The sequence below is a fragment of the Macadamia integrifolia genome, chromosome 10 (assembly GCF_013358625.1).
Source record: "Macadamia integrifolia cultivar HAES 741 chromosome 10, SCU_Mint_v3, whole genome shotgun sequence".
Taxonomy (NCBI): Eukaryota; Viridiplantae; Streptophyta; class Magnoliopsida; order Proteales; family Proteaceae; genus Macadamia; species Macadamia integrifolia.
Window position 1 is genome coordinate 17571859 of NC_056566.1, and position 72089 is coordinate 17643947.

The 72089-nt window shown below is 39.3% G+C and overlaps 2 protein-coding genes across 2 annotated transcripts; both read right to left on the reverse strand.

Annotated features, from left to right (window-relative positions):
• Nucleotides 1-24735: 24735 nt before the first annotated feature.
• On the reverse strand, nucleotides 24736-27574 carry LOC122091622 (7-deoxyloganetin glucosyltransferase-like). The gene is made up of 2 exons (XM_042661638.1): nucleotides 27018-27574; nucleotides 24736-25871 (listed from the first exon to the last, which is right to left on the reverse strand). Exons 1-2 carry the CDS (start codon nucleotides 27511-27513, stop codon nucleotides 24934-24936), a joined length of 1434 nt encoding a protein of 477 aa, XP_042517572.1. The 5' UTR covers nucleotides 27514-27574; the 3' UTR covers nucleotides 24736-24933.
• A 12560-nt stretch (nucleotides 27575-40134) lies between these two features.
• On the reverse strand, nucleotides 40135-42215 carry LOC122091894 (cytochrome P450 71B37-like). The gene is made up of 2 exons (XM_042662133.1): nucleotides 41296-42215; nucleotides 40135-41019 (listed from the first exon to the last, which is right to left on the reverse strand). The coding sequence occupies exons 1-2, from the start codon at nucleotides 42175-42177 to the stop codon at nucleotides 40399-40401; spliced, it is 1503 nt and encodes a 500-aa protein (XP_042518067.1). The 5' UTR covers nucleotides 42178-42215; the 3' UTR covers nucleotides 40135-40398.
• Nucleotides 42216-72089: the final 29874 nt, after the last annotated feature.

The following is a 72089-nucleotide window of genomic DNA, read 5'->3' on the forward strand; positions in this document are numbered from 1 at the left end:
TTAGATGATTGATGATACTAGGTGTATAACTTCAACAAAAGTGATCAAGATATTTTATAATTTGGTAGATAATGAAATCACGCATTCTCATAATTAATAAATATTTTGGAATAATTCGATTTATTAATTAAAAGTTGGTCTAAAAAAGGATTTTGGATTCGGATTGATTTGAAGGATTCATTTATTTAATTTAATAAAAAAATTGGAAAAAATTGGGATATTCATTTTTAATATTTGTTTTACCTAATTCACATTATCTACTTCACAAGGTGTTGATATAGGTTGGTTTTGTTCATTCTATTATTTGATAATTTCCCCTTTTCTTCCCTTGGATTAGCTAATGTTTTAACCCATCCAAAAAGGAATACAGATAACAGGATGATTAATCCTTGAGAACATGTCTATTTGCTCTAATAGAGACTCAATTAGCATTATTCATTCATGGGAATATGATTAGTTGCATGTGTCAAACTCAAACTTGTATCTAATCGACCCACCCATGATTCAAAATAAGAAGACAGGTGACAAGCTGAGAATGAATTCTTTACACATATGTTCACCTGGATGTATATGTGAGGATCTAATACCTACACCTTTTGCTTACACATATAACCCTCTTCACCCTTTTAATGGTAGAAAACGGGACAGGTCTAGAATCCTCATGTGTACATCCAGGTGAACATACATGCAGAGGATCCAATTTCCTTCAGCTCATTAAAACCTTAAAAACCATGTTGATGTTATGATACTGAGCATCAAAGGTAGGCTGGTGAAGGGTCACCCCACTGATCTCAGCCATCGAGGAGTCTGTTCTTGGTAACAATTGATTTGCTCCTACTGGCCGTGTTAACGTGACTAAGAGGACCATGCTTGTTCTCAGCCAATGGTTCTTTTACATAGCTTTACTATGATAAAGTGTATTAAACATGGACTCTTCATTACAATGGATTCATAATTACAAGCTTCAAAAAGCCATGGCGTGAAATCACCATTAAAGTTTCATAAGGAACAAAATAATAATAAAATAAATAAATAAAAACCTGTTAAAGCTCATCAGTTTCCCTTGTTTGAGAGTGAGGTAAAAGACTAAGGTTTTGAAAACGCTAGTAAACTATAGTGGCGGGAAGAATCGATTGCCGGAAAGACTAATATCCCATGAAGGGTTAGGTAAAGGTAAACATAGAACCCCCTCCCCCTCTGAGTTTGTTAAAATTTTACAATTTAACGTAGAGAAGAGCTAAGCAGATAGGTCAACCAACACCCCACTTGCACGTATCATGAGGTCATATATGCACAATAAAGGTATGAAGCTATATTTTATGTCAAGTACGCATATTAATCAATTACCAGGAGTGAAATATGTGTTGGGGCTGAGCCCCATCAAAAATCCCAATGTTTAGGTAAGTTCTAGCCGATTGGTGGCTGCTCATAGGTGGGTCAGACCCACCAATATGACTAACCACTCTAGTCATTAGATATTTTGACCCCACTATAAATAGCATTTATTACCTTTCTTTCACCTCATTTATTGTTTTACATGGTGGGTGAGAAAAGTAAAGAAGAGAGAGAAAAAAAAAAGAAAGAGGAGAGAGGAAGGAAGAAGAAAATGGGGAAGGAGATGATCATTGTGCGTTGCCAGAGTCAGATCTCTTGAATCCGACACTGGATTAACAATCTTCATCTCGAGATCTACGATTTGAGTGAGCAAAGTCCACATTTCTTAATCCCTTATGAAACTCTAGGTGAAACCCTTCGATTTGGGTAGCAATCCTTTGGATCTTGTTATTATCTCTTGAGAATGTGAATCTAAGGTTTAATAAAGGTCCTACATGTTGTTTATAAAGGATTTAGAGGAAGACTTATAAGATTTGTGAAGCATTGTTAATCTCTTGAGCTAAAGAGAAGATTTGGGGTTCTGAGGTGATTCTTGAGCAAAGAGGTAAGATCCACTCTTAAGACTTTGGATCGACCTTAGATTTAGGTTGGAATTATGATTTGGAGCCTTTGATTTGTGAAAAATACAGTTGAATCGACCCATGGTGGTTTCCCCAAGGTGGGATGCAGAATGGGAGAGAACAGCAAAATCCTAGTTTTGAATGGTGGGTACCCTGGAAATGGTCGAACCCACCAATCCAGTGATCGCCTGTCCTAGGTAGGTTGTTGGCTCAACCAATGAGCAAGACTGGTGGGCAACCTGGCACGTCGATCCAGGCAAAGTCCCTGGGTTGAGCGGTGGGCAAGGACATACTCATCAGCCTCCTGTGGAGCCCCCATTGGCATTGGCAACGACAACCCCATCCTCTTTAGATTATCTCTAGTAAACTTATCCCCAGGATACTTCCTATCTTCTTCCACCAAATCCACTTGGAAGTACTCAAAGACCTTGGTGAGTGACCTCCCATAGGGAAAACCAAAATCATTAGGATGAACCATATGGTACTCCATTGTCTTCATGACATAGGGGAGGCAAAGGCGGGAAGCACCCTCTTCCAGGGCCACAGAGATGCAGTATGTAAGGTAAGCTGTAATGAAGCTTACCTGGTTCCTGTGACCTGCTCTAGGAAGCAGATTGAACTGGGCTAGGCGTGCAAAAACTCGGGCGGCTACATTATAGGTAGTCTTAGACAATGGACTCTCCTTATGTATACATATGGTCTCAAAGATGACCTCCTGCATCTTAACGCGCAAACCCGGACCCACAGCCTTGATCCTTAGAGGATTATAAAAATGGGCACCCTCAATTGATAAACCCAAGATGGCTGCTAACAAATCCACCATCAGAACAATGTCTACTCCCTTCACCAGACTAGTGAGAGAGTACTACCCATCCCTAAAGGAAGCCTCCAGGTTGCAGTAGAAGTGTTGGACATGGTCCTCATGGCATGGGCTGTCAGGGTAGAGTATGGGTTCCCAATCCAAGGTCGTGAATCTCTCCAACATCTGATAATCTACGAAGTCCTCAGTCACTACTGTCTTTTTCATTATGACCGGCCGCTTGGAAAATGTAGACCAGGCAACAGCTGCCTCAGTACTATGGAACAAGCTCTTGACATAGTTTGTAGGACCAAAAGAGAGGTTCCTTACGGGCCGAGCCCGTGATGAAGAAGAACTAGGGGTAGCATTCCTCCCCCGGGAAGTGGTGGTCTTCCTCCTTTTAGAGGAGGAGGCAGCTTCTTTGCTCTTCCTAGACAACATCCTGACAACACAACAGAAGTGGTAAGTACAAAGGAATAAAGATATGAAAAGAATGTGATAGCAGTATAAAAATAAAGGGGGGGTGAGATGAACCCTATGAGAAATGACATAGATAATAAAACCCCGAAGTGTAGGGATAAATACCAAAATGCAATGAAATTAACAGAATGGACTTAGAAGGAAATGAAAATTTGTGATAAAGAAATGGATGGGTGTGAGAACCTACTTAATTCCAAATGTAGTTGAATGGGAAATAATAAGCATGATGATGGCAATAGTTATACAAAATGGAAGGACAAGGGATGGGATCCCCAAACATTATAAATTGAAGAAAATTGAGTTACACATGAGAAAGGAGAGACAATCATGAAGGAAAATTTATATTCCTAAAATGAAGTTATTCAAAACTATTTCACAAGCCATTGATAGAGGATGGACATAAGGATATTGTCATTCATAAGAGAAAAGTAAGAAATGACGAAAAACCCCCAAAATTTCCAAGGATTTGATCATAAATGGGGTTATGTATATCAAAAGAGAGAAAACATATGCACACGCAAATGGAGATGATTACCCTACTAATGTGTGCATGCACTGATAGTGAAGAATGGTGTTTAAACCATACATTTCCAAGAAAAGAGGAAAACTGAGAAGAAAAACCCTAAACTAGAGAAATTAGGGCAACAATTTCTATCTATAAATTGGTCAATCAAGGCCAACAAATCATGGAAAGCATAAATGGGTCATCACATTGTCAAGAAAACAAGTATTCCATAGAGGAAATGAAGTGTATGATGAGATTATGAGTTTCTATAACAAAAGAACACCGAAAACATCATTCTCAAAGGGAAAAAGGGAGAAAAAGAACTTATTTGTAGAATGAGGAGATGAAGTGGAGTTGAAATGGCGATTTGTTGAGTAGAATCATGGGTTGAAGAGTTGGAACGGACCCTTATATCACCCTAGCCTGGGAGTTAGAAAGAAGAAAGGAAAAAGTGGGAAAACAGGGTTTTTAAAACCCCTTTTAAACGGTCTTGGATGAGACCGGCGGGCCCCTGTCTAACCTTGCTCGTCGATCTTGCCCGCTAGTTTGGGTTTTAAGGCCAGAATGGCCTATGTTTTGGAATCTTTTGCGTTCCGCACCTTGTGGGCCCCAATTAAACACCAATAGGGGTGTTTCGTTGCGTAGTTAGTCATCGTTGGGAAACCCAACTAATACAAATGTTGTGGCCCTCAATCAATGCTTAGATTTTGGAATAATCCAGGTATAGAACACCACGATACGCATCAGATCCAGTGGTTGTGCTCATGGTACCTCTCGTGGTCGACCACCTATTTCCTGTGCTCCTTGACCTGTGGGCAATCCTCACATCCACCACCACAAGTGGAACATGATCCAAAGCATGTTCAGGGTAACCCACCCGTGAACGAAATTTTTGGTCCCCCACATGTCATTACTTCTGGTGATGTGGTGACACTAATACAACTGTCGCAAGGGGCCTTTCAGCAGCGGTTGCTTCAATAGCAACAAACTTTCATGGCTACTATGCAACAATACTTGAACCCTACTCTGCAGGGTCAGCCTCCTAAAGGGGTTATTCCTCAAGACCCTCCGGTGGGATCAGGTGTTGGAGTACAACTTGGAGGAACACAGCTTGAGGTTACACCTCAAGATCAACCAGGAGGTACAGCTCCGGTTCCACCATATGGCACTCCGCCATTTATGATACCTCCACCTTATCATTCACCAGCCACCATTATAGCAAAGGTGGTGGAGTCTTTTAAGAAGTATAGGCCACCTATCTTCACCAAGTTGGGTAATGACCTGTTGGAGCCGAATAGATAGATCCAAGAGTTAGAGAAAGTATTCGATATTGTAAAGTGCACAGAGGCATAGAAACTTATATGTGTAGGGTTGCAACTTAGAAATGAAGCCGATTCTTAGTGGAAAGCTTCCAAGCCTATATTGATGGCAACTCACCCTGAGCCTACTTGAGAACAATTTTTTGAATTGTTCTTGTCAAATTACTATCCAAAGAGCTTCAGGGATTGCAAAGAGGCAGAGTTTATGGCACTAACCTAAGGAAGTAAAACTATTCTGGATTATCAACAACAGTTTGAGATCCTATTTTATTTTTCTCCTCGCCATATGAAGTCGACTGAGGAAAAAGCCCAGAAATTTCTGAAGGGGCTGAAAACCTCTATTGGTACAGTGCTGGAGGTGTTGGATTAACTGATTATGTACAAATTATGCAAAAAGCCAAGACAATGGAAAATAAGCAGAAGGGGGAGCCATCCCTTACACCAGGACTATAAAATAGGGCAAACCCATATCCTAATTTGGGTAGCCTGAGTAAGAGCTTTCGTGGATCATATTCCTATGGTCCTACCTATAGGCCATCGAGTTATCCTTCCTGATCGACTAGTGGACCGGGCACTACATCTTTCTACCCTAATACTAGTGTGGTGCCTACTACTCCGAGACCCCCTTGTCCTTCAGCTGCACCAGGAACAATACACAGAGCTCCTGCTCCTGTTCAGACATTACCAAGCCGATGTTTTAATTATCATTCGTACAGGCACTTCGCCAAGGATTGCCAGTACTCAGCAGTGGCTCCATCTAATCGGCCCCCTGTTCATAGAACTGTAGTGACTTAGGGAAACCAGCCTCAGGGAAGGATGTATGCCCTAACAGCTGAGGAGGTTGAAGCCAGTACTGAAGTAGTAGCAGGTACACTTTAATTAAAATACCTTATGATTAAAATTTGAGTAACCTATTATACTTATATGTAGTACAATGCTACGTGTCTTATCTGTATCAGGTATACCTGCATATGTCTTATTCAATTCTGGGGGGTCGCATTCATTTGTGTTGAAGCGATTTTCTAGAAAGCTCGATCTGCCATCTAAGACTTTAAAATGCAAACTAGTTGTTAGCATGCCTACCAACAAGGTAGAACAGTTGAAAGAAGTGTGTGGGCCATGTTCAATTGGAATTAATGAAAATAAACTAGATGCACAGCTTATCAAGTTCAATATACACAATTTTGACGTCATTCTGGGCATGGATTGTTTGTCAGCTCATCGAGCGAATGTGATGTGTGTCAAGAAACAAGTCAAGATGTTGGATGATAATGGAGAAGAACTTATGTATCAAGCTGAAAGGTCAAGGCAACCTAGAAAGACCATCATCTCTGCACTGCAGGCGGTGAAGTTATTAGAAGATGGATGTCCAGGCTACCTTTCATCAATACTAGATGTGGATGCAAAGGTTACTCCGTTAGAGGAATTGGAAGTGGTCAAGGAATTCCCCGATGTCTTTCTAGATGATCTAACCTAGCTATAGCCTAACAAAGAGCTGGAGTTTACCATTGACTTAACTCCTGGAGTTGCCCCAGTGTTTAAAGCTCCATACAGAATGACACCAGCTGAATTAAAATAGCTACAAACCCAGTTGCAAGATTTTTTGAAAAATGAGTTTATACGCCCAAGTGTGTCACCTTGGGGCACACTAGTCTTATTTGTCAAGAAGAAGGATGGTAGTCTGCGTATGTGCATCGATTACTGGGAACTGAACAAGTTGACCATTAAGAACCAGTATCCATTGCCGCACATCGATGACCTATTTGATCAATTGCAAGGTGCTACAGTGTTTTCAAAGATTGATCTTAGATCGTGTTACTACCAACTCAAAATTAAGAGTAGTGAGATACCAAAGATAGCTTTTAGAACCTGATATGGTCATTATGAATTCTTAGTGCTATCTTTCGGGCTAACCAATGCACCAGCTACTTTTATGGATTTAATGAATCGGGGTATTTCATGATGTCCTCAATAAGTGGGTCATCATTTTCATTGACGACATCTTGATTTACTTGAAGTCGGAAGAAGAACATGCAAAACACCTGAGAATGGTGTTACAGAGATTAAGGGAACAACAGTTATATGCCAAATTTAGCAAATGTGAATTTTGGCTGAAGCAAGTAGGATTCCTAGGACATGTAGTGTTTGAGAATGGGATCGAGGTGGACCTAGACAAAGTAAAAGCTGTAGTAGAGTGGGAAGCACCCAAGAATATAATAGAGATCAGAAGCTTCTTGGGTTTAGCAGGCTACTACTGGCGCTTTATTGAAAATTTTTCTCGGATTTTGGCGCTGATGACTAAGTTGACCAGGAAAGGTGTAAAGTTTGAATGGTCAGAAGAGTGTGAAAACAGCTTCAAAGAGTTGAAGAAACGGTTAGTGTCAGCGCCTGTGTTAACCATTCCAAATGGTACGGGTGGGATGACAGTCTATACTGATGCATCCAAGATAGGATTGGGTTGTGTTTTCATGCAACACGGCAAGGTGATAGCATATGCATCCAGCTAACTCAAGGAGTATGAGAAGAACTACCCCACTCATGATTTAGAACTGGTAACAGTCATATTTTCTTGGAAGATCTAGCATTATTACCTATATGGGGAGAAGTGTGAAATATACAGTGATCACAAAAGCCTTAAGTACTTCTTCACCCAGCGAGATTTAAACATGAGGCGGATAAGATGGCTTGAGCTGATGAAGAACTATGATTGTGATATTCAGTATCACCTAAGCAAGGCTAATGTGGTGACTGACGCTCTAAGTCAGAAAAATAAAACTGTATCACTTTCGTACTTAGCTATCAGTCCATAGCTTATACAACAGGCAATGTTGATGGATGAAATTCTTCTATATGAGGGAGCAACACTGGAGCTTGAGCATCAACCAAATGATGTTAAGATTTGACTATATCCTTGTCAGCCTTACAAGTACATCCATCCATCAAACAAGAGGTGATAGAGAAACAATTATTGGATCCTGAGCTGCAAAAGATCATGCTGTAAATTCAAGAGCAGACAATGAATGTCCCTGACTTTACGATTGCCAAAGACGGGGCATTGCTATTTTGGGACAGGTTGTGTGTAACTGATGACATAAAGGTACATGACAAGATTGTGAAGGAAGCACACAGTTCTGAATATTCATTTCATCCTAGAAGTATAAAGATGTATAAAGATCTTAAACAAAGCTATTGGTGGCCAGCAATGAAGGCTACTATTGCCTTGTATGTAGCAAAGTGTCTCGTGTGTCAGAAGGTCAAGGCAGAAAGGCATCGACCATATGGTACTCTACAGCCACTCCCCGTACCAGAGTGGAAATGGGATAGGATCACCATGGATTTTGTCACAGGGCTACCCCATACATCTAAGGAAATGGATGCAATTTAGGTGGTAGTTGACAAGCTTACCAAAATGCTCATTTTATTCGCAGAACCAATTACTCCATGAACAAGTTAGCCCAACTTTATATGGATAACATAGTCCGTTTACATGGAGTACCAGTAAGCATTGTGTCAGACAGAGACCCAAGATTCACATCAAGATTTTGGAAGAGTCTCCAGTAAGCCTTGGGGGCATAAGTGAATTTGAGTACTACTTTTCATCCACAGACCGATGGGTAATCAGAACATACCATACAGATACTGGAAGATATGCTCAGGGCCTGTGTAATAGAAATGAATGGTAACTGGGAAGAATACATACCTCTTATGGAGTTTGCTTATAATAATAGCTATCAAGTCACAGTCAGGATGGCTACATATGAAGCATTCTCTAGTAGAAAGTGCAGAACACCCCTATATTGGGATGAAGTAGGTGAGCGACGGATGCTTAGACCAGAAATGATATAGATGACGTGTGACAAGGTCGACGTCATTCGGGAAAGAATTAAAGCATCCCAATCATGCCAAAAGAGCTATGCGGACAACCATAGGAAGGACATTGAATTCTAAGAGGGGGAGAAAGTGTTTCTCAAAATCTCTCCTACTAAATGGTTGCATAAATTCCACAGGAAAGGCAAGCTAAGTTCAAGGTATATTAGCCCATTTGAAATCTTAACTCGAGTTGGCTCCGTAGCTTATATGTTGGACCTTCTGCCTTCCCTTAGTAATGTTCACAATGTGTTTAACGTGTCTATACTGAAGCAGTAAATCCATGATCCATCACATGTGCTGCCTGTGGAACCGGAATATATAGAAGCTGAAATAACCTACGAAGAGTAGCCTATTGAAATCCTAGACTAGAAATAAAGACTCTTCGTAATTGCTTCATCGCTTTTGTGAAAGTTCTATGGGCCAATCATTCACTTGAGGAAGCATCTTAGGAAAAATAATATGACATCCAAGCCAAGTATCCTCATCTTTTTTGACAACAAGGTACTATAATTTCAAGGATAAAGTTTTCAAAAAGGGGGGTAAATGTTATACTCTACTTCCTAAACCCAATCTAATTTTCTGGTTGGTTTGGTTTGGTCTCATAGGACCTGAACCCGAGCGAGCCGATTTGAGTACCTTGTGGAACATGATGGCAAAGGTGACTCTGAACTCGGGTTGGCCAAATGAGTTGGAATCAGTGCCTAGTGAAGTCCATGTACCAAAACTATGCACTTGCACATATCATGAGGCCATGTACGCATAATAAAGGTACGAAGCCGTATTTTATTCAAGTACACATATTGATCAATTACTGAAAGTGAAATACGTGTTAGGGCCCAGCCCCATCAAAAATCCCAATGTTTAGGCTAAGTTTTGGTCGACTGGTGGGTGGTCATAGGTGGGTCAAACCCAGCAGTGTGACCTACCACTCTAGTCATTAGATATTTTGACTTCACTATAAATAGCATTTATTACTTTCTTTCGCCTCATTTATTGTTTTACACTGTGGGTGAGAAAAGTAAAGAAGAGAGAGAAAAATAAGAAAGAGGAAAGAGGAAGGAAGAAGAAAATGGGGAAGGAGATGATCGTTGTGTGTCGTCGGGGTTAGATCTCTTGAATCCAACACCGGATTGATGATCCTCATCTCGAAATCTATGATTTGAGGTGAGTAAAGTCCACATTCTTTAAGCCCTTATGAAACCCTAGCTGAAACCCTTTGATTTGGGTAGCAATCCTTTAGATCTTGTTATTATCTCTTGAGAATGTGAATCTAAGGTTTAATAAAGGTCCTACATGTTTATGAAGGATTTAGAGGAAGACTTGTAAGATTTGTGAAGCATTGTTGATCTCTTGAGCTAAAGAGAAGATTTGGGGTTTTGAGGTGATTCTTGAGCAAAGAGGTAAGATCTATGCTTAAGACTTTGGATCGACCTTAGATCTAGGTTGGAATCATAATTTGGAGCCTTAGATTTATGGGAAATGCGATTGAATCGACCCGTGGTGGTTTCCCCAAGGTGGGATGTAGAATTAGAGAGAACAACAAAATCCCGGTTCTGACTAGTGGGTGCCATGAAAATGGTCAAACCCACCAATCCAGCGCTCTCTTGTCCTGAGTAGACTATTAGTTCGATCAACGAGTAAGACCAGTGGGTGACTTGGCTAACCGCTCCTAGCCCGTCCTCCAAGCAGAGCTCTGGCTTGAGCGGTGGGCAAGGACTAGTGGGTGCCTTGCCCACCAGTTGACCCACCAATCTGACTTCTCGGGTATCGATTGGGCCTGAATTTATTGGGTATCCTCCTTTGGTCATTCTAAACACATTGGGATCACCATACCTCATTGGCCATGATCCTAAAATGGGGTTATACTAAACTTGACTTCATTTATGATAGGTTGTACAAGAAGCTTGCGTCATCACACGTCGGATCTTCCTCGTACCGGTGGTGATCGTTATACCCAATTAAATAAGTGGAAAGAGAACATTGCATCATGTCATTCTGGTTGTAGACTAGCCATGTCATCATATTATTATTGTGTAGACTAGTCATCCACGTGTGCCATTTGCATGCATTGATGTGTGCATTATGAAATTCACTTATAACTTGATATGCTGATATATTTAATTCTTATATGCCTATTTTTGCTTTGTGATATGAGATTGATGATTTTAAATTATTACATACACTAAGTCAAGCAATTTCTATATTTCAACGAAAGTCTTACACATACATACTTGTAAATACCCCAATACTCTTGATACCCAAATTGTATTACATAATACATTTACATGTGGGACCGTAGGCATGATATATACACAAGAAATACAATTAACACATCCAGTGCACAAAAGGGATAACATTTCAAAATATAATAAAAGAATCCAGTGAAAGTATCAGTGTTGCTGTCCCGCAACACAACTCTCACACGGGCACTTGGCCCTGCCCAAGATCTTTAGGGACCCACCAGTCCTCGATTGGAAACTCAACAAAAGGTCCCGGCTCTACCTTTTTTGTCAGATAGCCTGTAAGATCATCTAAAAATGGTGTGCATGTGGGATGAGCTCACTAGCCCAGTAAGTGAAAAGAAAGACCAAACAAGTATGCGTAATATGAATGAACCTATATGCATGCAGTTCATTTTATTATCTTAGTCCACCTAGACAACAATTCAAAGTCATAGGTCATGTGCTACTCACAACCAAAGTGCGCGTATGCTCTAGGTACGAGTCGCGGACTCCATCCCACTATACACCTATAGGGTTTTCGGAGAAAGCTAGCCATAGGTATCGAAAAAGTAAATTGTCGACCCATGGCGACATTAAAGTAAAATGCTAACCCACAGTGACATTAAAGTAAATTGTCGAGTCACGAAGACATTAAAGTAAATTTTTGACCCAAGATGACATTAAATTAAAAGCAGTACGATTGGCCCTCTTGTTATATCACCAAAGTTACTGATCGTCCTAATGATTAGCTGATAGTACTTCTAACCTCCATCGTTAATTCACAACCCTGGGCTTCTCCCCAATGATATACCCAACACCTAAACCCCTACTAGGAAGGGTCGTAGCATAGGGATATGTTATCCTAACTGCATGCTCCTATGTGAGATAGTACGACTGTATAGTGCCATCGCATCCCATTCCACGAGCCACCAATGCATTTGTGTCCAAGCCGACTACGGCATCTATGCTGTGGTTACTGTATCAGAGGATCCTAGTAGGTTTTGGTTTAACAGGAGTTAACTCAGTCACCAGTCTTGTTCTGTATGGAACAGGGTGTGACAAATATTACGCCAACTCCTGTACCACTTGCATCGCATTCCACCATAAATATAGTAGAAAAGTTAGGTAGAGCAAGAATAGGGGCTTGAGTCATGGCCAACTACATCTTCTCAAATGCCACATCAGCACCCTCGCTCCAATGGAATTGGTTCATTTTAAGCATTTGTGTGAGCGGATAGGCTATTTTACCATAATTCTGAATGAATTCACGGTGATAACCTGTTAAACCCAAGAAACCCATTGCCTTCATAGTCTTGGGTTTTGGCCACGTCAACATAGCAGTTATTTTATCTAGATCAACTGCTACTCCTCCTCCTAAGATGATGTGCCCCAAATAGTGGACCTTCCTTTAACCAAACTCACACTTTCCATTCTTAACAAATAATTGGTTAGAGCATAATATCTTCAATGTAAGCTCTAATTGCATTAGATGAACTTTCCAATTCTTACTGTAAATAAGAATATCATCAAAGACGACTAGTATAAACTTAAGTAGTAGCTCATGAAACACCTAATTCATCAAGGACTGGAACGTTGAAGGAGCATTGGTGAGGCCAAATGGCATTACCAGAAATTCATAATGGCCATGGTGAGTACAGAAAGCCGTCTTCTCCATATCTTCCTCTACTACTTGAAACTTGATGGTAACCTGATCGTAGATCCAATTTGATGAAGAATTGTGACCCATGAAGGTCATCAAGTAATTCATCAATTAATGATATAGGAAACCTGTCCTTAACCGTCATTTTGTTGAGTGCCTTGTAGTCCACGCACATGCACCACGACCCATCTTTTTTTTTTTAATCATAATAACTAGAGAAGAATAAGGACTCTTGCTTGGCCGTATGATCCCTGTATAGAGCATCTCGTCCACTAGTTTCTCAATCTTTCTTTTTTGAAAGTGAGGGTACTGATATGCCTTAAGACTTGTAGGTTGGCCTCCTTCTTTCAAGGGAATGTGGCTGTCTTGCAGTCTAGTTGGCGATAGTCCAATAGGCTCCTCAAAAACGTCTTCATATTTGTGAAGTAGACGTTGTAACTCCTACAATGTGGGCCCTTCCATCTTAGTTGGCGTGGAAACTATTAAGGAATAGAGATGTAGTATGACTCCTTGCCTACTTTTCCTTGCCACACGATTTGGGTCTTCTATAGCCTTATCTACTTTTTCCGTCACCCCCTTTCGGATAACCTCCCTATTTTCAAATTTAAACTTCATTGAAAGATTTGCAAAATCCCACAAAATAGGGCCCAAGATACGCAACCAATGTGCCCCTAACACCACATCATATCCTTCTAAAGGTAGAAGGAAAAAATCGACTATGATTGGGACTCCTTAAAGCACGATTTTTATTCCCAAACAAACTCTTGGACTCACCAATTTCTCACCCGATGCTACTATCACATGGAATGGGTGTTTGTTAGTTACTTGGATGCCTATCTTCTTGGCCAATTTCTCACTCAAAAAATTGTGAGTGCTTCCAGAGTTGATTAGAATAGTAACTGCAACTTGATTGAGACTACCTGTCACCCTCATAGTCTCGGGAGCCTCGCTGCCAGAAATAGCATGGATCGAGATCTCTGGTACCTCCCCCAACTCTGGCGCTATCTATTCTCCATCTTCTATAGCATCATCAATGTCTTCCTTCTCATAGACTCCTTCTATCACGAACAACTTCTTACATCTATGATGAGGTGCAAACTGCTCATTGCAATTGTAACAAAGTCCCTTCTTCCTTCTTTCTTGAATCTCCCTTTCCATCAACTGTTTAGTAGGCAAAATGGTAGGAACAACCATAGATTCCTTTGAACTCGTAATTGGCTTGAGCATCACCATAGGAAGATTAACACGCCTCTGTGAAAGAATGTGCGACTCATAGAGCCGAGCCAACCCTATGGCAGTCGACAAGGCATTTGGTCTTCCAGCCATCACATCCGCCTCGATGCTATCCCTGAGTCCACTAACAAAACAACTTACCTGGCAATTGGGAAGGAGATGCCCAATTTTTGAAAGTAGCTTCTCAAATTTAGCTTGGTAATCTTGTATAGAACTCACCTGCTGCAATTTAGTCATCTCTTAAAAAAAGTGTTGGTACTAAGAAGGGCCAAATCATTGGTGCACCCTTTCACAGAAGGTCCTCCAGGTTATCTCCTCTGCATCTTGCTTAAAAAGCTGATACCAGAGTTGCGCATCTCCTTCCAAATGGAATGATGCTAGTGCAACTCGATCTTCCTCAGGGCTCTAATGAAAGTCAAAGAATTGTTCTACTCTGCACATCCAGGTAGTGGTTTCTTCTTCCCCATTATAACGAGGGAAATCTAACTTCACTAACTTGGGTGTATAAGTTTGCTGAGTAGTTGCAGATCGAGTGGGTTGAGGTGGAAGAGGAGTTTGCTGCCTCTATTGTTGTGTTGAGGCTCTTGAACTTTCTCCTGCTTCTATTCCAACTCTTGAGGGTTGCACAGATATTTTCTCAAAAAACTCAGTGAGCCGATTGAAAACATGTTGTTGAAAATCCAACCTTGTGAATATATGTTTCTGTATCTCATTTACACTGCTTAATCCCTCTTCAATCCTTTCCACACGGTCATCCATGTTCCTGCTCTAATACCAAGCCGGTACGTGCCCCAGTTTGTCTATCTTGAGAGAGAATTAGGGATGAGAATTGGGTTTGAATTCGAGTGGCTTGATTAGGAGGTAGCTGATCCTTTGTCTCCAAAGAGAAATTTTAGGGTTCAAAAGTTATCTCCATTCATGCGTTCTCCTCCTTAAGAGGTTACATATTGAAGTAGTTACAACCACTACAACTACCTCCATAAACCCACGTTTACACATGTGATAATAACTCCAACCATGTACTGATAACACCTACCCATATTCCCCACATAAAATAACAACTTACCCCTACAACTACCTCCATAAACCCATGTTTACACATGTGATAATAACTCCAACCATGTACTGATAACTACTACCCATATTCCCTACATAAAATAACAACTTCCCCCTTACATACAATAACCTCTTTGCACATGTGATAATAACTAACCTTACTCAAACATATGATAATAACTAATCCTACCCATGCATATGATAACTACCTCACATTTGATAATACTTTCCCTACCCTTGTAACAATAACCTCCATGTAATACTCTCACCCAGCTCACGACTCTCACCCTTCTCTCTCTCTCTCGTGACTCACATGATGCTCGCAACTCTCACCTGCTCGTGACTTTTTATGTGGTGATTTTGTTACCATCTACCTCCCATTTAATGTTGCTTCTTAATTCCTATCATCTGCCTTCGTAATTTATAACCCTGTGTATGATTTGGTTTTAGTTGGGTTGCTTTAATAGATAGAAGTACTGTCGATCACTGACCCTACCCAAAGGAATGCCTTGTTCTTCATGTATTTACAGCTTCAGCTGAATCTCTGTAGTCTATAGACAAATGCCATTAATGTGTAAATTTACCTTGAAAGGTCTTTGTCATTTACCATTTCCTTACTGTTCGTGCACTTCGTCGCCGTTCTGATTTCAAATGCTTAAAAAAAAAAAAAATTCTCTTGTTGCTGATGGTTCAAAATATTGGATATGGAGAAATGGTTCACTCTCTTGCAATTCAAATGGATTTTAGATCTGATGTGTATTTTTGCAACACATTGATTGAGTTGTACCTGAGTATTTGTCCTGCTCTTCAAGTGTTTAATGAAATGTATCATAGAGATTTTGTTTCAAGTGTATAAGAAATCCAATTATAGAGTTGATAGAAGTGTCCAATTATAGAGGTGAAAATTGAATTGTGACCAAATGCTTACAACAGTGGGTGCCGTGTGTGAAAATTGAAGAGTCACTGCCTGACGCCTCTGAACTTCTTTGACTGTACCAAGCTGTTTGATACAGAAAGGACACAAGTAAGAGAAATCTAGAGAGAGAGAGAGAGAGAGAGAGAGAGAAATGGGTCTGCACTGTGCAGAGTTGGTTGATTCAGAAATTGTAAAGTACGCGTGGCTCAGGCTTATGAAATAAAAGACGGTTAATTCTCTAATTAAGAGCTTACACAGAAAGAAAGACAAACTCTCAACTCAAGGTTAAAAATTGGGGGAAACCCAGATGAAACAGACACTAAAGTTTATCAGAATTGATCAAAAATGGATGAAACCCAGACTTGATTGCTTTATCCTTTATGGGATTGCCAGAGTCAAACTTTAAACTGGGGTTGAAACTTGCAACTAGTTCAGCTTGAATGGGTCTCTTCTGAATTTGATGATTGGGATCTGACTTCAGAAAAGCTGCTCTGTACTTGCTCTATCAGTTATAGATCAACCCTTCTATGTTTCAACTGTGATGCTTCATTGTACAGGGTGAAGTTGTTACGGTTTTATTGGTTCATAGATATGCAGAGTGGGGTAAGTTGTTGAACCAACATTAAGCATCTTCTCTTAACTGAATGTAAGCGTATCAATCAATAGGGTTTTGGTAAAGTACAGAAGGCAAAGAGGAGGAACCATACCACCATACTGAAAACATTAATTTTCAATACCAATATTGAACCGACTAGATATTGCTAAAAACATATCTCTAAGTGCTAGGTCTTATGTAACCCTCCATGATAATGTAATTTCAACTGTCTTATATTAATGAAGTTTTTCCTTGGTCAGTTGGCCATAGAAAAAAATATATTGAACTGACTTAGTATGGTTTTTATTCATTAAAAGTGTGTTACAGCATAGTACATTGGTGATGAAGTGATTAAAATCATAAACAACAGGTGAAGTAATTGATGACTGCTAATTGGCCTCAGTGCATTTATTTTTGTCCATTACAAACCCATAATTAACTGTTGAGGAGATCAAGAAGAAGATGGTTCTTCATGTAGTTGAGAGTTGAGACCTGGAAATCACAGTAGGAAGTGAAGTTTAGATTAGCAAAATAGAGAAAAGATATTTCAGGTTTTCAGGAAAACTAGGTAACTGGGTTGCAGCCTTCGTGACTTCTTCCCTCACTGTTTAGAGTTTGCTGTAAATTTGGTATTAATCTTTTTTTCCTTCTCGTTCAGTTCCACATAGAAACAAATGAATTTCATGTTACTTCATTTCAAAACCCAATAATTTTTTATTTTTTATTTTTTCATGTTCATCACTTGTTTGAATAACAATAATTCAGAGAGCGGACCTCGATGTAATCTTAAGGTTGCTCCATTACGACCTTGTGGTCATGGGTTACAGTCCGGAAAAATCCTCTCCGTAAAATGGGGTAGGATTGTGAATATTATGACCCTTATACCCTATGCCGAGGTTGCCGTAATCTATAGAGATTTTCATCACATTGGTATTGATTCTAATAGCTAACTCATATTCCAGTTCTTCATTAATTGTTCAGTATATATTCTACAAGGTTGCTGTTTCATTCAGGTTTAGGATGCAATTAATTAATTCAGCAACTCTATTTTTTTCCTCATTGTTTATTTTTAATGGTCCTTTCTCCCCCTTGTTTTTTTTCTTTCCCCTTCTTTTTAACATGACTCCACAGAAGTGGTTGTAAAAGATATTTTTCATTAACCATAGAGTGATCAGGTGATAGATACATATATATTACATAATACACAAAAGAGGTCCTAACAAACTTGACAGTCATTACATGTTGTTAAACATTTACAGTACCGTTAGGAGGGAGATGTTAATATGTAATGCAATGTATGAGTAGCTCTATCAAACCCCCTCAAGGTCAGCAAAGGAGAACCGATGGTGAGCTTGCCTGTCAATATCTGAAAATGGATCCAAGACAGACCTTCAGTAAGTACATCAGCAACCTGATCAACAGTGGAGACATAGAGAACTGCTAGTTGTTTATTATCCACCATGTCCTGAAAAAAATGGAAATCTATTTCTATATGTTTGGTGCGGGAATGAAAGACTAGATTTGCAGTCATATATGTTGCTCCAATATTGTCACACCAGATGATTGGGGAAGAGGCAAGGAAGATACCCATCTCACACAATAGGGATCGTAATCAAACTAATTCCATGGCCACAACAGTAACAACTCGGTATTCAGCTTCAGTGGACGAACGAGAGACCGTCTTTTGTTTCTTAGAACTCCAGGACACAAGATGAAGACCAAGAAAAACACAGAATCCCATAGTGGATTAACGATCATTGCGGCATCTAGCCTAATCAGTATTTGAGTAAGCAGTGAGAGTAAGAGAGGGAGGTGAGCAACCTCGAAACAAAAGTCCATTTGTAGAGTATGTTTCAAATAATGGAGTATACTTTTTATTGCCGACCAATGAGTTTCCGTTGGACAATGCATATATTGAGCAACCTTGTTAATTGAGTAACAAATATCAAGGCGTGTCATCAACAAGTATTGAAGGGCACCAACAACCCGCCGGTACTTAGTGCCATCCAGTAGTGGGGTACCAGAAGATGCAGCCAATGGTGGAGATGTGGCAATAGGTGTTGAGACTTGAGACAGGTTTGGCACCGGACATATTTGTACTCAAGAGTAGATCATAGATATATTTTCACTGACAGATGAATAGACCAGTAGGGGTGCGAAAACCCCATTCCAAGAAAATACTGAAGCTCACCCGGATCTTTTAATGCAAATGTATCTGACAAGGCAGATAAGAGCTTTAATAGATGTTGGTGAATTCCCAATAAAAATTATTATATCATCATCATAGATAATATATATATATATATATATAGGGAAAAGGACAGGCATGCTAGCAAAGAGGTGTCTATTTTAGAGGAGCTAAAACCATGAGATAAGAGGAAGGTGCTTAGGCGATGATACAAAGCCCGAGGCACTTGTTTAAGACCATATAAGGACTTTTATAATTGGTAGACATAATCTGGTTTGGAGTCATCAACAAAACTAGGTGGTTGCATCATAAAAACTGTTTCACTCAAAGTACCATGAAGAAATGCATTTGAACATCAAGTTGCCGAAGAACCCAATTATGAGCAACCGCTAGGGAGAGGACCACTCAAATTATCGTTGGCTTGATGACCGGACTAAAGGTTTCATTATAGTCCAGATTAGGACGTTGATGGAAACCTTTGGCAACCAAGTGCGCCTTGTAGCACTCAACCGTGCCATCAGATTTCCTTTTTAATTGAAACACCCATTTACAACCAATGACATTGTGTTGAACAGTAGGACGAACTAACACCTAAGTTCCATCCCACACAAGAGCATTGAATTCCTCATTCAACCCCTGTCGCCAGGGAGGAAGCTTTAGACTTGGGAGTAGCATGATGGTTCAATAGACTCAGAAAGAGGATGTTTCGTGACTACCAAATTTGGCCTAGTTGGGGGCCGAAGGGAGCTGCTCATGAATGAGTCACCACTGGATGCAATGACCAAGGCCTTGAGTGAGGTTGTGATGCAGGTTCATAGGGTGGCGACTCACAGGCAGGCAAAACAGAGGAGGCGGGTAAAAAGGGCCCATCAATGGGTAGATTGGGTTGAGCAGGTAAAGCTCCATTAGAAATTGGAGTAAGGTTATTAAAGCTATCCTCAATTAAAGACGAAGGCCATGCCCATTGGGCTAAGAACACAAAATCACTGTAGTAGGTGAAGATACACCAAGTGATGGGCCAGAAGTTGATCGTAGTGGACATAATAAGGATGGGCCAGAAGGTAGAGGCGGAGATGAACAGAAAAGTGAAATAGAAGGAGATTGATCATACCACTGTGCAAGGTTGAAGTTGGATGACGGAACTGAGGGAGATATTGTGGAAAAGGGGAAAGCAGATTCACCAAAGACAACATGACGAGAAATATAGAGACGCTAGGAAGAAGGTTCATAGCACTTATAACCTTATGAGATAGAGTACCCCAAAATATGCATGGTGTGGACCGAGGTTGAAGTTTCTTCCGATTGTAGGGTCACGGCCAGCGATAGCAAAGACAATCAAATGTCTTTAATAACTCATAATCAGGGACCAGTGAAAGAACTGCTGAAGAGGACTAACAACATGATCATGCTTCACTACCAATGGAGAATAGGGTTACAGCGTTCGTCCTCACACCTCTCAGTATTGCTTGCATTACAGAGAAAGAAACCCTCGCTACAAATATATAGCAAAAAAACTCTAATTTGGAAAGTACACAATTGCCCTCAAATAAAAAACATTCGAGCGGGGCTGTGCCCCCCTACACCCCCTGCTATGCAGGGGGGCCGTCGTCCTGCCTGTCTAGGTGCTGCACCAGTACTCCCTGGATTAAACTGCGACGGAATACAAGACATCATACACCAACAATTGAGAGAAAGAGATGGATCTCTTCTCGTAAGACTGAATCACCAGTACTCCCTGGATTAAACTGCGACGGAATACAAGACATCATACACCAACAATTGAGAGGAAGAGATAGATCTCTTCTCGTAAGATTGAATTAGGGTTAGGGTTTTCTGTGGATGGCGAGGAAGGATCAATCTCTCTCTCTCTCTCTCTCTCTCTCTCTCTCTCTCTCTCTCTCTCTCTCTCTCTCTCTCTCTCTCTCTCTTCTGTTCGTCCTTTATGAGTTTAAAAGTCTTAAAAAATATTTTTTTTACGGATCGAGTGGGATCGATATCCAATATCTAAGATGATACCGATACCCATCCCAAGATCGGTCAAGTATTGAGATCGGTCTTAGCCGATACAAATCCAATCCGGTCGATCTGATACTTATACTTGATTCCATGATCATCGGTGTCCGAGTGCCAACAAATGCCAATGGAGAAGAAGCAGATTGTGGCATGTGATAAAGGCCATTGTCACACTTGCCTTGGTATAGCGTCGTTGCAGTCTGACAATCCTTAATAAAAAATAATGTGGGATGAAATTCAATGAATACATCATTATCTTAGTAAACTTATTAATAGAGAATGTTTTTGTGAATTGATGGAACACACAAAATACTTGAAAGCTGAACAGGATAACCTGATGAATTAAAAGAGATGAGGAACCAGAATGAGTAATTTGCAAACCTTAGCCGTTTCCCACAACGATTTGATCAGGACCAGAATATGGAGTGCTTAATGCAAGATTTGACATGTAAAAGATACTTTTCATTAACCATAGGGTGATCAAGTGATACATATACAGGTTACATAATACACAAGAGAGGTCTTAATAGACTTGATAGTCATTACATGGATGTTGTTAAACAGTTACAGTAATGTTAGGAGGGAGATGTTACTATGTGATGTGATGTATGAGTAGCTTTATCAGTTGTCATCTAATCAATCTGGCATAAGATTCCTACACATTTGCCCAAGTGGTATTTATCCCATCACCAAAGCCATAATGCACAAAATTCTATATCTTAGGAGAGCATTGAGAGTTGGGACTTGGGATACATTGTTCTAGTCAAGATGAACATAGAGCAACCAACTATAGTGTCATTATATATCTGTTCTTCGGTTTGGAGACTGCAGCAGGTATGCCCACTACTTGGCTGTCTTCGAACTATGACTTTGTCTTCTCATTGTTAGAATTAAGAGGATTCTTAACATTGCAATGATAGTAGTGTCTTATTGGCTCAGAAGCATCCTACAGCCAATATTAACTTGTCACAACCATACAAGCCAGTGTCATGTATGGACATAAGGTGTAAAACAGTGACATTTGCAGACCAAGTTGCTTCCACAATGATTGAATGATGGAGGGAAAACAGTTTTTTAGTTCTTCATGGTGACATTGAACATTTTGCACACCTAACACATTTGTACTGCTGACTTCCCATGACCTTCACTCATATTTTCTCATGGGTTTTTCTTACTTTTGGTAGTTAAAATCAGCAATTCTTAGCTAACACTATTTTCCTTGTAATTCATTTCACATGTCTTTTGAGAGGATCTTAAGCATTGGTGATTCCTGTTATGTAGGTTCTTCAACCTTGAGAGTGGAGAAATCTGCAAGCATGAAATGAACACATTTTCATAGCATCAAAGTTCATATGGTTTACACCGAAATGAATTCAATTCCATTTATCAATTATGCCAAGATGAGTAATAGAATTTGTTTCATTCCTTAAAAACGTAGAATGAACTAGTTTCTATTGAACTACCGGCCCGTTTGAACTGATTCCATTTGGAATCTTAGCCTTATGTTTCCAAATGCCATTGAAATATGAAATGAAATGGTTTTGTTTCAGTTGGGAACAAGATACAGCTTTAACAAGCATATTCTATTAATATGTAATGTCAAATTGCATTAAATCTACATTATTATGTTTTGTTGCTTGGGTTGGTAATGTTATCTGATATTGGAATATATAAACATAGAATTCTCTTTTGTTGCTCAAACATGTATCCTAATCTCTTTTTTGGCATGTATCCTTTAGCCCTGGTCAAACATAGTAACTCACTGACATTAACTGAATTTGCATATTATGCCACTCCATATTGATATCCATTGCTAGGTTTTAGATTTAGATGATTCCATGGCATGTATCCATGTTTACGTGATGATGGTTTCGAGGTGTATCCAATTTAGCAAGTTTGGTTGGATTACAAGTTTTTTAAAATTTTACATCTATTTTACATCCAACCAAACAACTTTAGTAAATTAATTTCACTTCACTTTTATTCCAACCAAACAACTTAAAAGGGAAAAAAAAAAATTTCCTTCACTTCCCTTTCCCATTTTTCTTGCAACCAAACGCAGCCTTAGCAATGATGGCCCGTCTTAGAATGTCTTAGGCTTGGGTGTTTGTTTCCGAAATGGCCCATGTATCCTTATTTTCACCCACGAGGTCCATTCACATATAGTGAAGTTTGTCTAATAGCTCAGTGGACCTCTCTCTTAAGTAATTCTTTTTCATTTAGGTATTGAAATCAGACTCTCAAATGGATTTAGGTATTTCTTTTTATTTACTGTATATATTCATGATATTGCATGTATACACACTTTGCAGTTTAAAATTCACATTCAAGGAGTAGTATTATGCAAACTTAATACTAAGAATTAGTTAGCAGAACTAAATAGTCTATGGTTTGGTCTATATAGAAAGAGATTGATAATGGGTATGGTTGGGTGTCTAATACATTCTCAACCCATAAATTTGAGCGTATTCAGAGATTTGGAAAGATTAAAGGTCCTAAACAATCACTTTTTTGAAAAAAAGGAAACATTAAAGGTCCTAAACAACGATCTAGGAGGTGATTCCAAAAAGAAAGAAAATAGAAGATACAATCATATCTTACCCTGGCCTCTCTTCCTTGGATCAGGCTCCCCCGAGGTATACATTCCCACGTATATCCCACAGCTGACAGATTTAATTAATTCTATTAATATGCCTCCTATGTCAGTATTTGTTCTCATTCTTGAGCTTAATCAAGTTGGCTCAATAATCTAGGAGATTAATTCAAAATCTCATATTGGCAAATTCCCAAGATAGTGAATTGATAAAAATAAATAAATAAATAAATAAATAAATTATTTACTTTACTTTAAGAGATTGGTCACTCTTACCAATCCATATTTCAACACATAATATCCCAGCCATGCTCAAAGAAGTTCTTAAAATGTAACAAATCATAATATATATATATATATATTTATATATATATATATATATATATAGGAATCAAATCATAATATGATGAACATATAAATACCCTCACAACATATAATTCAATTTGTGAGCATTCAGTCAGAATTTTCATATGGTCGACAGATTTGAGCATAATCTATAATGTCATTTATTTCACACTTGTTAGAATTTCCTTTCTAGCATATACCATGAGCATGGTCATTTTAGAGTTATGATCAAGAATTCTTGACTGTTGCATGGGAACAGTTTTATCTTCGAAGCATTTTTCTCTTCTAATATTTTTCTATTAGGACTTCCCTCATTCCTTTTAGCGAGCATATGAAGTGAATAAGCTTATGAGTTTGACTATGGAACGTTAACCAATTCTGCTTTTTATCGAGAGTGCTTGTTGGATAGGTTGGAACACCAAGTGGCTTTAGGCTAGGTGATTTCTGCTATAGCAGAACATGAGGGAAAGATCATTTATACCGATGATGATAAGATCATTTTATCAGGCAATGGAGAAGTTCTAATCATTCCATTGATTATGTATAATTAAAAGAGTTTTTATTGCTTGAGTGGAGTGGGATGGACTGATGGGCTACAATCCTAAGGGGTAGCCGAATTGGCAAGGGACTTTTGCTTCAGAAAATGTTTGATTTCGAGTTCGACTTCTCTTATCTCTTTAGGATCATTCACACAAAGGGTGTTTAATGCTCTTCACTACTTTCAGTGAAACTCATTCAACCCTAATATGACCCGATTCATGAGGTTGTAAGGCCAATAAAGGCCTGAGACTATTATCAAGTTGAAGGCTTATACCCGTCATTAACAAAATATATATATATATATATATATATATATATGAATTCCCAACGCCAATCCTCTTGAATAAACACCCCATTGCTCCTAATGAATTCATTTTCATGCTTATCAGGTGAAGTTTGCTTTCTATACCCGGAATTCCTAAAATAGAAATTTGGTCCCTTGTGCCTGACCTCAAATGCTTTTATCATTCAATCAATTATATCAAAATACTTGAGAGAGAGTTTATTTTCTTAAACAAAAACAGATAGAGGCTTAAAAAACAGAAACAGAAACAAAACAGAACATTGCACATGCATACAGGACTATAGGAGACCATACTTTGCTTCGGAGCTAACAAATTAAGACACTTGGAGAGAGTTTAAGTTTATTTTCTGTTAGAAAACAAGACTTCCCTTTGCAGCTTCTCCAGATTCAACAAAGAGGACCCACCAGGACTATTAGCCTCGTCTGCCTTCCTCTTCCAATCCAAAGCTCTCTTCTTCATCTCTTTCCCCTTCTCTCCCTCCAACATCTTCCTCACAAGCCTCTCCACTTCCTCTCTCTTCACCTCTGTCTCCATCTCCAATCCAATACCCCAACTACTGCAAGCAAACCTGCAATTCATCCTCTGCTCTGCAAACAATGGCCAACAGATCATAGGCACTCCACCACACACACTCTCAATTGTTGAGTTCCATCCAGTGTGAGTCAAGAACCCACCTACAGAAGAATGATTCAAGACATCCTCTTGTGAACACCAGCTCACTACCATACCCCTCTCTTTCGTCTCTGTCAAGAACTCCGGCGGCAATCCCTCTGTATTGTCCCCGCCGACCAAATCAGGCCTAATGACCCACAAGAAATATTGATTGCTATTAGCAAGTCCCCAAGCGAATTCAGCCAGATACTCAGGTGACATTACAGTGATGCTTCCAAAATTCACGTAGATGACAGAGTTGGGGTTTTTCGAATCGAGCCACTCAATGCAAGCTTCATCTTCTTTCCATAGGTTTGAATCTACCAAGCTTGAGCTATCTTTGACAACATTTCGGCAGAGGAGATGTAGAGGACCTATAGTGTAGATGGGTGGGAGCTGAGGCTTTAGTGCTTCTAAGACATCGTGTTCTAAGGCTTCAAATGTGTTGAAAACAATGGCGGATGCGTTGAAACATCTCTTGGCCTGTTCATATGTGAATTTGACCATGAAGTCTCTTGTATCTCCAAGACGATCAAAGTTGATCATGTCCTTTAGATGGAGACCTTTCAGTCCGGGCACCCAGTCAATGGGGATGTTCTTATACTTGTCTGAGAGATAATTCACACCTGCAATTCCAAAACCATTTGAGATCTGATCAGAAATTGATACAAGATAATGAAAGATGGGTGTGGGTTATTGTTGGCTTCATCCCACATTCAAATGTGAGTAGTCCGCAGTAGAGACTTACAAATGCTTGGACACTCTCTCTTTAGCTGCTAGCTTTTAAGGCGGTAACCCAAATATCTAACAATTATGAACAAACAAGTTTTCAAGTTGTGAGAAGAGATGGAAAGGGGTGCTAGCGTACACTATGCAACCTATATAGCAGCAATCGTATGCGAAAAACATGGGTGGCGAAATGATCACCTTGCCCCTGGGACGCACAGGCTCACACGCCCATTGGCATAGGTCAGGTACCGCTCTCTCTCCCTTCATATTAAATCCGGAAATGAATAGACGAAATTTAACTGCTGGTTGCAGCCAAATGGCAGCCAAAGATTTTGAAAATACCATAACCTAGGAGGGTAATTGTGAACTAAAGGAAAGTGAATATTTAATTTCTTTGGTTAGCTGCAACCCGATTAACAACTAAATTTTTTTCGACATGAATGATCACTGATGTGAAGTCTCAAAGGCGGTGAAATGTTGTCCCACCTTGTGAAACCCATAAAAAAATAAACGATAGCCATCCTTGTTGATGCCTATGTGCGTACGTCATTGGTCACTACACCGGTGTCCCCATTAAACAAAGTACTTAGCCCCTCTCCTACCGATAACCGACTACACTGGATTTGAATCCTCTCCATCGCGGCGGGTGTCAGGAGGATGAGCACTTAGATAGAGAATAGATAGAGAAAAAACAGGAGAGATGAGAGAGAGAAAAAAAAACAAGGGATTCACATCCTATCGAGTGGCACAAGAGGCCCAGTGTGTATCCAACAGTTGGGAGGATCGGGTGGTGTGCGCTCATGTATTGAAATGCATGCCCAAGTCCTCCCAACCGTCAAATGGATGCTAGACCTCCAGTGACACAGGAGACGATCTCCTCGTTCTCACAAAAAACTCACTGCTCTCTCTCGGACTCCCCGCGCTGGTGAGGATCCTAATCTCTGACCAGACCCATGTGAGATGGGATGGGGTGCATGGGGAGAGGAACCTTCTCTAAAAAACACTGCTTTTTGCAGTAATTAAGGCAATCAGTCAAGCATTACCTTTAGCTACTGTAAGTCCTCTCTGATCAAGTTGAGGATATTGCAGATAACCCATGAAACCACAAACACTAGCAGTCCAGACCCCAACGCCGGGAACACCGATCTCCTCAGCCGCCGTCAAAGAGAAACTCATCGGAATATCAAAGAATATACAGGTCACCGGTGGAACATCACTGGATTCATTGAGCTTGGCGAGAAGTTTACGAAACGGTTCCAAGCATTTCTTACTGGTGGATTCACAGAGTGTGGGTACATCACGAGTAGCAGAGAGAGGGAGACCGTCAGGGATAGTCTCGAATCGGAAATCAGGTAACCGGTCGACCGTGTTTGGGCCACTAGACTTGAGAACTCGTTCATGGTTGATCTCAGTGTTGACAAAAGTAACGTGGAAGCCTCTGTAATGGAGGAGCTCTGCTAGTTGGAGCAATGGGTTTATGTGACCTTGGGTCGGGTATGGCACAAACACTGCGTGTGGCTTCTGACCAATCGATCCCATCTCCCTCTCTCTCTCTCTCTCTCTCTCTCTCTCTCTCTAGGTTGTGCCTTGGTGCAATACACGGACTCAGCTGTCACTTGGCTTTATAGCTGGGAAATGGGTGAGTGGTTCGGGTTAGGATTGACGGGTAACGGAAGAGAACCTCAGCTCGGATCATTATTGCTCAGTGGGGGCTGATAGGAATGTGAGCAGTGGAATGGTTGGTTTTGTGGCTAATTACGTGGATGCCTCTGGTAGGTCTGTGAGTTTATTGATGAGTCACATGACCAACCAAAGAATTAAATCTTAAGATAAGATATTGGCAACCAAGTAAATAAATGAATAAAGGTCAGCGATAATATAATAAATAAGGATAAGGTATAAGCAGCCAAAATAAATGTGTCCTACAATCTATCTTTTCGTAAAATGTGTCCCACAATCCACATGGGGGATTGATTGGTAGCCGATGTGGACTTGGGAGGTTGGGAGGCGAGGCCGCGAGAACCACGAGAGACGAGGAAGGATTATCGCTCAACAAGCTCACGAGAGCTCCGTGATCAGGAAGCACGTGGGCAAATTCTAGTTAGGGATTGGGAATTTGGGATCTCAATAGGCATGGGGATATATTCTAGCGTCACGTGCGGTCACTTCCTAAAAGAAAAACAAAAGAAATAATATATATATATAATGGATTCTGGTTCATTTTTTTTAGTGGTGATCAACACATTGTCAAGTGGGGAGTCAATGATTTTCCATGTGGTGTTTTTGTTCTGGTCATTAAAAGTGTAGTCGTTGGATCACCATTTGATATATGTTGATCATCCAATTAGTTATAGGGTGATCTAGGTGATCATCGCTTAGGAGAGAAGCTCAATCCATATATAATGGCCTCTCCTAAAGTACAACGCCAATATTAATATCATTCTCTATAAAATTTGATAATTACAATCGTTGTCTTTTTTATTTGACTGTGTTAAGCTAGAAATGAAAATGACATTTTTTACCCTTTGCATTAAAACACTATAATTTTTATTTATTTAATTAATCAATATTAAGGTTCTTGAAATCCTTTACGATAAACTCTAATCTTCACCTTAATCTCATCTCTCTCTCTCTCTCTGTGAAATCAATCTTCTTCCTCCAATCATGGCCGCCGTTCATCTTCTCCATTATACACATTAGGCCATCATTGATGCTCTCTTTCTCTCTATGTCTTGTATGTAATTGTTGTGTATCATCTTTTATTAATGGGTTTTCTTTGTAACCCTGTTGCAACCACAGGGTAATGAAGCTCTCTAAGCAAAAGCAATACAAAGAACACTAGCATCAACTCCAATGAGTTCTGGTGCTCTCTTTGCAACCTACCACCACCACCACCACCACTTAATTTAATATTAAAATAAAATTGAATACACACAGAAAATAAAGGAAAATTATCTTGTATCACCCCTAAATTTAAAATTTACGTCTTATAACATCTTCTTTTGCTTATAATATTGAGTACATCATCTCTTTGAAAACAAAATTACACTAAAATCCATTCCGAAAAGGATAAGTGATGACATGGTGTGATTACTATTTCTAAATGACAAGTTTATCCCTGAGGAAGGATAAACTTACTATTTTACTCTGCCATATAAAAACCCCTAATCAATCGATTACAACATTAATCGAAGGTTCAAGGCTTCTCTCTTCTTCAAGCGACTACCTTGGAGAAATATTTCGATTAATCTCCTCCTCCGACAACGAAGATCACCTGAGGCTTGTGATTAACCATCAACAACAATTCCAATGACAGCAACACCGGGGTGGGGGAGGGAGAGAGAGAGCATAACATCCAAGCAAGAGACCATAAACTAATCGCCTCAATAAAATCAAATTTGGAAGATCAAAAATATTCTTAGCAGAGCTACCTCTAACACCACATATGTCACCCCACGAACAATAACTTCTAATCAATCCCATTGAGCAATCTTGGAAGGAATGCAATCGAACCAAACGCTAGTTTAATAGGAAAATTCCTCCTTTCAAGAAATTTCAAAGAATCAACTTTTAACAAAACAATTTTTCCATGAAGTTACAAGGGAGTGGCAGTGTTAATTAATGGAACTACATTGCATTGATTGGCTTAAGAAAATTACAACCTAGTGGTCTATATATATAGAGCCTAGATAGGAATCCACATGATTGAAAACTCTAAATGATAAGGCGATCTAATAAAAGTAATTACAATAGAATACAAACTCTATGAGAGGATAGGGGAACTCTAGTGAGGTAGGAGTCCTAACAAAAAGTAGAGATTGGTAATCAGTGTGACTCCTACAAGATAGGAAAAGATAGACCACCATAGATAGTGTATGAGGCAGAGTGGAACTCAAACTCTTGCAGATACATTCCCTCAAGGTGAGGATTTGAGCGCTCAAATCCGCAGTTTGTCTTAAAGAGAAAAAAATTGTTCCTGACGAAGGGCCTTCGTCAAAATATGCAAAAGATAGGGCCTCCTCAAAGTGAGAGCCAATTAAGATATTCATTATTGAGGCATCCTATTCATGCCAAACTTTAGCTTGAGTAGCATCTTGAGAGTAACTTTGATCACAGAGTATATAATCATATAAGCGGAGGGCCTTCATTATTGAGGCATCCTATTCACGTCAAATTTTAGCTGGAGTAGAATTCTAGGGGCAATGGAAGTTGCCTAGAACATAATCTTTTTCATGTCACATTGTAACTTGAATAGTTTGTTGAGGGCAATATTGGTTACCGAGAACATAGTCAAATAACCTAAAAAAAAAGTTGAATAGAGAGAAAAGAGAATAAAGGGAAGAAAAAGAAGAAAACAAAAAGCCCAGTTAAGATTGATGCTCGTTGGAGCTTTCAATTGGATTATGAATGGGAGTAGGTCGGCCATGATAGTATGAAGAAGGCCACATGGTGGCAAGAGATAATGTAAGAGAGAAAAGAAAATTTTGATTTAGGCTTGAGGGTCGTTGGAGCATTTGGCTCTTGAATGGCAACAGGCTCGCTGGAGCTTTTGAGACAAGTAAGTATATTTGTATTGGAGGTGGAAATAGTGATTGATGGTGGTGAATCAATAAGCATTATGGAAATAAGGAGAATTGACTAGAACAACGGAAGAAGATAGTAACAGCAGCTAGCAGCGAAGGGAATAGGAGGGAACCGAGTAGAGAAAAAATATTAGAATCGATGGGTATTGGCCCTAGGCACTCTGACACCATGTTAAGTAATAGAACTATATTGTATTGATTGACGTAAGAAGATTACAACCTAGTGGTCCATATATATAGAGCCTAGATAGAAATCCATATGATTGGAAACTCTATCTGATACGGAGATCTAATAAGAGTAGTTACATTAGAATACAAACTCTATGAGAAGATAGAGTTTGATATCATAAGGAACTCTAGTGAGATATGAATCCTAATAGGAAGTAGAAATTGGTAATCAATGTGACTCCTACAAGAAAGGAGAAGATAGGCCATCATAGGTGGTTATAGTGTCTGAGGCAGAGTAGAACTCAAACTCTTACTGATAGGTAGACTGCAAAAGCTTATAGTGGATAAGATAGAAATAGAGGTCCCCAGGCACGGAACCTCTTTGTAAAAAGGTGAGAGAAAACTTGAATGGGATGATAAAGTGAGACAAAAAGTAAAGGATAATGGATGCATCGAAACAAGAAACACTGGGTAGGAAGGAAAGCAAGAGAAGATTGACAATAGAAGAGGAATTGGAGAAGAAAATGAAGTGGAAGTGGTGTAGAAGCTCAGGAAAGACCGAGATTCCCTGTGTTAGATGAGGGTTTGTGACCTGAAGAAAGCCATTAATGTAGCATTTTTTTTGGAACAAAAGTAGTTTCGAGGAAAGAGATGTGTTATGCATAACAAGGTCAAAAAGATTTTTTTCACTTCTAAGCTAAAGTTGTTATGGATCAGGTGTATGGTTGGTATTCTTAGCAAATAGGGTGGTACAAGACATAAATTTTAAATTTAGGGGTGGTATAAGATAATTTTCCTAATGTAAATGAAACCCATTTATGAAAGTCTAAAATTAAAGTTTTTGTTTCACTTTCACAAAGGAATTGTGTTATTAGCCTTAGAGGGGAAGGATTCAGAAATGAATCACATGGAATCGAGAGACATTCAAATACTAAAATCAGACTAAAAGGGAGAGGAAATATGAATAAACGGACTGGATGATTTATATCTCAATTCCTATTGTGATAAATGAAGCTTTGGATCTTTGCAAGAAGAGTATAAGGAGTAGTTGCAGTAGCTGATGTGATGCCAATAGCATGCGACGAAAGTTTGGTGTCTTTGGTTGTCACCAGAGTGACAACTTGCAGCAGAAGGTTTAGGTCAAATGTCCTTCCATAGGGTAGTTAGGGTTCTTTGGTGGTTGGGGAAGAAGAAAAGGAGTATTTTGGGTTTGGGTTGAAAACGGGTATTTCGGGTTTGGGTTGAAAGGGTAGAATAGGTAGTTTGCAACCCTTAAGGGTATTGTGGTATTTAGAAAAATATCTACCACAAGACATTACAACGTAACAATTTTTCACTAACGGAGTTGGTACAGATGTAATAATTTTTCAAAAGTAGGGGATGGCAGTGTAATTGTCGTAAACTACATGGGAGGCCACTATAAACATCCCAAAAATATAGGATCCGGCTCCTTTGTTGCACAACAGGGGCGTCAACGCACATCCAACACCCTGGACCACTGGGGCATGGACCCCAACACATGGATGTGCGCCTTGAGGTGCTCCATGCTATCAGATGTGCATTGCCAGCTCTATTGCATCACAAAGTAGCCCCGCTAAAAAAAATATATTAATATTGTTATGAGAAAGACACCAAAGAAGTACCATAAAATGGTATCATAGGTGCAAGAGGTTAATGCGATTTTTTTGATAAGAAAGGTTAACAAGATCATTTCATATAAAGAGGAGAGAGTATGATTTTAGTCCACAATATCGAACCGGGTATTGGTCACCTTCGAATTCTTAGAAATCAATACAATATTGAATTATTGATATTGTTGGGCATGGATCAAACAGTTTTACCTTGATTTTCTTAAAAAAAAATAGAAAAATAATAAAAAATAAAAAATAAAAAATAAAAAAATAAAGATACTAACACAGTGCCCACTAGATAGGGATACCTCAAACCATTGGAGAAGTGCTAACATAACCTACTCCAATGGCTCAGAGAACATCTTTCTCTATAGAGTAACATCTTTGTATGATAATATTATATTGTATCTTGGGAACCAGGATTAAGTATTGGTACCTCAAAGACCTAAAAAAATCTTTGTATCATAATTTCTAAAATACCTTTAAAAATTCCATTTAAAAAATGCGAGTGGTGATTCTTACCCATTAATTAATATTAAAAAATAAGAAAAAAAAAATAAAGGTTAAGCATGCTAGCAGATTACTCAGGAATAATACTAGTATTTCTTGACCGTAGAATCTCACTAGTTTCATTTCAAACGTTGAATTATATTTGTTATTTTAATTTTAACTTTCTTTCGAATTCAAGAATTCGGATATGTCACATCAAGAGTATTTTGTATTCTCTTTTTTTTTTTTTCCTCTCCTTCTTCCTATATGTCTTCTTTTTCTTCTTCGTATATAGAACAGCGGATCGTTCCTCCTGCAACCTGAAATTTTTTTTGCAGAAGGTTCAAATAATTTATTAATATTTTATTTTCTCTTCTTCCCTTCTTCCCTTCTTCTTCCTATTACTTCGGAGAACCAATGGATCATCCCTGCTGCAACCTACATCCCCTTTTGCAGAAGGAAATCGTATGGTGCTAACGATGGCTCCAATTATATGATTTTCAACAGTTCATGATAGCAGTAAAATCGTCCCTCTCCTTCACCGCTACAATCTCCGCCCCGTGTTCAATCCACTTGTAACACATCTCTCTCCCAACCCCCTTTGCTTTCCCTGAACCCCATCCCCTCAGTTTTTCCGTGACCCCAACCCCCTCCACCTTCGGTGGTATCACAAGTAACAACCCTGCCTTCCCACTGCCTCCACCCCACTACTGTCCCTTCTTCAAACCATCCACTTCCAGCATATTACATCATTGAGTAAGGAACTTGTTATTGCCGCAGACACCACAGTCCGGAGCCATCGTGAGTAGTAGCAGAAGGGAAGACTAATCTTCTACAGTAGATTTCTTCCCGGAAAAAAAGAATTGTAGGGTAAGAGAGAGAGAGAGAGAGAGAGGCCATGTAGGTGAGTTTTCCTTAAAAAAAAAAAAAAAAAAAAAAAAAAAAGGGTTCTGAAAAAGGACAAGTACTACATTATTTATTTGATACCATTTAATTTGCATATATTCTACCCAAAAAAAAAATGCATATATTACACATATTACCATTTTTCATCCAACCGTACTTCTTACAATTTTATCATCCAACAGTTAATAGATGCTAGCATGTCTTATTCCTAGATAATCCACTAGCATGTCCAACCTTTTCTCAAAAAGAAATTAATCAGATCCAAATCTAGTGCTCTAGCGAAATTGATTCAATGTCTATTGCACATTCTTATTTTTTTGGTTGAAGCGTATCCCACATATATAGCAATTTTATTTTATTTTGTTTTACTTATTTATTTTTGGATTGGTAACATGAATTTAGGTATCCACAACTATGGTTCTGGGTATTGGGTATTGATTGTATCGTCATTCGTGTTAGATCCGCTTCGATTGGAATTGATATTGTATTAGTCATAAAAAACGGTTTTACCTAAGACTGAAATAGGGTTGGATTGGATCGAATTTCTTAAAACTATAATGCAACCATGAATCCCTTTGGTGAGATGAGACCCAACCCTTACTAACCCTTACTGAAGGAGTGAAAAATCCAACCTTGACCCTGAGTTAGGACCAGGCTGGGTGGTTTGATTTCTCTTTCTTCTCTATCGCCTCATTATAGTAGTTAAAAAACAAAGGCTGGGTTTGGGAGTAAAGATTCAAAATGAAAGAGTGATTTTTTTTTATATTACATTCAATCAAAGAAAAAAAAAATTTGATCTTACCAAAAACAAGAAATCGTGACTATGGATGTTCCTCTCTTTATTGTGAGTTGGATTTTACCAGATAAAAGTTTCCCACATCTGTGGTCCGGTCCGGCCAGCCGGGCCAACCCAAGGCCTCAATCTTGATTTGGCCCAATCTTAAAGTAGGGCTAAAGTTTTTCTCAGGATCAGAAATCTTGGCCCAAGCTTTGTTTAGGCTTAGGGCGGGTTCGGATTGTTAGGGTCAAACTTACATCTCTGATATTTTTACCTTCAAAGATACCGATAATTGTGTGTATTTTGGCAATTATAGCCTTTTATTTTCACTGTTTTCATACCATACATTAATTTGGTATTGGTATTGGTGTCAATAACTGATCCATGATTGATACCTGAAGCCATGTCGATATTGTAATGACCGATATATTTTTTATATCAGCTGTGATCAATCCATATATGAAATTGATACTCCTTGATCAAGGTTACCTAGTTCAATTCGTCGTTGGATACACTTTTTTGTGAAGACACTTTAAGGGACACTTCACCTCTATAAATAGATGGGTGATTGAGTGATCGTACATTCTTTGTGATAACGAATTAAAGCATTCTTTCCTTTAGTTTCTCCTTTCTTTGGTATAGTTGATTGTTGAGCACACACTTTACTGTCCTTAAGTGGCTTAGTGAGTGCATCACTACTAGGTAGCCTCACCAATTGGGGGTTGATGGAAATTATAAACTCATTTGCATCAATAGGGGGCCTATCCAATCAAGTGTTGCAGAATCCAAACCCTCAGTTGTGCAAAAAATGGTATATCTGAATTGAATTGTATATTTGCATAAAGTTTAGGGGTATTTTCTTTTAACCAGAATATTATCTAAGGATTGATTGAAAATAAACTCTTTTGGATAAGTAGGACCCTTACCCATTCAAGTTTGCAAAATCCAAAGCAAAAAATGATATAACTGAGTAGAATTATAGATTTGCATAAATTTTGGGGGTAAAATTTTTCTTTTTGTTCCGGGATCAATTATCTAGGACCGAGGAAGCCACTACAATTATATTAAAGATGAAATTGATAGTAAAAAAAAAAAAAAAAGTGCCCAATCCAAGAGAGACAATTCACTTTATCACTTACAAAACACATAAGAAAATATTTTTGGTGTATGATGTCTTGTATTCCGTCGCAGTTTAATCCAGGGAGTACTGGTGCAACACCTAGATAGGTAGGATGGCGATCCCACTAGCCGGTTAGCGGGCTGTGGGGGTTACAAGGGGGACAGGAGGCCTCCTTGCATAATAGGGGTGTAGGGGGGCGTAGCCCCTCGCTTGAATTTTTTATTTGAGGGTAATTGTGTACTTTCTGGAGTAAGATTTTTGCGCTATACATTTGTAATTAGGGTTTCTTTCTCTGTAATGCAAGTAATACTGAGAGGTGTGAAGACGAACGTTGTAACCCTATTCTCCATTGATTGTGAAGTAGGATCTCATCTCACCGGGGATGTAGGCAACCTTACCGAACCTCGTAAAATCCTTATGCATTGTTTGTTTTGTTTTTTCTATAATCTTCTGCATCGTTTTAGGGTTGCGTTTCTACAAATACTTATAAGAAGAAAAAGATAAAATTCTAAAGATAGGCTAAATCAATTTTGTCCTCGTGAACAATGCAAGTAAGATCACTTGAAAGAGAATCATCACCATCGAAAACTTAAATTTATTATTGACAATTATGGGTGTATTTTACTTTTGTCTGTTGGTAGGTTCCAGCACTGCGAAGTCACAATAACTCATTAATTAAGAAGTCAAGTTATATTTCCTTTTTAAAATAAAGAGAGATAAATTAAATTAAAATAAAAAGAGCTAGAAATACCCATCAATCAAATAATAAGTTATATTCTAACAAGTCAAGTTATATTCCATTAAAGAAAAGCAAACCAAAAATACTCATAAATCAAGTGATCAACTAATGGTCCACTAACCAATAAATTAATATTTTGTTTTTTTAAAAAAAAAATTATATTTCAAATCATACATATAGAATATGAGACCTGGACTGGAAAGATTAGATCTATTAAGAAATAAAAAACGATTTGATCTTTGATTCAAACATCCTAGTTTAACATGAATACTACAATTGTTGTTTTGCTTCGTTTCCAATTAAACTTGGTCCAATGTGAGAATTGTCTTCACAAGAAAGAAAATTTTTTAGTATAGCCATGGAAGGATGGTCCAAAAAGAGTGAGCATCAAGGAAAACTTTGGCCTTTTCCCTGGATAAATGTGACAATGGATAAAAGAATCTGTAACGGATCGGGTGTAGATTTGTATTGGACCTGGGCAAATGCAGTATCCTTGGAGCGTATCAGGTAGGGAATCGGCTATTTCAACCCGATTCATTCATACTCTTATAAGAACACTTGCCACCTGCAACGTGCATGACCAACACATGTTGATAATTAAAATAAATGATAAGAGAGAGAGACGGCAAGATTTGCGGAGGAGAGTTGTGGTCCTCCTAATTGACTATGTTGTGATAGCGTCTATAGACTATAGACGCCTCATTTTGTCATAATCGAAGATACATAATAATGACAATCCTTTTTGAAAGGTAGGAGGAGAAGACTTATCATCGATTAAGGAGTTTTCTAGTAATATCAGCTATATCTGAAACCAGCTTAGTGAAATTGATCAAAGTGGTGGAAGTAACTACAATTTTTTTTAATTAAATAACCTCTAAAATCAACTTAAATTTTCAAACAAAATTTTTTTCTTTATAAAATAAACAGTATCTTGGCTCAATGAGACTGTACTGTGAACTAAATTGAAGAAAGTCAATTTTTGGGGCTTCCAATGTGAAGGACTCATTTTTGGATTTCTATCATCCCTGGGACACTAGGAAGTTTATGTGGAAAACTTGGATTTCTAGTCATGATTTGAAAAGCCGCCAATTAATGGTCAAACAAGACTCATATCATATCATATATGGTCATATATGGTGTAGAAAGTCATCCAGAAAGATCTTTAGGATGTATGTACATCCGTGGATCGTAAGTTGAAGTCTGCTGATGATTTGTCTCCAAGCCTTTTGGAATTTGTTTCCCATCATTCTCAGGATCAAATATTATGAAAGTGATCCTGAGAAAGTTGGAAGAAAGATGGCTCAAATTGAATATGAATGGATGTTCTTTTCGTAACTCTAGTCAAATGATGTTTTGGGTGGTATATATTCAAAACTCTGATAGAATTTCACGAGGCTTTTTTAACCAGCCTTTAGGTATCTACATGAACGTTTTATGTTCAATTCAGTATTTCTTTTATTAGTATTCAGTATGTCATGAAAATGGACAATAGGATGTTATGGATGGAGAGTGATTCTACGGTTGATATCTTGCATTATGAATAAATCCATTACAATAGTGGAATCACTAGAGTTTCTTCTTAGCCTCAATTCAATGGAGAATTTAACATCGTTATAGAGAAGGGAATGGAATGGTTGATATTCTTGCCAAGAAGGGAACCACTTCCCACACATCAAATTATTGGCTAGAGTATCCCATCTTTGCTGGTAATGAGATTTTATGGGAAATGAATGACATACCTTACTATCGATTTGAGCATTAGCTTAGTTACTTAATTTTTTTTCCTCTGAGGTCACTGTTGATAACAATGCCAAAGGTAGCTCCTAAGAGTATTGAGTGATAATATTTTGTTTTTGTTGATGGCAAAGTCGAAGGTAAAACTTAAGATTATATATTAGTCTTTGTTCTGGGGATGTTCAGGCGTCCAAAAGTGAAACTTAAGATTACATATTAGTCTTTGTTCTAGAGATGCCCAGGCGTTAATCCTATATATATATATATATATATATATACCATATTCTTTAATATACACTTTGCTAATCTTTAACCCCAAAAAAAAAAATGTGTCTCCAATTATGACCATGGATTACAAATTCACCAATATCTCACTCAAAATAAAGTTCCTTTATGGTTAGGAGAGAAAAAGAGCTTTCTCAAAAAAAGATAAGTACCAAGGCTCCACAACCTCAATGGACTTCTCAACCTTTGGAGTGTGAAAGAAACCCTAGCTACGAAGGAATATAATTTTTATTTGGTGTAGCAAGTTGCCAACATTCTAGCCTGAGTTACGCTTGTCTTTTGGGTGTTATTTTGTTTTCTTCCTCCATGAGTTTACTTTCATATTTCATTTGTTTATTCAATTGATTACGTGTATTTCAAGTTATACCTTTCATAGGAAGGTATCTCTCTCTCTCTCTTTCTTTCTCTCTCTCTCTATATATACACCAATGAGTTTATGATTTTAATCTCTCTTTTTCATGGGTATTTTTGTGTTTCAAGTTAGTTCATATTGTGATCTCATTTCAGTAATTTACTTAGAATTTTTATCTTGGCTTTTATATCTATTCTTTTTTTTCTCTCTCATTAGAGTTTGCATATTTTCAAATTTACCATTCTCGTTACTTCTGTGAGTTTGACACTCTTGCCTCTTGAATTGGTTGGTACAATATGGATCCGATTTCCAATACCTGATATACTAAAACTCTACCCTCTATTCATGGCCACGTGCATGTTGAGATATAATATTTTTAATTCCATTTGTAGCAAAAGTGGGCCAAATTCCGGAGGAATTTGTCCACCTACACGTTGATCATTGTTACCGTCAAAACCTTAAAAATCAGCGGTGGATTTCACTCTCTATTTATAGTGAAATTTTCTTTCACTTTGAGAGAGGTGAGAGAGGTGCAAGGATGAATATTGTAACCCTAATTGCAATTGACAGTGAAACAAAATCATATCTCACTAATAATGTAGGCAATCTCACCAAACCTCGTAAATCTGTATGTATTATATGATTATTTGTTCTTATTTTTCAATTATTTTTTGTATCATTTTCCTTCATTGACCACGTGACCAAGAAGTGTTCTTTTTCCCTAAAACTATTAACAAATTCCCTTAGCAAGTCTCTTATTCCTAGAGCCAAAGCTTTGATGTAATTAGGGGTATCAATTTCAAGTCCGCATCGGTTGGCCTGATCGAACCCGACACGTTTATAACCCAATTTGGATCGACCCGATTAATAAACGTATCAAACCGAAGCCTGACCCATTTATAAATAAGTAGTACACGGTGCAAGAGGAAAGCCTTATGGGCATCTCAACTGGTCTGGTCCATTTATAAGCCCAACTCGGATCGACACATTTAACCCTACTATTTATATAGAATTTTGATTTTTTTTTTGATAGAATAAGGTGTATATTGATATTTTTATCAATTATTGATTATAATTAAGTGTAATTTCTTTTCAAAAATTATTGATAATTTAATAAAATAAATTAAAGTATCTTAAATCTAAAAAAAATAAAGGTCGTTTAAGGCTTTATTGGTACATTACCCCGTTTAAGGTCAGATTATAACCCGATTAGGAGACCTCGATTAAATCTCGGAACCCTATTGAGCTCAACCAAAACCAACTCATTCCTTAAATAGATATATCATGGTCCAAGGACATAGGCCCACCAAGCGTAACCCGACCCAACCCGACCGAGACCAGCCCAACCGATTGAAACCACTAGATGTAATCATCATTTGTTTGGTTTCACGCAAGAAAAACCTCATAATGATAATTCAACAAATTACATTACATTCTCCACATTATTCTATTTAGAGTAAAGATGAGGGGAAAATAAAAACAAATTATAGAAAGTAGGTGACACTATTTGAAAAAAAAAAAAGAAAAAAAAGGAACCCAAACAGCCAAAGGGAGCCTTAGCCTCCACGGTCAAGCTCCAGAAAAGGAGAAAAAGAAAAGTTTAAATTATAGAAGAAAACCCTCGGTACTAGACAGGGCCTCAGGCCTTCTGCCAGTGATAGGGTATGGGCACTAACATAAGAGGTGTCTTCTTGTTGAGAGTAAGAGGGAACAACTCATCCATATTGATATCTTCAATTGTTGTCCCATTGGGCAGTTTCCAGTCAAAGGTGTAAAGAAGATTTGCTAGAGCAAGCTCCACATTAGCTATTCCCATATTCATTCCCGGGCAAATCCTCCTACCTGATCCAAATGGCAAGAACTCAAAGCTGTGCCCCTTCACATCAAGTGGATTCTCCATGAACCTCTCTGGGTCAAACTCATCTGGGTTCTTCCAGTACCTTGGATCTCTATTCACTGCAAAAATGTTAACATGAAGCCTCATCTTGTTGGGAATGTCATACCCATCTAGCTTGCAATCAGCCATTGTTTCTCTAGCAATTAAAATAGGGACTGGTGGATGCAACCTCCATGATTCCTTCACTACTGCCCTGAAGTAAGGAAGATTTTCTATGTCACTCTCTTCCACTTTCCCTTTACTTCCAATGTAAGACCTGAGCTCATCCTGAACCTTTTTCAGCACTTTAGGATGCCTAGCAAGCTGTGTCATCGTCCATGTCATGGTTATAGCACTTGTATCTACTGCACCCAAGAACATATCCTGAAAACATTCACAAATTAAAGATCAATATAAACATATAATCAACTGGGTTTTCCAAATCAATAATTGAAAACAGAGAAGTTGTAAATAATGGAAGATGGAAGATCGGATGGAGAGGAAAAGAAGTCATTTTTTCACTAATTTTCTGGGTCCAAAGAAATCCTGAAAATTAGATTATTAAAAGTTCATAAAGATGAGAAACTTTTTGAGCTTTTCACCTTTTCTCTTCCACTAAACAGAGAAACTGAATGCAGAGAACAGGGGTTCGTAGGATACCTTGAGAACACCCTTGATATGATCTTTGGTGATGCGAATGCGACTGAACTGATCCCTCTCCAATCGAAGCAAGACATCGATGATGTCTTCGCGATCTGGTTTCACTCTATTGGGATCAAGATGATCTTCAATAGCCATATCAAAGAAAGAATCCAAATTGCGGAAAACCCTGTCGATAGTTGCTGTGTGTCCAGTAAGATTATCTATGATCCATCCAAAATATGGGAAGAAATCTGAAGCAGCAAAATTGCTCATAGCAGACATAGCATCATGAACTGCTTCTGCAAATCTGCCACTATCGAATCCCCTGGATTTGTAAGATTTCCCGAAAGCAATCCTGCAAATGATGGCATCTGTGAGTTTAAAAACCTTCTCAGAGACATCAACAGGAGTTGAAGCAGCTTCAGCAAGCAAATTCATGAGATTGGAAATCTCTTCTTCTCTCACATAAAGGTAAGATTGAACTGCTTTAGGGCTTAAAAGCTCGAGATTACAGATCTTGCGAACCTCTCTCCACCATTCACCGTAGGGAGTGAAAGCAATATCTCTGAAATCATAGGAAACTTTTCTAGGTCCTTCGAGACGAACCCTGTTGCACATTTGGGCGTCTTGGTGCTTCAGGACCTCTCTTGCCATCTCTGGTGATGAGACGAACACTGTTGGAGCAAAGCCCAGGCGTAAGAGCATGACAGGGCCATATTTCTTAGCTAGCTCTGTTGTTGATCTGAAAGGTAAGCTACCTACTTGGTGGAGATTGCCTATGATAGGGAGACCAGGAGGGGAGGGAGGAAGTTTGAGTCCCTTGGAATAGTTGTTTCTTCCTTTGAGAAGTAACAGAGAGAGAACTGGAATGAGGAGGAGGAGAAGGTAAAAGGAATCCATTTGAGCTTGGAGTGTGCTTCAATGGTGGTGCTTACATCCCTATAAATAGCCTTAATTTATGGTGGAGACTGGAGAGAGCACTGTTTGGGTTTAGTTAATGCTTGAGGTTCTTAAAAGAAAAAAAATTTTGGTTTTTTTTTTTTTTTTGGTACAAGGTTCTTTAAAATTACCATTAAAATAGAAGGACAAAAATTAATTCAAAGTTGGGGGTTACTGAGATTATTGAGGAAATTTGCCAATTTCCGGGCAGTTTGACACGTGTTTAACGTGGGTTACTGAGATTATTGAGATCAGATCCACAATGTAACCTGTCCATCCAAATCAGTTATGAACTTCTCCTCAATGCTTAATGCTTGAATGATTTTCTTATTTGACTGAATTTCAGATTTAAAATAAAAAATGTTTAATAACCCCAAGGGTTAGCGCAGTTAATTTGGAGGGGACACAGTACTCCACCTTAGGAAATAAAAATCGATGATTAAATCTTCACCATTACACTTAACTTTTTTGAACCATCGCACAAGAGTTTCCATTTCGTATTAACCTGATCTTGTGTAAGCGATATTACACTGATTGATTAGGAGGAATGCACATAGTGATCATTTTGACCCCTGGTAGGGGCATGCTTTTGACATGAGATTATGACTCAAGTGGCAGGCAAGTGGATAGTTGGGCTCTAATGTAAGTCCATGAAAGATTGATGGTTTGGCTCCTCTATTCACACTTTCTTGAAAAATGTTAGTAGTATGTTAACAGTTACTAATAGGAGTGGTCTAGCAGCACCTTTGCTGGGTCCATAGTGAGCCCTTATTGGCTTTAATGTGGGTCTTGAAAGAAAAAAATAAATAAATAAAATAAAGATAAATAAAAAAGACAAACCAATATTAACTAAAAATAATGATAATTTAAAATAAGAGAAATTGTGTGTGTCATGTGGTTTATGATGTGGGAAGGTTATGAAGTAAAAAACAAAGGTACGAAGAGATCCTTTTTCCTTTTAGTTGTTAATTAGTCTTTCTGTTTTTTGCTAATGACGGGTATTTAGGTCGAAACTAGTCCCGCGGGCTCATATTAATCATACAACCGCATGGATCAGGTTATACTAGGGTTGAATGAGAACCATTCAAATTTAATTGAAAACAGTGAAAAGGTGTACCTTATGGGAGTCGAACTTAGAATATTTAAATTTATGACTCATACCAAGTTCGCTGCTCACCAACTGCGCTACCCCCTTAGAATAATAATTAATCTTTCTAGTATCCTCGAAATGATCAATCATCCTAAATTAGACACAAATCTCAATCTATCAAATCTAGATCTGCGTTTCCATGAAATCTTTTATTCAAATTTCGATTATTTTGTTTTCTTTGATTTGATAAATGGAATAGGTTTTTTCTCTGTGGTCGTCAGCTCTATCAGAGGAATTAGATCCTGGTAAATGAGGGTTTTTTTTTTTGGATATACTACGATGGGATTAGGTTCTAGTATAAGAATCATTCTTATATGAGATTGATCTAGATGTAATCCACCTAAAGAAAAACTCTATGGTAGATTCTATCTTTGTGAATCAGATCCTAGAGACCTGTCAGAGTAATAATAAAAATAGATTGGTAGGAGTTTCTTTAAGATTTTCTCCAAATTTCATTGTTAGGTACTTAGAAAATTATCATTTTCAAATTTTATTTTTATTCAATTTATATAAATTTCACTAATAATAATGAGAGAGAGAGAGAGAACGAACTCTCGTGGTTCATGCCAGTGGATGTGCCTATGGCAGTTTCTACTCACAAGAATATTAAAGAAGAAAAGATGTGCCTAGTGGGAAACCTCCAAAAAAACAGAGGCAGAGATGTAGAGGGATTGGTTCGATGTTGTTGTTGGGCCATACAGGGGTAGAAGGCCAGCGAATCTCCAAATGTCTCCCGTGCAGCTCGTGGGCGTTTTTGATTTTTGGTGTCATCAGCACCCTAAATGCAAACTATGGCTAATTATTATATCTGCACATGTTGCATTTTATTGATAATACTTTTATATTTACTTTTTGTATAAGATAGTAATATAATATTATGATTTTGTCAACAAAAAAAAATGAGATCCATCATCCAAATATAACAATTTTAAAATCTATTCCCTCAATCTCTAATTTTTATTAGGGGTTGAGCCTGTGGCTCAGTAGCATGCACCTAGGCAGGCGCACATTAGTTTAAATCTAGAGAAGGTTAAAGGTTCGACCCTTTTATCAATCACTTTTCTTGATATAATATTAAACAAGTTACTAGTCAAGTGGTAACTGTGGTCAATCTAGTGACCCCTTTGCTGGTCCTTGTAGTTCTTGCACAGAAGGTAAAATAAAATTGAAAAATCTCTTAGTTATTCTTCTTAGAGATTTTTTTTTTTTTATTGGTTGGTTATTTAAGAGTTTTAAAATTTTTGTTAACAAAAAAAAATAAAAATCCAATGGTACTCTTGAAAGACGAAGATTAGAAGGGAGAGAGTTATCAAAATATAATACTTCTAAAATCTACTCTCTTGATCTCTTGTTATTATTCGGAGATGAACTTCTAGCTCAGTAGGAGGCAACTAAATAGTTGGGCACTGGCGTAAATCCAAGGAAGGTTGAAGGTTTTACCTTCTTACGCACCCATCACTTCTCTTTATATAATACAATGTAGATAAGGACTCAAGTGATAAGTGTGGCCTAGTGGCTCTTTCGCTACTCCTTGTTGGTCTCGCACAAAAATAAATATATAAATAATCTCTTGTTACTCTTCTTCGAAAAAAAATTGTTGTTGAATAGTTATTTATGGATGCTTAAAAATTTTTAAATATAAAAAGATATCATTTGGTACTCTTTAAAGATAAAGACTACAAGGATGAGAGTTCTATGAACAAGTGGCATGGAGGAGTCCATCAATTAAGTGCGGGTAACACAATATTGTACATTAAAGGGAAGTGAGGTAATTTTATGTGAAGGAGAAAGAAAGAGAATTTTATGAGCAAGTGGCATGGAGGAGCCCATCAATTAAGTGCAGGTAACACAATATTGTACATTAAATGGAAGTGAGATAGTTTTATGTGTGAAAGAGAGAGAGAGAGTATTTAAAAGCTGGTCCTATATTTAAACAAGATTCACTTATGTTTGTAGGCTGATTCTGAAGTGCTATTAAGAGCCCGAGGAAAAAAAATTTAGGATTACATGGGTATATCAATAATGTGAACCTATATTAGGTTCGTTATAAGTTTGTAGCAACAGTGTTAGAGACTGAATTTTTGTGACCCCTAGTGATATCCAAATGGTGATAAATTAAGCCCAACTTTGCTCTCAGAAGTCCACCGATAGAATATAACGTTTTGCCACCAGTGTGACTTAGATGCCCAAACCTTACAAAAACGGACTGAAATTTTAACAAAGTTCTTTCTATGTTTTTATTTTTATCATAATAAGACTAAACCTAGATTTTGAGGCTGAGACGACATTGTTTTGCCATCATTTCATTCATATATCCACTCTAGAATTTTTCAATTTGAGCTCAATTTTAATGATTTTTTTTATCAAAATTTGTGGTTGATCTTTACATCGTTGGATAGTAATTTCAAAGACCATTCCAGTGATATGGGAATCATCAAAATCTAAAAGTCACATCTCCCAAAATTAGTGTCTAAAGTTCGCCATTCAAAATCAGGGTTTATTGGGTCCGGATCCATTTTTTGGACGAAGGTAAGGCTGGCAGACCCTTGGATAAAATGGAGGATCTGAGGCCCCCATGGATCCTCCTTCCTTTGAATTGGGAGGTGTCCTCTCTCTGTCTCTCTCTCTCTCTCTCCTTTGGTGTTAGGGGTGAAAATTTGGCCCTGACAATTTGAACTCGTCTAGAACTTGAATAAGGTTTGGATCAAGTTTTCTGACCTTGAGGGTGGGTTAGAGTTGAAAAATCCTAACCCTAACGTCAAGCCCGGGGTGAGGCCTCAACCCGTCCCAGTCCAATCAAAAATCACCTCAACCCGACCCAGTCTGGTCAGAAATCTAACCCTAAATTTTTATATTAGAATTTAGGACTCCTATTGGTATTTTATTTTTCTATAATTTTTTAATGTATAGGATATGAATGGTAAAAATAGGTCAATCAAGGTTAATTCAACCATTGCAAAAGTCAGGGTCAACCCAACCCAACCCAACCCAACCCATCCGATCCAATCTGACCATGATAGGGTTAATTAGGTTCGGGTTGAGTTGGTATGAACCAAACAGGGTTGGGTTTGAACATGAACCCGACAAGATTAAGTTGGGCCTAAATTGAATTTTGAAGACCTAAGATTAAGTTAAAGTTTTAAGAAATCCGGCACAACTTGACTTTATTTCACCCCTACTTGGTGCGTTCAGCCTCTAGAGAGACTTTGAAATCCAAGGGATAAAGCTCAAAAATTCCCAGTGACGTGAATTTTTATTAAAAAAAGAAAAGTTAAAAAATTCCCAAAGTGCCTATGAAGGTCAAAATTTCATTTGGATTGCCACGGAAGTGCTAGAATTTCCAAAGTGCCTATGAATTTTTCTCTCTCCCCCTTTTTGTTCATATTTACGAAGTTATTAGCATAGATCAAAAATATGTAGACAGACCTCCCTTCACAATATTTTGAATTATGGCATGATAATTACCATGTTACATTATTAATATGATATGTATGTATATGTACTTCCAAAACCCTCGGCACACCGTTATGATGCCATTTTTCCTTAAAAATATCCTTGCCATATGCATATAGTATTATTGGATCTCATCCTTTCACAACTAGTGATTAGACCCATAAAGTGTTGAAAAACAATGAGAATCCCCAGTGTTTGTCCGAGTTACATCTGACCTGTCCCATCAAGGGTACATAGACAACTTGACTAAATGATGCTAAGGTTTTTTTTTTTTTAGGTAGGAATGTGATGCTAAAGTTAGGTGACACTCACTTTTGCTTTTTTGGTAGGAAGGTGATGGTAAAGTTAGGTGTCACACACACATATAGACAAAAATTTTAAGCATATAAACTATGTACAACTTGATTCTCAAATCATTCAGGATACTTATGAATTCCTACACCCTGAGAAAATGGTGGTGAATTGAGTACCCACTGAGTCTAGGCGTAGACACATGCTAGAAGGTTTATTAGATTAAATAGGTTGGACATAAACAAACAACATTACCTCGTGGCTTGTGTCTATGCCTAGACACAATAAGTGTGAAAAGATAACATTATTTTGCATTGAAGATGTTCGCATGTGTCATTTCATTGGCAGTGCCCTCTATGATGTATTTGCGTTAGGAGGTAGCGTTTTCTTGCCTTAAATAAAATTCATATTTACCATTGATCCAGCGTGAAACCAAATTACCAGTCTTTTGTTTGTGTTAAAATGAGAGTTTTATGTTACTATGTTATTAACATATGTCATTTACTATTTTTTTTTAAATTAATTGGTATTGATGGGTCTTTTAGACTGAATTATCATTGTGATTGTAAACAGACTTTGGCCCTCTACAGCAGGTAGGCACCTACATGTGCACCAAGAGAAGCTAAAAGCGAATGAGTCATTATCAAAGAAGTTGCTTAGAAAATAGATGAGCCGGCTCAGCTAAGTATCAGCTTTGTAGTACTGTTAGCAAAAACGCATTTTAAATTATGTTTTAAACACGTTTTCGTTTTTTACAGGTTAAAACACGTTTTTCTGCATGCTTTCAAAAGATATGGGAAAAAATAGCAAGCATAAATTATTTCTGTTGTAAACACGTTTAAAACACATTCCCTTTTTTTGGCTTTTCAAGACTTTATTTTTTGTAGATAATGTTTACTTAATTGACCATATCTCTCCCTCCCGAACTCCAATCAACCTTATTCTTTCACCAACTTGAAGGTAATTCAATGATTTATATTTCTCATGATATCACCTTTAACTAAAATTTAATAAACGAACCCTGAAATTCAGCTACAAATTGATGTATTTGTTAAAAAGTGTTTCTAAAGAGATGACTCCTGAGTCCATCTGAACATGCATCACTCTGAGAGTATGTTGATTACATTGACAATAATAAACAACATGATAGAAAATAAATACGGAATGATTCATGAAGATCGATAAGCATGCAAGACAAACACTACAAAAAAACACGTTTTAGGCATACCTGAATCCATGGCTGAAGAATAAGAACTCCTCAATGTCTTCTTGTATGCTCCTCGTACAACACGATCAATGTTGGTCTGGTCTACCCTCTTTTTCTTTTGCTTTTGATCGTTAGCATCACTTAATGGGTCAGTGATAACTATATATAGGGGTGAGGGTAGGGACCAACCCTACAATAAAATTAGGATTTTCTCTCCATTAAGGAAACAATACCTTAGGTCCACACATAGTAATTAATATTTCATACTATTAAGGTGTGCTAATAGAATCCAATATCTCTATAGAGATTATTTACCAATAATATTGGATTCTTTCTATTTACTCCATCTTTAGTCAACACCACTAAACCGGATTTGGAAACAAATCTTGGACTATGCTAGCCCACCTAATTGAAAATCTTACAATCTCCCACTTGGGCAATATATGTCACAAGTTTTAGATTTTTAAAATTTATTTTTAAAACGACTCTCTAGTTTAGATAAATTGAATATGACCACAAACAAAACAGTGTCGAATGGAGTGCACCTTAAACGAAATACCTTGGTCCGAATGAAAATTACAAACACCCAACCGTATTGATCATCACATCTAAAGCGATATGAGACCACATACGTCAAAGTGCTCACAACATCACCGACTTGGGCTGAACAGTATGAAAGTGTGGTATGAAAATAACATGCAATAGTGATCATCATGTCTATTTTCAAATTGGTCTTAGCTCGAAAACCAAATAAGTCCTATGAGACAGATACTGAAGGTCTCATTAACCACAAGCGTCTTCCAAACGCTCAAGCTTCAATCAAAGAAGCTCATTGGGAATGGATCCGGATGTCCCACAACACTAGCACTAGACCTCAATCAAACGAGGTTTTGCTAGCGACAGGATGTGTGTGTATTGACTGAAACCTCAGATACCGAATGAGGTAAATACACCACATATAACCTCAATTTTCTGTAGGAGGCAAATAAATAAGTGTATACACATCAACAAATGGTCATAATAAAAATGTATATACATTCTTGAGAACAATAATAATGCATCATATATATAAAATAAAACTGAAAGTCAAATGTGAACATATTGCACAAAACTCCCACTAATAAAATGCATCAAAAGAACTAACAAGTCCTATATTAGTGACTTGCTCTTGAAAGACTTTTAGAGTCAAGCCCTTAGTAAGAGGATCTGCAATCATGTTTTCTGTAGCAATCTATTCCATTGTAATCTGTGACTCTTGAACTTTCTCTCTGACAAAAAATTACTTAATGTCAATGTGTTTAGAGTCTGGAGTACTTTTATTGTTATGAGAGAAACAACCACAGTGGAGTTGTCACAGAACATTCTCAATGGTTTAGATATAGAGTTAACAATCTGTAATAATGTAGTTCTATAAAAATTTATGATTCATGAGTTTACTCCCACTGATCTTTAGATAGACCTATTCGATTCCTCCTATTTTCATAAAGAACCTTAGCTTGAACATAATTAACAACCACTGGCTTAGGAGGCTCATCAATTCAAGATTAAAATTTATTATCATAATAGCTAGAGAAATATTAAAGGATTAGTTCTATTCCTTAAAATTGGAACCATTCAAACTTTTTTTTAACAGAAAATAGCTAAGAAGTCAAAGCTGACAAATATAATCATACATATTTACCAAAATATACAATATGCAAGAACAGAAGGCATATTAAAATTTCCAACAATATAATTAAATCTGACTAATTGGGCTATTGATCAGATTTATCCCAGTATTGTTTTCAATAACTGTAGGAAAACAGAAATTGGGAAAAGATTCGACGTCATCAGGGTCACACCTGTGGTGATAAGATTACCCAAAACGTAGTGGAATCTTTCACATACAAGGCGAGATGCTCAAAATAACACCACCTGTGGTGGCAAGACAAGAACCTTCAAAGCTATGAAGCCCAAAACATTACCCTCACACCATCAAGCAAAATCGACCACATGAAGACTCACCTGTGGTGCCAAGAGCACATCATTCGTCATATGGTCTCCTTGATTGCAACCCTGAAATAACCTAGAGGGGGGTGAATAGGTTATACTAGTGAAATTTGACTCTTTTCGATAAATAGGTCACAAGTGTGACTGCAAGTTAAAATAATGCGGAGAAAATAAAACAAGAAAAATCACAACACAAGATTTATAGTGGTTCGACTCAATTCGAGTCTAGTCCACTCCCTACAAGAATCCTCTTGTAAGGTATTCCACTAGCTCTCCCTTTCAGTACAGTAGGTAGGGAAGAAAACATTTACAATCTTTTTCACAGATAAGAGTATCCTTACAAATCCCCTTTCCAGGCAGAGAGACGCCTTTACAATCTCTTTTGGAGGTAGAGAGAGACCTTTCTCTTTTTAGGATAAGAGAATCCTTACAATCATAAGTACAGTCTAGAATTGTAAAAACAGAAATAAATAAGAAATAGTGGAATAAGAGGAATACCTCAAGTGTGGTGCAAATGATGAGAATGAATGATAAATGATGAATGATGAATAAAGCACATTTTGTAAAGTCCTCTCTTATGGCTTTGACTTGCACAGGAGAGAGTAGAGGACTTTGATTGAGACTTGAGCCTTTTGTTGGGATTTGTGTAATAGAACAACTCAAGTAGAAATAAAATTATTGAATGCTTGCAATAATGCTCTTAAAGTTCTTTCTTAATAATTATTTAATTAAGAGTGGTTTGGGTATTTATAGGTGAACTTAGTGAAGTATTTTAGATAGGAAATCAGGCTCTAACGGACATATTCTGGGACTACCGGTCGACCGCCATCAGTAGTCGGTCGATCGCCAAGAGCCGTTGAGGCAAAATATAGCCGTTGGGGTACTTCCAGGTAGTCATCGATCGCCAAGAGCCTATGGTCTCAGACAGTTTCGATCGACAGGGGCTTCCAACCGGTCGACCGCCAACATGACATGCTCTATTTTGACATAATGCTATCATACTGACTAGTCGTCAGTGTTTTGACCATAACTTTTCAGTCCAACCTTGGATTGACTTGAGATCAGTTGCGTTGGAATCATAACTCAATTTCCTACAACTTCTATGAAGGTTTTATCTCTTGATACTGTTGTAACCCGGTAGTCACTGAGAGGGGGGGTGAATCAGTGAGTTCAATTCTGATACCTAAAAACCTGTCCGATGTCTGGCCAAGAAGAACCTGATATACCTGTCCCTGTTTGCACACAGTCGTATGCACACTCAACCTCTCATAGGCACTTCCAAGTGTGCACACCCATTCCACATTCCACGCACTTCAATATAAAATGCAAACAACAAGCACCCACAACACAGGGTTTTTACGAGGTTCGGCAATTCGCCTACATCCCCGGAGTAGTGCCTGTAAAGGCTTCGTACCTACTCAATACACTACTTTTGACTGCACCCACAGTCGGGAGCACCCACACCCAATTTTCTCAAGCCGAAGCTGAGATGGCACTCGTAGTGCCGATACAATGTGTAGCACCCACTACACGGGAGCACCCACTCCCGGTGCTTAGCATCCACTAAGCACACAATAAATAATACAATTAAATTGGGCTTATATCAATGCCCTACAGTCAAGCTCTGCCTAGCATATGCATCCACAATTAGCTAGCATGCTTACAGTTCATCCACAACTAACCTAGCATGTATACATTCATCCACAACTAACCCTAACATACATACATATATGTAATGTAAAATCCAGGGTTAGAGAATCTCACAACCGATTGCCTGGGATGACTGAAAACTTATACTGACAAATTTGGTGCTCACACCTTCTCTCTCCTAGGCTTCTTGCTCTTCAAAGCAAACACATCATTGCTTTCTTCTCTTCTTCCTTGGCTTTGAGTTAATGTACCATTAACACACTTCAACCACCTCTTTTACCTCCTTTAATGGCCTAAGAACATTTATCATCAAGAATGTATGTTCATTCAAGGACCAACAAAGAGGGGAAGCTTCTCCTACCAAAACCGTAGCCTTCTTTCACTCAAAATCCATTTTTCTTGCTTCCATGGTGTAGGGCTTGAAAAAACGAAGAAGCTGCAACTTGGTTCACCCAAATCCGACTTAAAATGAAGGAGATATGACCTTTTGAAGTTGGAGCAATGAGATAGCCCGAAATGGAATCTTCGTACGGGTGGCGTAGGCTACACCGGCGGCGCGCGCAACAGGGGCGAAATCTGACCGTAGATCTCATATAAGAGATCTTATAATCCAAGCCGTCCGATTAAACCAACGGACAACAGATCCAAACCGTTAGATTTGAATCTTGATGACGTCATCATGACGTAGGCGCTGACATCGTCAGAAGTGTTGTCGATCTATGATTGGTTGCTTTTCCGGATTTTAAGGGAGCTTGTCTCCCACTTACAAAAGTAAAAATGCATATTGACCGTTAGATCCGAATCGTCCATGATGGCTTTAATCCGATTTCATGAGATCATTAAGATCGGAATCCTTTTTATACCTTCCATATACGCGCGAAACACAATAACATACCTTGATATAGTGTAGCGCCAGTGCATCAAGAATTATGCATCTAACCAATCAAATCCCACGCGCAAGCATCTATCTCGTCCATATCACACCAAAATCTCAGCAGCCTTTGGATGGGCATCAAGCCTACGTGGTCGAATCTTGACCATCCATTTCACTTCCCTTTACTCCTCTTTATTACAATCAAGCCCCTGCCTCCATATGTTTCAGTGCTTAAAGACCCCTTGCAACTCAGACCTTCAAAATCTTTAAATTACATAAAAGCCCCTCGAATTTCAAAAATAAATTCCGAAAAATCCACCCAACACCTAGAGCAACTGATGGATTTTCGGTTTGGATTTTCGAACCGACTTTACGGAAACGCTTATAACTTTTTCATACGATATCCGATCGAGATGAAACGAAGTGCGTTGGAATCGTAACTGGATGATCTACGACTTTTCAGAAGACTCAATCATCTGAATCGTCCATGTAAAAAGACCAAAATGCCCCTACACCTTTCCAATGACGTATCTTTCTCATACGGAATCGGAATGCAATGAAATCAGAACCGTTGGAAAGATTGTATTTTTTTCGTATTGTTACATGTAGAACACTTCCTTTAAATAATTCATCTTCAATGCCGAAACTGCCCTTGACTACCACAAATTCTGTAACTTCTTCATACGGTATTGGAATGTGACGAAATCAAATGCACTGGACTAGGTAAATTACAATCTATCTTTTTCATGAAGAATCGATCTTCCAAAAATGTCATTTTCATTGCCGAAAATGCCCTCGATCGTAAATAGGCTAATTTTGCTAGTTTTGACCCAGAAACCCGCACCACCTATTAATGATGTATTAAACCACTCCATGCATACCAAGTTGCTATGTTATCTCATCGGTGACACTGGACACTATCATGTCATCATTTTCATCCACGTCACCCAAACTAGCCACGTCATCACCGCCACGTCATCACCGCCACGTGGCCGAGTTGCCAACAAGGACAACCATAAAACAACAGATACTAAATTTAAGATTCTCTAAAATACCCTTGAGTCAGGTTAATGTGTGTTCCACACCACTTAGAGGCTTTCCATACTTGGTCAAGGTATGCTCTATGGTCATTCTAGTATGATGCAATGCACATGCATGAGGTGAGTGCATATATGTATGTGGGAATTACAAATTACATTAAAATAACTAATCTGTTCTAGTGGTCTTCTTCTTTACTTGAACCTTCCACTCTTTGGCACTTCATCTTCTTTCCTTCTTATTTGCTATTCCATGTCTTTAAGCTTCATGTCTTGATTCAACCTTCTAAGTGTTTCTTCAAGCTAATTACACTTTCTTCAAGCTAATCACACTTTATCGAACCAAGTTAAAGATGTATGTTTGTTTGTTAACACCAAAACATAGCAAGGAGTGTGGACATGTTTCCCAACAATCTCCTCCTTTTTGGTGATGACAAACAAACATAGACAATGAAACCAAATACAAGAAATAATTTGGCTATCTCTGTGTAAAGATCAATAGGATAATGTAATTCAGAGCCAGAAAATAAACAAGTAGATAAATGCATTCCATAAACAATTAAAGATAGTCATTTCCATAAACAATTAAAGATAGTCATTTCCATAAACACAAGAGATACTGTCATACTAAACACAAGAGATACTCTCATACTATCATGTATCATGTTCAGGAATAAATATTCTCCCCTTTTTGTCAACAACAAAAAGGGAATCAAAATGACACAAGAGATTAAAATACTCCCCCTGAGTATGTGCCACATAGAAAAGTATCATAAGTTCAACTTTTCATAAATGTCAAAAGTATAAAAATAAACAACTAAACAAGCACGAAGTTAAAATAACTCCTATTCCGCTGCATCCTCATCCTCCGTGTCTGCCTCTTCGTCTTCTTCTTCTTCTTCGTCATCTTCATCTTCGTCGTCATTGTGTAGGAGCTTGAGGATCTCATTCTGCTTTCTTTTCATCTTTGCCAACTGGGCAAGGATGATGTTTCCCACTTTCTGAAGATCAGCAACGGTCACATAGGCTGATGTCTCATCACTCCCTGGTTGCTGTGGCTGGATGGATCCAGCAGCAGTCTGTTTGGATTTTGTGGGCTGCTGGGGAAGAATATGCATCTTGTGAATAGTGAAAAGATTGTTCTCTTGAGGGAACGGGTCAAATGATTCACCAAAAAAATCTACATGAAAGTAGTCCATGATTTGGCAAATCATCCTTCCATAGGAAAGATTTCCCTTTTGAAGTCTATCACCATGGGTAATCATGGTTTTGAGTAGAATATAGGGAAGGTTGACGGTTACAGTCTTGCAAACACAGTAGGTGAGATAAGCATGAAATGGGGAGACTTCATCTCTATGACCACTCTTTGGGAGGATGTTGTAGGAGATGATGAGATTTACAATCCTCCCTATATCAGTGAGTTCCTTAGCCTTAATTTTGTGTGTATTAACATATTCCTTCATGATGCTAGAATACATACAGTCAACATCCATGAATTGTTCTATGTAGGTCTTGGGTTGGTAGTATTTGAGGTCCCCTATCACAGAAATGTCTAGGATTTTTCTTAAAATCCGGATGTCTATATCTATAGGAATGCCCTTAACATAGGAATGGACCAGAAGGTTGTCGCTTTCACCAGAAAAAGTAAGATTACAAAAGAACATTTTGACAAGATGGGGATAACAGTGAGAGTCAAGTTTGAGAATGTTACCCCATCCCAAAGCATCAAACAGGTCTTTTATGTCATACCTGGACAAAGAAAAAGAATTGATGGTCCTACCTTGCTCTATGTTGCGAGAGATGTAGAGATCCCATGATTCTTGAGCAATGGAGGAGGAGAACCATGTATCTTTGTCAGAGGCCTTCCTTTTTCCCTTTTGAGCTACCGTTTTCTTGCCTCTATGTGGGCGGTGAGAGTCCATGATGATTAGAGGTATAAGAGGGAAAGAGATGCAAGGGTTTTGGGAGAAGAATATGAATGGATCTCGAGAGATATAGGGTAGAAGGAAGTTCTAAGTTAGGGTTTTGGGAGATGAAGAGTCGAAATGGGGTTTTAGGCCAAATAGGATTTTAAAGTTGGGAAAAATGGGTTAAAAAGTCGATTTTAAAGAGTCCAGAATCGAATTTTCAACGGCGCCAGTCGACCGGTTATATGGTGACGGTCAACCAGTAACCCTTTCGATTAGAGGCGATCGACCGAAAGTCATTGGTGGTCGATCGGTAAACTATTCGGTTAGTGCCGATCGACCGGTATATTAGGCCGGTCGACCGGTAGAGTCCAAGAAGTTTTAGAACCTAGAAAAATTATGGTTGTGGAAAGGATTTTTCAAGTCTGGGCTTTTGGAAAAGAATATTCAAGAAGGAATGTTTATTCATTCAGCCAAACGGGTTGCAAATGCCAAGCTCCTTCCTTAGGAAACTAAAACACTCTTCACCAAGAGGTTTAGTAAATATATTTATGAGTTGTTTATCAGTCACAATGAATTCTAGAGAGACATCGCCATTTTGAATGGTGTCTCGTAGAAAGTGGTTTCGAATATCAATGTGCTTTGCCCTTGAGTGTAAAATGAGATTTTTACTCAAGTTTATGACACTGGTGTTATCGCACATGATTGGGCAAGATTCGAAACTCACTCCAAAGTCCTAGAGAGTTTGCTTCATCTAAAGGATCTGAGCACAACATCTACCAACTACAACATATTCAGCTTCTGTGGTAGATAAAGCAACGGAGTTTTGTTTCTTGCTAAACCAAGAGACAAGGCAAGAGCTGAGAAAGTGACAAATACCACTGGTACTTTTTCTGTCAATATGGCAACCTACGAAGTCAGCATCTGAAAAGCTGACCAAGTCAAGGGGTTGATTTTTGGGGTACCATAACCCAATATCACAAGTGCTTTTCAGATATTTAAAACTTCTTTTTACAGCAGTGAGGTGAGATTTCTTGGGATCAGCTTGAAACCGAGCACATGCACATACACTGTACATGATGTCAGGTCTACTTGCTGTTAGATATAGAAGGCTTCCAATCATGCCTCTATATCTAGTTACATCCTCAGAAGTTCCATCCTCATCCTTGGTTAGTTTCAAGGATGAGCTCATCGGAGTGTCTGAAGATTTTTGACTGTTAATGTCAAATTTCTTTAGCAGCTCCTTGGTATATTTGCTTTGATTTATGAAAATTCCATTATCAGTTTGTTTTATTTGAAGTCTAAGGAAGAAATTTAACTCTCCCATCATACTCATTTCAAATTCACTACTCATTTTGTTACTGAAATCAGTACACATTCTCTCGTTGGTTGAGCCAAAAATGATATCATCTACATAGATTTGAACAATGAGTATGTTAATCTTTAAGTTCTTCACGAACAGGGTTGTGTCAATCCTCCCCCTTGAGAAGCCACTTTCTATCAAGAAAGTACTTAATCTCTCATACTAACTCTAAGGGCTTGTTTGAGGCCATATAGAGCTTTCTCAAGTTTATAGATATGGTTTGGAAACTTAGGGTCTTCAAAGCCGGGAGGTTGAGCTACATATACCTCTTCTTGAATGTATCCATTCAAGAAGGCACTTTTGACATCCATTTGATATAGTTTAAAGTTCTTATGGCATGCAAAAGTTAGTAACATTCTAATGGACTCTAACCTTGCTACTGGTGCATAGGTTTCATCATAGTCTATTCCCTCTTGCTGATTATACCCTTTGGCAACTAGTCTTGCTTTGTTTCTCACTATGTTCCCATCTTCATCCAGTTTATTGCGAAAGACCCACTTAGCACCAATGATGGTGTGGTGGTCAGGTCTTGGGACAAGTTCCCATACCTTGCTTCTTTCAAACTGGTGAAGCTCCTCTTGCATAGCTATAATCCAATCACTGTCTTTTAGTGCTTCTTCTATGTTCTTGGGTTCGATCCTTGAGATAAATGCAGTGTGATTGCATACCTCTCGGGTTTTAGATCTAGTCTGGATTTTTCCATCTAGATCCCCTATGATGTTTTCTAAGGGATGATTCCTATGCGGAATGACTTCCTTAGGTAGTGTTTCTAATTTTTCTATGGTAACATCATTTGTATCATCAAGAGAAATATCATTAGTTTTGTTCTTAAGTTCATCAATTATGATATCATCATCATTAACAAGAGATTTGTTTAAGTCATTAGGTAAAGATTCATCAAATCTTACATTCATAGATTCTTCAACCATTAATGATTTTTTATTAAAAACTCTATATGCCCTACTGTTGAGTGAGTATCCTAAGAATATTCCTTCATCAGATTTTGCATCAAATTTTCCAAGATAATTTTTGGTGTTTAAGATGAAACATTTACATCCATAGACTCTAAAGTAGTCTACTTTTGGTATTTTACCAAAGTATAGTTCATAAGGTGTTTTAGAAAGTAAAGGTCTAAGAATTAACCTATTTAGTACATAACATGTTGTATTTACAGCTTCAGCCCAAAAATACTTAGGCAAAGAATACTCATTAAGCATAGTCCTTGCTATCTCTTGTAATGACCTGTTTTTCCTTTCAACTACCCCATTAGATTGAGGCATTCTAGGAGCGGAGAAGTTATGGTCAATACCATGCTTGTTGCAGTATAAGTCAAATTGACTTATATTGTCAAATTCTCCTCCATGGTCACTCCTCACAGAGGTTACAGTATACCCTTTCTGATTTTGCAATCTGTTACATAGAGTTGCAAATTCATCGAAGGCATCATTTTTATTTTTTAGAAAAATAGTCCAAGTGTATCTAGAGTAGTCATCAATGATTACAAAGGTATAATTTTTACCACTCATACTAGATATATTGATAGGTCTAAATAAGTCTAAGTGAAGTAGTTCCAATGGTCTAGAGGAAGGACAATATTCTTCGACTTATGGGAGACCTTGGTTTGTTTGCCTTTTTGACAAGCATGACAAAAACTATCTATTTCATACTTGATTTTAGGGAGGTTCCTCACAAGATCCTTGGATGCTATGGTTTGAATCAACTTGACATTTATATGTCCAAGTCTTCTATGCATAATGAAGACTCACTATGGTTAGAAACCAAGCATGCATTTAAGGAACTTGCTTCGTCAAGTATACAAACATAAATATTGTTTTTCCTAGACCCTTTTAGTATTAGATTATCATTTGCATCTTTGATGCAACAATGGGAGACAATGAATTCTACTTTGTATCCAATGCTACATAATTGACTTACACTTAGGAGATTATAGTTCAAAATTTTCACAAAGTAAACGTTTGAGATTGAAATACCTCCAAGTTTTATTTTTCCAATACCAGCAATTTTTCCTTTGCTGTCATCTCCAAAGGAGACCCATCCTCCATCGTAGTCCTGTAAGCTTGAGAATAGGTTTTTGTTAGATGTCATGTGTTTGGAGCATCCACTGTCGATGACCCATTCAGCTTCCACCTTATTCTTCAAGCAAACCTATAACAGAAATTTAATCGTACATTGGTCCCCATAATCTCATAGGTCCATCATTGTTAGTGTCAAACTTTCCAACTGGAACCCAAATGGTTTTATACTTTTTGGGTCTTTGGTTCTGCCTTTGGAATGGCTTTAGGTTTCTTTGAGTCCTCTGCTTTTCATAAGATCCATTTGATCTTTGAGGAGTATAGTATCTTTGAAATCTATAGAGTTCTTGGTTTTGGTATTTCCCTTGTGGTCTATAAGTCTCCCTAGGATAGTTCTTGTACCCTTGGAATTGTCTTTGGGGCCTCTCAATAGAGTATTCTTTTTGAAGTTAGGATTTTCTATACCTAGGCATAGGTCTAGAGTTTTCTTGAGACCTATATTGCCTTCTTAGGGACGTGTAGTAGTAGGCATGGTTAACTCTTGCTCTCTTAGTTTGAGAATTTGGTTTCTTCTTTTTCTTGGAGTGGCATTGGTTTATGGAGTGTCCAATCTTTTTACAGAAACTACATTTAATGTAAGAGGTGGATGGTTGGTTTCTTTGGTTACCCCTTCTTGGATTCTCATTTCTAGATGGATTTTGTCCATTATAACCCAGTCCTTCTCTTTCATTTGGACCCTTCCTTTGAGAACCAAGAAGATTGTCAAGGTTCTTTTGCCCCTGGGTAAAGGTGCAGAGGGTGGAGTTCAACTTGAAGTTTTCTTCCTCCAGTTCACTTACCTTTGAGGTTAGTGCCTCCACTCTCTTATTTAGTGTTTCAACCTCTTTTTCAAGTTTATTTTTATCAGACTCTAATTTGATACTTTCTTCATATAAGGCCTCGAAGGCTTCTTGAAGCTCCTCATTAGAGTCCCTTATTAAAAGTTCAGGTCGAGTTTGACATACCTCTTGTTCTTCATCTCCGATGGCCATCAAGGCGAGGTTGGTGACTTCTTCTCCAAATTCACTTTTCTCCTCTTCATCACTTGAAGTGTCCAGGCTTTCTGCACTCAAAACAAGCTATGTCTTTAGAAGGGATTTCCTTGGGTTTAATTTTTGTTTTACCTTTTTCCCCATAGGATTTGTCACCGTAGGATTTGTTCTTGTGTTGAAATCTTCCTTTCTTTTTGAGGAACTTGTTGAATTTCCTCGTGATGAGTGAAATTTCTTTTTCCATGTCGAATTCTTCATCTTCTTCATCATCACTTACTTCTTCAATAGTTTGAGTTGATTTTAGAGCTATGGTTCTCCTTTTCTCAGGATTTGGTTTGTCGGCATTCAGCTCTACTTCATGAGTTTGTAGAGATCCAAGCAAGTAGTCCAAGGAGATTTTCATCAAATTTTTGGCTTCTTTTATTGCTATTTTCTTGGGTCTCCAAGCTACAGGTAAGGCTCTTAAGATTTTCCTGACTTTTTCAGCTTTAGTATAAGTCTTGCCTAAACCTTTGAGATTGTTCACAATATCAGTAAATCTTGTAAACATAGAAGTTATCGACTCATTTTCTTTCATAGAGAAGGATTCATAATCAGAAATGAGTTGGTCTACCTTTCTTTCTTTTACCTCTGCTGTACCTTCATGTGTGACAAGAAGCATATCCCAAATCTCTTTAGCTGTGTCATATGCTATGACTCGGTTGAACTCTTGTTCATTGAGGGCACATTAAAGAAACGTGATAGCACGGAAGTTGTACTGAATGAGTGTGATGTCTTCAGTCGTCCATTCCCCTTCATCCTTCGATACTATCTTTCCATCAACTATTTTGGTGATGGTGTATGGTCCATTCTCTATGGCTCTCCATACAAGAATGTTGTGACCACACATAAAATTCTTGAATCTGTACTTCCAGAAGGAAAATTTCTCTCCATTAAAGTAAGGGGGTCTCGAGGCGTTCATGCCTTCTGATGGTCCTTGAAATGTGGCTATGGTTTTTGACTCACCTTTAAGACAATATAGTCTTAAATAAATTGAGCTCCCGCTCTGATATGAATTGAAATAACCTAGAGGGGGGGTGAATAGGTTATACTAGTGGAATTTAACTTTTTTCGATGAATAGGTCACAAGTGTGACTGCAAGTTAAAATAATGTGGAGAAAATAAAACAGGAACAACCACAAAATACAAGATTTATAGTGGTTCGACTCAATCCGAGTCTAGTCCACTCCCTACAAGAATCCTCTTGTAAGGTATTCCACTAGTTCTCCCTTTCAGTACAGTAGGTAAGGAAGAAAACCATTACAATCTTTTTCACGGATAAGAGTATCCTTACAAATCCCCTTTCCAGGCAGAGAGACGCCTTTACAATCTCTTTTGGAGGTAGAGAGAGACCTTTCTCTTTTTAGGATAAGAAAATCCTTACAATCCTAAGTACAGTCTAGAATTGTAAAAACAGAAATAAATAGGAAATAGTGGAATAAGAGGAATACCTCAAGTGTGGTGCAAATGATGAGAATGAATGATGAATGATGAATGATGCACCTTTTGTAAAGTCCTCTCTTATGGCTTTGACTTGCACAGGAGAGAGTAGAGGACTTTGATTGAGACTTGAGCCTTTTGTTGGGATTTGTGTAATAGAACAACTCAAGTAGAAATAAAATTCTTGAATGCTTGCAATAATGCTCTTAAAGCTCTTTCTTAATGAATATTTAATTAAGAGTGGTTGGGATATTTATAGATGAACTTAGTGAATCATTTTAGGCAGGAAATCAGGCTCTAATGGACGTATTCTGGGGCCACCGGTCGACGGCCATCGGTAGCTGGTCGACCGTCAAGAGCCGTTGAGGTAAAATATAGCCATTGGGGCACTTCCAGGTAGTCACCGATCGACCGGGACTTTCAGCCGGTCGATCAGCTATGGTCTCGGATAGTTCCGATTGACCGGCGCTTCCATCTGGTCGACCGCCAATATGACATACTCTGTTTTGATAGAATGCTGTCATACTAACCAGTCGTCAGCATTTTGACCATAACGTTTTGGTCCAACCTTGAATTAACTTGAGATTAGTTGCGTTGGAATCAAAACTCAATTTCTTACAACCTCTATGAAGGTTTCATCTCCTGATACTGACTTTAAGATTATCTAAAATACCCTCGAGTCAGGTTAATGTGGTTTTCACAGAATTTCACTAGAACACATTTTTCCTAATATGTTCCTCACCACTTAGAGACTTTCCATACTTGGTCAAGGTATGCTCTATGGTCATTATAGTATGATGCAGTGCACATGCATGAGGTGAGTGCATATATGTATGTGGAAATTACAAATTACATTAAAAATAACCAATCTATCCTAGTGGTCTTCTTCTTCACTTGAACCTTCCACTCTTTGGCACTTCATCTTCTTTTCTTCTTGTTTGCTATTCCATGTCTTTAACCTTCATGTCTTGATTTGACATTCTAAGTGTTTCTTCAAGCTAATTACACTTTCTTCAAGCTAATCGCATTTTATCAAACCAAGTTAAAGATGTATGTTTGTTTGTTAACACCAAAACATAGCAAGGAGTGTGGACATGTTTCCCAACAGAGGATGTCTATATTTGTGCCAGCACCCTCGGGGAGGTCTGAGCACTTTACAACATTTTGAGATCGAATGATGGTTACCCTACATTACACTTTTGCGCACAATCACTCAAGATTCCACCACCCTGTGCACAATTGCTTAACCTCGTGTGTAGTCACGAGTAATGGGCAAAGAAGTCACCCCCTTGATCTTGTACCTACGGGTATATCAAAAGGATCACGTACCTTGCATATATAAACCCTGTCAAGGAAGCCTTGTTGGTCCTATTACATCCACCACATGCTCGCATCATATAGAAAATAGATGAAGAAGCTAAGAGCACCACAAACTAACTATAGAACTTGTTTGCGATCGTGAAAAGGAATGTTCCTATATTATATTCCTGGTGTAATGAATTGCTTTCCTAAAGTGGGTTTCGGATAAAAAATGTGTCCCTCCTCCTTAAGGAAAAAGTCCAGATACGTGACTCAGGGGCACTCCTGTCAGAGTCACGTCAAGTCTCAAGAAGTCCCGAGAAAATCAGGAGGAAGGACACCTAGTGGGTAAAAGATTAAGAAAGCATGACTTTATTACATGGAACGTCTTATGGGGACATTCTCAACAAGCCATTTGTATGAACTTCCTGCTTATGACATTGGGTGGACTAGGGGCATCAAACCCTAACCACCCCTACCATTTAACGGACTGACTTTGGATGAGTCATTGGTTATTAATTTGATGAATGTGTGAACAAGGGGTTGGGAATTCAAGAATCCTAAAATAAACCACTTTTGGTTCAGGTACAATTTCACATCTCAAGTATTCGTCGAGGTCCCTTTGGACGTGTCAGGGTAATCGGTTGACTCGCCTAAGTCCAAAACCACTTTCGTCATCTCTTCAAGATTGTCTACTACCAGGTGATTGCAGCCCCGTAAGCATGGATCCACCAAACATGGAAACACCCTTCTAATCGGGTCAACCTCCCTGGATACTCACTCCACAGGACCCGCCTGTAGGGTCGGGAACGGGACCACAAGTGCGGGGTACACCTCCAATTCCAGAGCTGATTCGGTATGGGCCGGCACTGACAACAGGAGATGTAGTGTCACACCCCGTTCACACTGAACCGGGCCAGTGACCGGGTTAACACCCATCAACCCAAACCTGCCAGGATCATCTGATACTGTATTCCACCACAGCAAACACACAACTAATATAAGCTCATCAGATCAGCAGAAGACTAAGTTTTACCTGTGAATAATCCCATAATACTTGATACCCAAATTGTGATACAATAGTTATATACATGTGGGCCCGAAGGCATGATATTTACACAATAAAAATACAATTCACATATCAAGTACATAAAGGAAACCATCAAAATAATCAGAGTACACAGCTCGGCTCGGCATCAAAGGCTAGAGCTCAGCTCGGCATCAAGGGTTGAGCCCAGCTCGGCATCACATGGTAGAGCTCAGCTCGGCCTCAGAGGTGGAGCTCAGCTCGGCATCAGAACTGCGGTCCCACAGCACAACTCTCGCACGAGCAGTCAATGCCGTGCTCTAACTCCTCAGGGGCCCACCAGTCCTCTTCAGGAAACTCGACTGTGGGACCCACCCCATTCTCCTCAGATGTATGACCTGTAAAATTATCTAAAAAAAAGGGGTGTACCCGTGGGATGAGCTCACTAGCTCAGTAAGTGGTAAGATGGACCACACAGCAGTCCACACATCAAAACACAATCATATGCACTACATGCCATGCAATACATTTTAAATCACATCTACCTAAGCAACATTACTAAGTCTTTGGTTTAGTGCTACTACAGCCACAATGCGCGTATACTCCGGGTACGAGCCGCGAACTCCATCCCGCGATACGCCCATAGGGCTGTCGGAGAAGGCCCACCGTGAGTACTTGCAAAAGTAAAGACAATGCCGTCCACCGGCTCTCAACAGAAAAGTAAATGACTGAAATTAAAGGTGCTGACTCCAGCAATTTAAAAGCAGTATGATTGGCCCTCTTGAATGTACCACCGGGGTTGTCGACTGTCCTATTGACCCGCCGGGCATTATGTCTAACCGCCACAGTGACCCGACAACTGCGACCACTGCTTCCCCCCAAATGGTAACCTAACACCTTAACCTCTGTTGGGAAGGGTCGTAGCACGGGATGGTGAAAATCCTAAACCGCATGCTCCTATATGACAATAGTACGATTGCATAGTGCCTCCGCGTCCCATACCACGGGCCACCAATGCACTCGTTTCCAAGCCGACTACGGCATCTAGTCTATCAATGCATCATGCACAATGATGTCCACATTCAACATATAAACATCTCATTCAATTGGCATTTAGAAAGTAAGCATAGCACACATGCATAACAATGTGAGGAACGACTAATCTACATAGCATATTCATGATGGCATGACTAGACTAGATATAATTAAATGAATGCCAAACAATGCCTTGAAACAAGGCCAAATGTCCTCTCCCCACTTACCTGTAGCGTACAAGGATTTCAGTACGGGTGAGATCCGGTGCGAAATGGGTAGGATTTGGTGAACCTAACATAATTGAGCGGGGTTAGTACTTCACCATTTTGGAATCAAAATTAATGAGATCCGATGATAAAATCATGTTTAGAACGTTAAAAGAAGGTCGCACGTCCGATTTGGGTCCAATCGGACGTAAGAATCACCTTCGGGGCCACACAGGTGGGTCAGACAGGTGGGCTGTCTGGCCCACCGGTCCTACCCACCGGTTTGGACCGGCAGGTAGGGGCCCGCCGGTTGGCCCAGGGGGCCCTGCTAAGACCGGCGGGCAGGGTGGCCCGCCAGTTAGCCCGTCGGTGTGGCCCGCCGGTTGTGCCCGAAGGCTCTGCCCTCTCAGGTGGGTGCTCACAGGCGGGCTGGATGGCCCACCGGTTCCACCCACCGGTCTTGGCGAAAAAACTGCTGTTTCTTCCCAACTTCCTCCATTCTTTGGGGATTCAAATGGGGGCTTTTCCCAACCCATTCTTCACACTTTCAAGTCTTATAGGATGGCTCTAACCTAGATCTAGGTTAGATTCAAGTGATGGGAAACCATCTTACCTTCTTTGCTCAAGAATAACTTCAAACCCTCCAAATCACTTCAAACCCACAATGCTTCTTCCACCTTGTCAACACCTCTTCAAATCCTTTAAGATCAACACATAAATCATCTATTAAACCTTAGATTCATCATTTCAAAGGGGATTTACAAGATCTCAAGAAACCCTACTCGAATCAAGGGTTTAAGCTTGGGTATGGTGAATGTTTAAGGAACCCGACTTTGCATACCTCCAAATGTAGATCTAGAGTTGAAGATCACTCTTTCGGCGTCGGAATGGGAAGATCAAGCTTCGGCACCGCTGAAATCTTTCTCTTCTTCCTCTTCCTTCTCTTCCCTTCTTCTTCCCTTTCTTTTCTCTCTCCTCTTTACTCTCCTCACCAACGTACGGGTGTCATAAATGAAAAGAAAAGAAAATCCTAAATGCTATATATATACTTCCTAAATAACTGAATAGTTCACATGGATGGGTCACTCAGGTGGGTGGGTGCACCCACCTGTCCGCCCACCTGAGGGCCAAAACTTGGGATTTTGACAGAGTTCAGGCCTCGGCGCGAACCCCACCCCTGGCATACGATGTAGTATACATATATACCTTAATATACAGCTACAATACCTGCTTTATCCGTACATAGCCTTATGGTAGGTGCATGTACACGGCTTGGGTACTCCTGTCTCTTCTGGCACTGGCTCGGACTTGTCGGGCCAGCCGGTGTTTAAGGTCACCCTTGCCATCATAGTCCATAAGGAGCCCACTCTAATCCTCTCCGGTTCGGTTCTTGCATAGTTAAACCGGGTCAACCGTGCAATCAGACCGGGTTTAAGAAGTAGGGTATTACATTTACCCCCCCTTCTGAAAAATTTCGTCCTCGAAATTGTGTACCTGGTTGGTCAAAAAGATGAGGGTACTTGGCTTGCAATTCATCCTCTTTCTCCCAAGACGCTTCTTCAAGTGAATGATTTGCTCATCGCACCTTTACATAGGAAATGGAGCGGTTGCGAAGGGTTTTCACCTTTCGGTCCAAAATTTCAGCTGGCTGCTCTGTATAGGTCATGTCAGCTTCAAGGTATTCTGGCTCCACGGGTAATACATGAGAGGGGTCATGAACGTATCGCTTCAGCATGGATACATGGAATACATTATGAACATCCCCAAGTGAAGGTGGCAGAGCAAGCATGTAGGCTACTGAGCCAACCCGGGCTAAGATCTCAAATGGTCCAATGTATCTTGGGCTCAACTTCCCCTTTCTGTGAAACCTTTGCAACCCTTTAGTAGGAGAAATCTTGAGAAATACCTTTTCTCCTGGCTGAAATTCAATGTCTTTCCTGCGGGCGTCCGTATAGCTCTTTTGTCGGGACTGAGCTGCTTTAATCCATTCTCGGATAACGTCGACTTTGTCACAAGTCATCTGTATCATCTCAGGCCCTAACATTCGACGTTCACCTACCTCATCCCAATACAAAGGAGTTCTGCACTTCTTGCCATATAATGCCTCATACGGAGCCATCCCAACTATGGATTGGTAACTGTTGTTATAGGCAAACTCCATAAGAGGTATATATTCTTCCCAACTACCACCCATCTCCATTGTACATGTCCTGAGCATGTCCTCCAATATCTGTATGGTTCGCTCCGATTGCCCATCAGTCTGTGGGTGGAAAGCTGTACTCAAGTTCAACTGTGATCCCAAGGCACGCTGTAAGCTTTTCCAAAATCTGGAAGTGAACCTTGGGTCCCTATCTGAAACAATGCTCACTGGCACTCCATGTAAGTACACTATGTTGTCCATGTAAAGTTGTGCTAGTTTGGCCATGGAGAACTTGGTCTTGATGGGAATGAAATGAGCAGTCTTGATAAGCCGATCAACGATCACCCATATCGCGTCCATTCCCTTAGGTGTACATGGTAGCCCGGTGACGAAGTCCATTGTAATCCTCTCCCACTTCCATTCTGGTACTGGGAGTGGCTGAAGAGTACCATAAGGTCGATGCCTCATAGCTTTTACCTTCTGGCATGTGAGATAAGTTGCCACATACAGAGCTATTGTGACTTTCATGCTTGGCCACCAGTAATTTTGCTTGAGGTCTTTGTACATCTTGGTACTTCCTGGGTGAAGTGAGTACTCGGAGCTATGTGCTTCTCGCACTATCTTATCTTGTATATCCAAATCATAGGGTACACACAGTCTGCCTCGAAACATCAATGCCCCATCACTGGCTAGAACAAAATCTGGGTCGTTCATTGTTTGATCTTGAACCTTAACTCTGATCCGCTGCAATTTAGGATCCAAAGGTTGTTTCAATATTACCTCTTGCCTAATAGCCGGATGCACCTGTAGAGCCATCAAGGATACAGTCAACCATTTAAGGTTTTCTGGTTGACGTTCCAAGTCTAAGGTTGCTCCTTCATACAAGAGGGCTTCATCCATTAGCATTGCCTCTTGCACGAGTGGTGGGCTGACTGCTAAGCATGAGAGTGACACAGTCTGTGCCTTCTGACTCAATGCATCTGCCACTACATTTGCCTTGCCGGGATGATACTGAATGTCGCAGTCGTAATCCTTCATAAGCTCAAGCCATCTCCTCTGTCTCATGTTCAGATCCTTCTGGGTGAAGAAGTACTTCAGGCTTTTGTGATCACTGTATATCTCACACTTCTCCCCATACAAATAATGTCGCCAAATCTTAAGGGCAAAAATGACTGCGGCTAGTTCTAAATCATGAGTGGGGTAGTTCTTCTCATACTCCTTTAGTTGTCGGGATGCATACGCTACTACTTTGCCGCGTTGCATGAGAACGCAACCCAAACCAACTTTGGAAGCATCAGTGTAGACTGTCATTCCACCTGTGCCTTCAGGGATGGTCAACACAGGGGCCGACACCAACCTTTTCTTCAATTCCTGGAAACTCCTCTCACATTCCTCTGCCCAGTCGAATTTCACACCCTTTTTGGTTAATTTAGTCATTGGTGCTGAAATTCGGGCGAAATTCTCGATGAAACGCCGGTAGTATCCAGCCAAACCCAAGAAGCTTCTAATTTCAGTGACATTCTTGGGGCTTTCCCATTCCACTACTGCTTTTACCTTATCAGGATCTACTTCGATTCCGGCTTTAGACACTACGTGCCCCAGGAACCCAACTCGTTCAAGCCAGAATTCACACTTGCTGTACTTGGCAAACAACTGTTGTTCTCTCAACCTCTGTAATACCATTCTCAAGTGTTGAGTGTGCTCCTCTTCGGTCTTGGAGTATATCAAGATGTCGTCAATAAAAACAATTACTCATTTATCGAGCACATCCTGAAATACTCTATTCATTAGATCCATGAATGCTGCCAGTGCATTGGTTAATCCGAAAGATAACACTAGGAACTCATAGTGACCGTATCGAGTCCTAAATGCTGTTTTGGGTATATCACTGCTCTTTATCTTGAGCTGATAATAGCCGGACCGAAGGCCTATCTTTGAAAATACTCTGGCTCCCTGCAACTGATCAAATAAATCATCAATGCGTGGCAATGGATACCGGTTCTTAATGGTTAGCTTATTTAATTCCCAGTAATCGATGCACATACGCAAGCTGCCATCTTTCTTCTTGACAAATAACATTGGGGCACCCCAAGGTGAAACACTTGTGCGAATAAACCCCTTTTCCAATAGTTCCTGCACTGCACTGCAACTCCTTTAATTCAGCTGGTGCCATCCTGTATGGAGCCTTAGATACTGGAGCTGCTCCAGGAGTCAAATCTATGGCAAACTCCAACTCTCTATCAGGTGGTAAATGCATCAGATCATCTGGGAAAACGTCGGGAAACTCTTTAACCACCTTTACCTCTTCTAGAGGTGTAATCCTTGCATCAACATCAAGTACCGATGCTAAGTAACCCTGACATCCATTTTCTAGCAATTTTACCGCTTGAAGAGCGGAGACAAGGACCTTCTTCACTCGTTTCATTTTATCTGCTCGGTATACCAATTCTTTTCCTTCGTCATCTGTCACACTAATCAACTTTTCAGCACAGATCACATTAGCTCGATGAGCCAACAACCAATCCATACCCAGTATAACATCAAAATTCTACATATTAAACTTAATGAGTTGTGCATCAAAGTTCTTTCCACCAATTTCCACTGGGCACGACCCATATACCTCCTTCAACTGTGTAACTTTACCCGTAGGCATACTAACAATCATTCCGTGATCTAGGATCCTGGGTGACATCCCAAGTTTCTCTACAAATCTCCTAGATGCGAATGAATGAGTAGCTCCTGAATCGAATAAAACATAGGCTGGTGTGCCTGATATGGGTAGGATACCTAGTGTAACAATGCATATAATTTCAGCAGGTCATCAATATTAATCATAATGAATTTCTTAATTTAAAATATACCTGCCACTACTTCTGTACTGGCCTCAGCTTCCTCAGCTGACAGAGCATACATCTTTCCCTGCGGTTGATTCCCCCGAGCTAAGGGAGGTCGGTACGCAGAGGGCTGACTGGAGGGCAAGGCTGGTCTAGCCCGATAGTCTTTTGCATAATGCCCATATGAATGGCAGTTGAAGCAACGAATCTGAGACGTCGGAACTGGGGCGGGGCCCCTCTGCACTTGACCCGTTGCAGATGGAGGTCGAGGTGGCCTTGGAGCTGTAGGTGCCGCACCAGTGTTTGGGCGAAAAGAGGTGGAACCCGAACCACCAGCTGGTCTAGGAGGGTAGCCAGATGGCCTATAGGGCTGCCTATACATAGGCCCAGAACTGTACGATCCACGGTATGCTTTGGAGGAATTTCTCATATCCGGAAATGGATTTGTTCTCTTCCACAGTCCAGGGGTGAGGGACTGTTCTCCCTTTTGCTTATCCTCCATGGTCTTGACCTTCTGCACAATCTGGCCATATTCGGTCAAATCCAAGACCTCAAGTACAGACCCAATAGATGCTTTTAGGCCTTTTAGGAACCTCACTGCCTTCTCTTCAGCTGTCCTCATATGCCTTGGGGCAAAATGGAACAAACTCTCAAATTGTTGTTGGTACTCAAGGACAGTCTTACCTCCTTGAGTTAAGGCCATGAACTCAGTCTCCTTGCGGTCTCTGAAGCTGCGCGGATAATGGTTGTCCAAGAACAACTCCTTGAACTGCTCCCAAGTGGGTTCTGGATGGGCAGCCAACAATATGGGCTTGGAGGCTTGCCACCAAGAATTTGCCTCCTTCTTGAGTTGCAACCCAGCACAAATGAGTTTCTGTGCATCCGTGCACTCAAGCACCTCAAATATTTTCTCTAATTCTTGGATCCATTGGTCCGGTTCCAGAGGATCACTCCCCACCTTAGAGAATACAGGTGGTAAGTTCCTCTTGAATGACTCCACTACCCTTGACGTATTACTCGTCGCCGGGAAGTTAGGAGCATAAGCAGGATAGTAGGAGTATGGAGGAGGCATCCCATACTGAGGAACACCGAATGGTGGGATTGGAGGTGTACCCCCCACTTGTGGTCCCGTTCCCGACCCTACAGGCGGGTCCTGTGGAGTGAGTACCCGGGGAGGATGACCCGGTTGAGAAAGGTCCAATTGTTGCTGAATAGCAGTCATAAATGCTTGCTGTTGCTGAAGCATTTGTTGCTGAAAAGCCTGTTGTGACTGCTGAATTATAGTAGCAACATCTCCCGGTGTACCGGTGGAGGGTCCGGGAGTGTAGTCATAGGTGGGTCCCCATGTGCCCCACCCTGACCAAGGGTCTCTGGAGGTAGTGAAGGTGAGGTTTTCCCCACAGAGCGGGACCTCCTGGGATTCAGTGGTCGACCGACCAGACGAGGACCCCACGAGGTACCTCGGGCATTACTACCGGATCTAGTACGTACCATCGTATCCCTGTACCTGGAACATATCACACACCATATTGGTTAAACACCGTAGAATTGATTTCGGCACACAAATATATGCCATCACATAAGGTATTGTAGTGTATGATAGTCTGAAATTAATCGCAACTTAATTTCTGAGATACAGGGCCAATGCCCCAACAGGTACGTCAATGGTCCCACTTGACCATAACACATTAATATAGGAACAATATCAATAATAAGAATCAATATAATCATGCTAGGAGGAGAAAAAAAATTTTCAAAATTTTCCCAATTTTCACAACCGGTGGGCTGCACCGGTGGGTAGGGGCCCACCGGTCGAGCCCGCCGGTCCCAGTACCTCAAACCGACGGGTGGCACCGGCGGGGTAGGGG

What these genes read in the sequence shown, in the direction of transcription:
- LOC122091622 (XM_042661638.1), bottom strand. Translation starts at nt 27,513, where the DNA reads ATGGGATCGATTGGTCAGAAGCCACACGCAGTGTTTGTGCCATACCCG. An exon ending in AGGACTTACAGTAGCTAAAG is followed by an intron (nt 25,872 to 27,017) that starts GTAATGCTTGAC and finishes TTGGAATTGCAG; the next exon opens with GTGTGAATTATCTCTCAGAC.
- LOC122091894 (XM_042662133.1), bottom strand. Translation starts at nt 42,177, where the DNA reads ATGGATTCCTTTTACCTTCTCCTCCTCCTCATTCCAGTTCTCTCTCTG. An exon ending in ATATCAAGGGTGTTCTCAAG is followed by an intron (nt 41,020 to 41,295) that starts GTATCCTACGAA and finishes GAATGTTTTCAG; the next exon opens with GATATGTTCTTGGGTGCAGT.